The 60948-nt window shown below is 40.5% G+C and overlaps 1 protein-coding gene and 1 pseudogene across 1 annotated transcript; one reads left to right on the forward strand and one right to left on the reverse strand.

Moving 5' to 3' along the window:
• Positions 1-5564: 5564 nt before the first annotated feature.
• On the reverse strand, positions 5565-10168 carry LOC131302750 (probable leucine-rich repeat receptor-like protein kinase At1g35710; annotated as a pseudogene).
• A 9302-nt stretch (positions 10169-19470) lies between these two features.
• LOC131304339 (uncharacterized) lies at positions 19471-47227 on the forward strand. The gene is made up of 6 exons (XM_058331558.1): positions 19471-19690; positions 43222-43317; positions 43415-43519; positions 43623-43871; positions 43963-44304; positions 46820-47227. The coding sequence occupies exons 1-5, from the start codon at positions 19523-19525 to the stop codon at positions 44221-44223; spliced, it is 879 nt and encodes a 292-aa protein (XP_058187541.1). The 5' UTR covers positions 19471-19522; the 3' UTR covers positions 44224-44304; positions 46820-47227.
• Positions 47228-60948: the final 13721 nt, after the last annotated feature.

The raw sequence follows: 60948 nt of genomic DNA on the forward strand, positions 1-60948 counted from the left end.
CCTAAAACATGCTCATATGCAAGCGGTATGTATGTACAGTGCATGAGATAGGGAAATCGGTAACACGAAGACGGTATATGGGGTTAGATGCAAGTAAATCTTACCATGCGGGTTCCTGTCCTAGTTTGAAGAGTGCTAGTGCTTTGTATATGCAAAGGCTGGTTTTGGTTTGTAATAGGTTCCTCGGACTAAAGCCAAGATATACCTCCCGCTGCCCGTGTAACCGCAAAGCAACAGTCGAACGGTAGAATGACTTATCATCGTCGAAGGTTGTTGGTCATTCGGGGTCCCCGGGCTCCGGTAAACCGTGCCGGATTGCCAAAACGATCCAACGAGGCTTATCCCACATCGATGCAAGTGAAGAATGCTAAAAATTGATTTAGGAAAAGAAGAATCACAACATCACAAAATGCTTTTTCAAATTTGGCTCACTTTATTTAGTCCATTTTTAAAACGAAAATACACAAATGATCAGTCGAAAAAGTCCCAGATTGGATTGGCCGGACACGAGGTCCTGTTAAATCACAATTCCGACCTTTGGCAGCGCGAAGCTCACCGTTTTGACAGACTTTTAAGGGATTGTTCATAAGTGTATTTACACTTTTAAGCATGGATTAATATTGGTTTGATCCCCAGCAGAGTTGCCACTGTGGGCAGCATGCCCTCTAGAAATTTTCAGATTTCCAAACGCGAGAGCTCGAAATTGAGGGAGCGCTTTTAGCTGGACGACAAACGCTCGCAAAATACAGAGTCGCCACTCGGGTTTTGAAGGTCCGACACCCAAGGAACCGTATTTCGAAGCACTTGCCGCGCTAATTTGATTTGAAAAAGTTTAAGGAACCAGTCCGTCATAACCATACCTGGGTTTGGGAGCCAGTTTACGAGAGGGGAAGGGTTTTAAGACACCCCTCTCGCCCAATCCGGAGATCGGTCTCTACTTAAGCATTTTGTGAAAAAATTTGCGATTCTTCTTTTACTAATCAATTTTTAGCCAAGTAGGGCGGGGAACACTTAATCAGGGGTTAAAACTGTAACACTTTGCAACATGTGATCAAAGATAATATGAATGGATGGCATGCTCGAAAAATAAATGAGAAAAAACCCAACACTGTTACCGAGCATTTAAACAGTGCGTTGCTATGAATAAGGCACAGGCAGCAGCCAACTTGCATGCATGGCTCTGCCAGCATGCAAGTCAACAATCGCGCAACCAACTCATACCATCGCGCGATGGTTAGGCCCCTCCAACAGGTTCAATTTTATCTCCTTCTGGGCTCTAGAAGGACCAGTGCACACCCAGGATTCAAACCAAGCAGTTTATATGTACTGGAAGTAAATAATTATTACAAACGAAATGAACAGAGAATAAATACAAACCCCTAAACAGTGGAGGCATTTAAACAATGGTCATGGACCAAGCTGCCCATGCAAAGGCAACCACTAGAAATAGGCAAACCATCGCGCGATGGAGTCAATTCATCGCGCGAGTGTCATGACTGGACTTCTAGGAATTGCTTTGCATGCCTGGGCTCTGAGGCATGTTCAAAAGCAACCCAGGGGCATTCCAAAGTAACTAACTAAGCAAATTAAACTAAGCCATGGGTTTTTAACATGTAAAACAGTGGAGTTAATTCTAATCATGCTTCGACATAACTCGTTATGCTTAAATAGAAAGGAACCAAAACCCTATCCCCGCGAGGACTGTCGTGCGACAGCTAGAAGCATCGTGCGATTAAGTGAGTCCATGGCGTGCAGGAGGATTGGTGTACGATTCTTGTAACTCTGCTGACTTTAGAGCCAAAACTGGTATTGATTACCAGCCTTGGCTCTACCAGCCCCCCTCAGGGATCATAATAGTAAACAGTAGGAATTATACCTTTGCTTGAGTGTTTCGAAAATGGATTGAACAAGGTGGTGTAGCTTGGAAAATGAGTGTATGGATGTGGTTAGAGTGAGAAGATACCAAGTGTGTTAGGGTTTGTAGAATTTTCTTGCTTGAGAATTGGTAACCTTAGACTTGGAAGATTAATGGGGTATATGTAGGAGAAGGGAGGTGCATGGTGGGTAGAAGGCTTGGCCTAGCAACCAGCCAACAAGGCTGGTCAGCCTCCCTTGGTGGAGAAAGAGGCCAACAAGGTGATGGGAGTGGTTGTGAGGGTGGTGCAACCTATGCACCTGCAGAACACTGTTTAGTCGACGAAAATGGGGTTCTTCAGGACAGTAGCTCCCTGATCATCACAAAATCCAGCTGGAAAAAGGTGAAAATGACAGGTGTTGACCATCGCGCGAGGGAGTGACTCCATCGCGCGACAGTCAAAACTACCCCGCGATGATCAACAGTTAAGGGTTTGACTTTGACCAACACTTGGCAGATTAAGCATCGCGCAAGGGTCCTAATAGGTCGCGCGATGGTCAAACCTGAGGTCAGTGTTTTAATTTAGGGTTTTTGGGTTTAGGATGGGCTCCAGTCACTCCAAGCTCAAACCATTTCACTCTCAAGACTGTTTTTAATCTGATTTATCATCGGGGAAACAAGAAACCGAAAAATAAAGTAAAACAATCGAGAAACTAGATTGGGGTGTCTACAGAACCGAAAAATGAAAACGGAACAGTGGCTGTTTTCTTGGTCTTGGTGAGTTTGTGCACCAATGTTTCATATACTTTTCTTGTTTAGTTTTGTTTAATTTGTGCAACCGATTTGTTTAGTTTTCTTTGTCGTCCCGGGGATGTAGTTCGGCGACCTCAGCGGCTTCATCCCAGGGATGTAGCTGGGCATGGCAAAGGGGTATTCGCATGTGTTTGGGCACAGCTTGGCTGAGTTCCCCACCCACACCTACGGGAGCGTCTGGCATCATTTTCCATTTCAATTTGGGGGCTAGGAATTTGAATTTGGGTTTGCTGATTGGGGCTTGGTAACGAAATTGTGGTTAAGGTTTGATGTTAGGGTTTTCTAAAATTGGTGGTTTGTGGTGATCGAGTGTGGGAGGGGGGTTTCTGTGATGGTGATTGGGTGGTTGTGTGGTGGTTTGTGATTGTGGTGGTGACAGTAATGGAGGTGGTGAAGTCGGTGGTGGAGGTGTAGTTGGTGACTTGCATGTAGAGAGAGAGGGGAGAAGGAGAGAAAGGAAGAAGAAGATGTATATAGCTGTCAAAGGGCATTTTTGTCCCAAAAAGGCCCAAATTATTGACGTGTGACCTCTCAACAAACGGCTCTAAGACGGAAGGGGGTCACTTGGGTAACGGGAGTAGTTGAGGGGGTCTTCATAGGCGCTTTTAAATGTGAGGAGGTGTTTACGAGAAAGAGTGATAGTTGAGGGGGTATTTATGTACTTTCACCTTATCTTAATTTGTTGCGACATTTTTCGAACTTTTCAACCTGCCTTCTTTTTGGGTGTCTTTTATAAGTAGCCAGTTAGGACTACTATTTCATGTGGCCAGTTCTCTTTTTTTTTTTTTTTTTGCCAAACGATATACATCAATGGGGGTTAAACCCCAAACCTGTTCCCCATGAGACTCAAACCTTGATCACCATTGGGGAGAGAGGAGAACAAACCACCTATGTTAGTGTGGTGTTCTCTCATGTGGCCAGTTCAGAGCTGTTGAGGTTGGTGGAAAATCTTTGGGAAGAAATATCACTTACTGAAAAACAAAAGGCTTGTCTCAAGGATCAAAGATAGGGTAGGAAAATATATTAGTTAAGTTCGAATTAAATAATGCATCCAAATAAATTAGGCAATCCAATATATATTAAACAAAATACTAGAAGTGAAAGAAATATCACTTATTGAAGGCCTCGTTATAAAATCTAAGATGATGCTTGTTCTTTTGTAAAGTATGGTGTTCTCATAGGAGTGCAATTTTGTTCACCCTCTTTAAAAGAATGTGAACATTACTTTCCTTCCTACTAGTTGAAATGGTGTGGATCCTATCACAAAGTGATGTCATACTTACCATACAATACACTTTTTGATAAGCATGACATCACTTTGTGGTAGGATCCACACTATTTCAACCAATAGAAAAGAGGATAATGTTCACCCTCTTAAGTGGAGGGTGAACAAATCTTAGGCACGATGGAAGTTCTCAATCTTCCACGCAATTGGCGCGAGTGGCACCAGTTCCTTGTACCCCCTTTTTATGTGTTTCTAGTCGTCAGAGTCATGCCTCGAGATTTCCTCATCCTAGTATTTTTCACGTGATTCGACGGCTACAAATACTTCTAAAGATAGGGAATATGAAAAACGAAAGAGTATACGGTGCCTGTACGACTAGCTTAAATTCAGTACATGGCCTTTTGAATCGGAAAGGCCGAATCGTATTACCACTTCAAAATTAGCCCTGTTATAGAATAGCAAATTAATTCAGCATCAACTCGACTCCTTAATCTTTTACGACATTCGTACTTTTAATTTGAATTTCCATCATCGATTGTCAGCTCTCCAAAATTTTTGTGAGTAAAACTTCGAATATGAAAGGCGATATTGGGTGGATACAGGATTTCAAAATTGGGTGGACAAACGTTGAAAATGGTTTTGCAACATATGAAAGGCGATATCAAATTTTCCAATTAAAAATGTGAAAATAAGTTTAAAAAAATTGTCATATGTATGTTTTTAATCAACTTATTCAATTACTAAAATCCGGTAATATATATAATATAATTGTAAATTCAGCCATGTGCATCCCTATCCATTTTAAAAAGCAAAATAATATTACAAACAATCTTAAGTGTCGCTAAAAATAGCTGTACTTTTGCAAACTCTTGGTTAGGCGGGTATTAGAATGTTTTCAAAATGATATTGGGCGGACGAACTTATATAAAAAAAACTACTATAATTCTTAATTATATAAATTTGAAACCAGCCCTCCTCTACATGATTCCCTGTAAAAATTAATTAATGGGTAACACATATGAAGTTAATTGGCTCTTTCCTCAGAAATAATTGTAATGCATGCATGGTATGAATTTCCCTTCTACCCTTTTAATGTAATTGTCAGGAGAAATTAAGGGAAATTAAAAAATTCATCTGCCATTGTTTGGTTTGGAGAGAAAGACGAAAGAAAATAAAATATATAGAATTGTTAATAGTACAATTTCTCTCTCATTTTTCTCCCATTTTTCTTTTCTCTCACTTTCCTTTTAACTTCCAAACAAACAAAGACTTTTCAAGTTTTGAAGTCTTTCTCTTTCAAATTTTCAATAATAGGAATAGTCTTATATGGGGGACCGACGGGGAATAAACCGATGGTACCAACCAATTTTGGGGCCAACTTCGGGGTCCCGTGTAAATGATCCAAACCGTTGATTATTTTTAAATATTTTATATTCCAGGTCAATTGGAATAACTATAAGTGCTCGATCCAATTTTCAATTTTTGTTTCATACTTAAGGATTCTAAATTCTGAAAGAAACATCCGACATGTGGATCATGTACTTACATTTATACAATTGATCTAAATTTTACAGAGATACTCAAAAAATATTTAAAAAATAATCAATGATTTGGATCAATTGTGACGTGTGAACCCCAAACTGAGCCCCACAATTGGTCGATACCCCATAAAAGGACCTGTGTCCACACGCCCTTGAGAGAACACACTCTATAGTGATCAATCAACAATCAATATTTAAAAACGCGCCTACAACAAAGCATGAACCATAAACCATAAGGCAGTATGTGTTTGGTTCACCGACTCAAACCAGGAATGGTCCGGTCCTTATAGCTTCTCTTAAAATAAATTCACAATAATCAAAACAACTAAGTGCCAGAAAAGGATGTGATACGCTTTTCAAACTTGGGCACTAATCACTTGCTCATTTGATTGGTTGACAAACTCCATTTTCCGATACCATAGATTCCACAATGATACTGTACAAAGGGGTGTAGCCAGAGCCTTCCGAAGAGAAAGAAACTCTTGAGACAGGCATAACATTGATGGTCGGGACTTGGGATTGGGATGTAAACATGCAAATGCCAATGTAGCAACTAGAACGATGTTCCCCGCAACTATTGGATTAGTTGGAGGCTGAAGGCGCGAATCTAGGATATCGGTTATCATCATGTTATGGCTAGGAGGCGACGTCAAGGATGAAAAGAGGTCTCCCGGATGCCTCCCCATGATCGTTTCTAGTGCCACGACTCCAAAACTATAAACATCGCACTTTTCAGTCACAACCATGGTATAGGCAAGTTCTACATAAGCACAAAGATATATGGATTTTAAAAATACATAATCGTAGATGTTTACTTTGATAAAATAAAAGCAACACCCATACCTGGTGCAATATATCCGTAAGTGCCCGCAATAACAGTTTGATTGGATGAATCAGGATGCAACAGTCTAGCAGTTCCGAAATCAGCGACAAAAGCCTCTAGTTGAGAGTTCAACAAAATGTTGTTGCTCGATATGTCCCGATGAACAATTGGTGGGGTGCAATCGTGATGCAAGTAGGATAAAGCATGTGCCATTGCTTCAACAATTTTTACCCTTTGAGTCCATCCAATTTCAGAAGCTTCGACATCGAATCTCAAGGCGCAAAATAAGCTTCCATTTTCCATGTACTCGTACACCAAGAACATGCATCTATTGTGCAAACAAAATCCGTAAAGCTTCACGATGTTTCTGTGTCGTACATTAGTCAACACTTGGATCTCATTCCTGAAACAATGGTCGAAAGCAGGGTCTTCTGCTTCCAACCGATGAAGTTTCTTCAAGGCAACTACTTTGCCACTTGGCAACTGAACTCTGTAGACGCTGCCGTATCCACCTGTTCCAATGCAATATCTGATGTCGAAGTCATTTGTTGCTTTGATGATGTCTTCATATGCAATTCTTCCATCGTAATTCCATATGGAGAAAATATCGATCCCCATGGTTCGGTGCCCTTACCTCACTTTGGATGTTTTGGGTCTTACGGAAACAAAACCACGCAACAAGCCCTAGCAAGGAAAGGAAAACTGTGATAAGGAGAGCAACGACAAGAGTAATTATCATTGTTCTTTTTACTTTATTGACCATGGAGGAAAAACAAGAGGAGCTTAGTTGTTCAATCACTAAGAATTTGTTTGATTAGAGAGATAATGGTAGAAACTGCAAGAAAGAGAACAAAAATAGAGAGCTTGCTTGACTTTTTCTTATAAAATGTGCATAAAAATTTATTTTTTTATAAGATGATTCAACAAAATTTATACTGACTTCCTTATTTGCCCTCTTTCATCCACATCTTCTCTCCTATTTTGGGTAAATCTATTCCCTCTTATTGTTTGCCAATTGAAAACACATCTAACTTCCTTCATATACAAGTTTTGCACGTCACCCCATAATTCAAATTTTTATTTTGCATTATTGGGCGATCAAAATAAAACTTTGATCATCATCTGCTTCCAATACTTAGTCAAACACAAGACCCCAAATGAGCATTATCTCTACTATAACATGTTTAAGTCTTCGTTACCTACCCAACACATATGAATTACAATTAATGCAGAAATAGCAACATAAAATAAAGACTAAACCATGCGCCTGAAAGAGTAATATAGAAAAAATTCCTATACTTACCATCAATGTTGGATCTGTGAACGTCATTTGGGGTCGAAATATTTCCCGTAGTGACCTGAGGCTGAGAAAAGTGTTCCACGGATTGGTTCTGCGCATCCTTCTTGTAAATCCATAGACGAACGAAGGCTCCAATGGAAATAGCAAAAGTGGTACTAACACCAATGACTGCAACAAGCGTTCCAATCGCAGAGAGAGTAATTTTCGTCTTTTGAGTTGGGCTCGGTTTTGTGGGGCCCACAACATTCGTGTTTCCGGTTGTGTCAACCGAGACACGTGGAGGGAGACGTGGAATGATCCCTGTAAGTCTGTTGTTGGATAGATCCAGCACTTCCAATCGTTCCAATCGCCCGAGAGTTTTTGGTATTTCGCCTTCAAGTAGATTACTGCCCAATTGGAGTTCTACGAGAGAAAATAAATTACCAATGGACTCCGGTATTGGACCACTGAGTTGATTTGAATGAAGAAATAAATAGGTAAGAGCACTCAAATTTCCAATCGTTGAAGGGATTGGACCATTAAGGTTGTTGGCATCCAAATCCAACACAACCAAATTCTCTAGCTTACCTATTGTGGGGGCGTAATTTCTTTGTGATCCTTCTTGTGTAGCTGCTCGCACGTGAGATGGCGTCGATCTTGATGTACCTGCAGAACCGGAGGGGGTTGTTCCTCCGGGGAGAAGCTCCGACGAACTAGTCAGTAGGTGGAGAAGAGAAGAAGTTTAATGAGAGAATATCTTAGAAGAGAGAAGAATGCTGTTGCTTTTTTCGTCCTCCACGTCCCCTTCTTTGTGGTGTTGCTCTTCTATTTATAGGCAAAGAGGTGGAGTGCTGAGCAAGTTGGTCATACTTTCCACGTGTCACGTTCTGCTCGGTTGGCGCCTTCTAGCAGGGCCATTTAATGAACACCACTTCCCTAGTCTTTCAGAGCCATATGGGTTGATGTCAGAAAGGTCACATCGTCCAGAGATGTCACTTCGAATATTAGAAAAGACAATTTACTTATCAGTAGATATTTATGGAAGGTTCCACAATCGTCTAGGCTCAGCGGGAACCACTTCCGCCATACGAATTATCCGAGCGTAGGATGTCCCTACCGAATCAGCCGAACAAGCGGATGTTCTTACCCGTGCGATTGATGAGACCCCGAGCGAACTCAAGTGTCGTATGTTCGGATACTGCGTATAACGTTTGGTGAAGTACTCGTGGTTCCGTCTATCCTTCGGATAACTATTGGCAAGTTTGGCCGAAGCCCAAACTTATTTACAGGTGAACTGAGATAGCTTTAATGATGGGTCAAACAGCGTGTGAACCCTCATTCCCTCTTTTTGAACCTTGTGACCCTTCGGATATTTCGGCCCCCTACACCTATTTCATGAGGGATGGAACCATTGAGTTGATTTGAATGGAGAAACAACTTGGCCAGACTAGACAAATAACAAATTGATGAAGGGGTTGAACCTTGAAGGTAATTTACACCCAAATTCATCTCGACCAATTTCTTTAGGTTTCCTATTTCAGGAGGGATGGAGCCATTGAGATTATTTGAATTGAGATACAAATGGATCAAGGTTGTCAAATTTCCAATCGATGAAGGGATTGGACCTTGAAGGTTGTTGAAACTCAAATCCAGCTCGGACAAAATCTTTAGGTTTCCTATTTCAGGAGGGATGGAGCCGGTGAGATTATTTGACTTGAAATTCAAATGGATCAAGGTTCTCAAATTTCCAATAGATGAAGGGATTGGACCTCGAACGTTGTTGGAACCCAAATCCAACTGGATCAAGTTTCTCAAATTTCCAATTGATGAAGGTATTGCACCTCTGATATGATTCCACGATAAGTTGAGGTGGACTAATTGGGTGAGATTTCCCAGGGTAGGGTGTAGAACACCTTCAAAATTAATGTTATCAGAAAGGTCAAGGTGGGCGAGCTTTGAGAGAGTACTAATAGATGAAGGGATTGCACCTCCGATATAATTCCTCGATAAGTTGAGGTGGACTAATTGGGTGAGATTTCCCAGGGTAGGGGGTATATCACCTTCAAGATAAAAGAAGTTATCAGAAAGGTCAAGGTGGGTGAGCTTTGAGAGAGTACTAATAGATGAAGGGATTGCACCTCCGATACAATTCCTCGATAAGTCGAGGTGGACTAATTGAGTGAGATTTCTCAGGGTAGGGGGTAGAACATCTTCACGATAAAAGCTATCAGAAAGGTCAAGGTGGGTGAGCTTGGAGAGAGTACCAATTTCCCCCGGAATTCCCCCAGTTAAGTAGGGAGAGCTACTGAGATCAAGATATTCAAGATTTGGCAAGGAAGACCAATTCATGTTTCCAAGATTTTTATAATACAAATTATGAGCTTCCATCCGAATGACACTTCCTTCTCTATTGCAAGTGATACCTTTCAAGTAGCAATGATTTGTTGAAGAAAAGTTCCCCCACCAACCACTATTGAGCAGAGCTTTCGCCTCTGCCAAAGATGAAAACGACGACGATGATGATAATTTTGCGGATGATGGAACTGAGAACATGCTAATACTAGCTGCCATGCTTAATATTGCTAGGAGCATAACAGAATAAACAGAAGAGGATATGCTATTATTACTCATAGTTTAAAGCACGTCTGGTTTTTTTAAAATATTAGAGCATTGGATGCAGAGAACAATGCTCAAGAGGCTTTTTTAAAATAATTTCCGGTGGACTTAGGGGCTGTTTGATAAAACTGAAAACTGAAACTGAAAGCTGAAAAATTAAGTACTGGAAACTGAATGCTGAAATTTTTAAGCTGAAAAGCTGTTTGATAAATATATTAAGTACTGAATTAAAAAAATGATGAATTAATTTTGTTCCAATTCTATCTTAATTTACTAACGGTCACAATATACTTTTGGTAATGGTGGGGGAGTGGTGGAGGTAGTAGGACTGCTGGTAGTGGTGGTGGTGGTGGAGTAGTGATGGTGGTGGTGGTGGTAATGGTGGTGGAGTGGTGGAGGTGGTAGTAGGAGCGGTGGTGTGTGGTGGTGTAATGATGGTAGTGGTGGGGTGGTGGTGGTGGTGGTGATGTGGTGGTGGTGGTGGTGGTGGTGGTGGAGTGGTGAAGCTGGTGCTGGTGGTGGTGGTGGTAGTGGAGGAAGTGGTGGTGGTGGTGGTGTAGTGATGGTAGTGGTGGGGGAGTGGCGGCGGCGGTGATGGTGGTGGTAGGAGCGGTGGTGGTGGTGGTGTAGTGATGGTAGTGGTGGTGGTTGTGGTGGAGTTGTGGTGGTGGTGGAGCTGGTGGTGGTGGTGGAGCTGGTGGAGGAAATGGTGGTGGTGGAGTTGGTGGTGGTGATGTGGTGGTGGTGGTGGTAGTGGAGGGAGTGGTGGTGGTGGTGATGTGGTGGAGGAGGAGTGGTGGTAGTGGAGGTGGTGGTGGTGGAGTGGTGGTAGTGGTGGTGGTGGTGGAGTGGTGGAGGTGTTGGTGGAAGTGGTTGTGGTGGTGGTATGACGGTTGAATCTAAGTACACAAAAATTCAGCCAGAATTAAGTAGCTCAAAGCTACTTAATTTTTTTCAACTTTTTAGCTTATATTTTAAGTGGTACTTAATTTGTTAAGTAATATGAAATGTGGTTATCAAAGCTACTGAATCACTTATTACTTAATTGATTCAGTATTAAGTGCTGAATTTAGGTTATCAAACAAGCTCTTAGACTTGGACAATAGGAGTCAAGCAAGCCAGCGTGTCTCTCGCTTTTCAATTTTTAAAGTCTTTTTCCTTTAATATTAGTAATCCACAATTAATCAAAAACGCACCTACGACAAAAAGCATATACGACTATGGAAAGTTTTGAGAATTGAATTCTTCTTCAATTCTACATCATATATATAATACACTAAAGATTAAAATCACAACAATGTGGAGATCATTTGCTTCTTCAATTCCAAAGGCTTATCTCAAGTATAGAGTAGGAATGAATTAAATAAAACCTAAACTAAGAATTGAAATGAAAACCAATTGAAACTGACTAACGTTGCCTTCGAGTCACCGGCAATAGCACCAAAATTTGACCGTGTGTTACCATATCAAAATTATTAATTAAAACACAACAATTACAACTACTCCGTAGAATAGCGGCAAAAGTCTGAGTATCGTTCCACAGGGACAAGAATATGTTATTGAATCGGTTTCAACTAGTTTCTACTTCAATTCAAGAACGAGTTTCAAGTTTTTGTTCTAAACTCTAAACTAAGAAAACAAAAGAAAATTTGTTTTGCGAAACAAGTGAGAAAAGTTTTTAGGGTTTCGAATTCACTTGACCCCGTGTAACCGTATTTATGCGATGATGAATGTTAATTATTCAAATCAATCCAAATATTGTTATGATTTGTGGGCCCTCACAGTATCGCCGAAGGATTTTTATGAATTACCAAATAGCATGGGGTATCACCGCCTAGCACAAACCGTCTTACTAATAAGACTCGTCTCTATGGCTTGAATCGTCTAATAGCACGGTTTGTCTAACAGAGCATAACCATCTTACCCAGTTATCACAAAATAATTAAGAACCGTTATATGAACGTGTATAAAATCTAGAAAAGCATACACAAGATGAAATAGGAAAAATTAGCATCATATATAAATCCTTGAGTCAAACAACCGCAATTCGAGAAGTAAAACACAATCAAAACATAAACATTGTTACTCAAAGTTCGAGCTTCATCTATACCCTAGAAGTGGGACTTTTTATTTTTCAAGTTTATTTTTAGGGTTTCGGCCTATACAAGGGTTTGTAACCTAGAGTTTATGCATTTTTTTATCAATAATATTGCAGAGATTCTCTCTTTCTTTCTTGTGTGCAAAATTTGCTCGTTGCGACGAGTTGCTTATTTCATTTGGATTAGTACACTAACTAGTCTCTCATGAATTCCATTGCGTCAATAACAGAATAAACAGAAGAAGATACGCTTTTAGTACTCATAGTTTAATGCAGGGGTGGTTATTGTAGCAGCAAAATATTGAGCATTGGATGCAGAGAGCATTGCTCAAGAGGCTTTTCAAAAACCAAAATATATATCTCTCACGGTCTTTAGTCTTCATCTCTGCGTATTCTTCACTTCCAGAATGTTGGACTCGTTGACTTGAGCGACGAATTGCCAAGGCACAGATGAGAGAGAGAGAGAAAGTGTGTGTGTGTGATGACTTGCTATCAGTGAGTCAAGCAAGGGTCATTGGCTCTTTCCTCTGAAGTAATTGTGACGGTACGAATTTTCCTTCTACCCTTCTAATGTAACTGTCATCAAATGACTGAAGACTTTTCAATTTTTAAAGTCTTTCTCTTTTAAAATGTAGTAATCACCCGCCCTTAAGAGAATATACTCAATAGTGTGATCAGTCCACAATTATTCAAAAACACGACTACAACAAAGCCTCTCTATTATAAAATAGAGCGGATTTTTGTCTACACATACAAACAAGAGCATATCTTCAACCGTCAGATCAAATTTTCAATAGGTTATAGCCGTTCAATCAACTCTTTTAATAAATTTATTCTTCCCGTCCCTCTTTCCTTACTTCTTAGGCAATGTTGCCTTTTTTGGGGACAGAAATATTATTTCTTTCTTTAACATGCCTTTTATTATCAAAACATTTTCTTCTCCCTATCATTATTGTGGTGTTGTGCATTGTACATGTCCACTCATCCATCAGAGAACTCTATTCAATTACTTTTTTCCATCAGCTGAGGTAACAATGGAAAAACATTATAGAAACTTTAGTTACAAAAAAATAAATTTAGTTACCTATTTCCTGAATGCATGATTCGAAATAGTAGTGCTTGATAATTTGTCTCAGTTGCAGGCCTATAGCATTCTTTTAATTTGAAAAAGGGAAAATTAACACAAGTTGTAGCATTCAGTTGCAAGAATCACTTTCAATTTTAAAGAAAATAACATTCGTTAACTTAATTACGGGATTGAAATGGAGTTTTAAAATGATTCTTTTTTTTTTTTTGGATTAGTTACTAGTTGAACTATATTGTTTACTGGTGTGATATAAGTATTGGTTGATTGTGATAGCTATTAACGAAAGATTGTGCATAAGTTAATTAGAAATATCATATGGGTATATATATGCTCCGACTTTTCAATGGGTGTGGTATTATTTGTTGTGCAACTATTCTTAGAAGAAATTAGTTCCGTTTATCCTATTTGAAGAGAATTTAAAAAAATAAATTATAAAATTTTCCATTTGGGTTTGTCAAGTTGTGATCACTAGAAAGGAAGGAAATTTTTTTTGAAGTTGTAATAAAAAAGTGTTGTGTTGCGCCTTTTTTTTTTTTTTTTATCGACGTGTTGTGCCATGCCTGAAGGCACGGGCAATTACTAGTATATATACGACTGTGGAAAGTTTTAAGAATTGGATTCTTCTTTCAATTCTAGATCATAATACACTAAAATTAGGATCACAACAATGTAAAAATCGTTTTCTTCTTCAATTCCAAAGGCTTGTCTCAAGTGTAGAGTAGGAATGAATTAACAAATTGAAAGCCTCGTTATAAAAAACTTTTGGGTCGACTTGTTTACCCGGACACTAGGAGTCAAGCAAGCCAGAGTCTCACTTCCTTTCCCAGTCTCACTTCGGTCTTCCTCTCCGATAAGGCCCAGATGTGTGTGTGTGTGTGTGTGTGTTGGGGGGGGGGGGGGGGGGGGGTGGTGGTGGGTGGGTGGGTGTTGTGTGTGCGCGTGAGAGAGAGAGACTGTTAGCGATGACTCTCTCAAGTAGCCTATGTGGACATTGGGGATGGCAATGCGTCAGTTTGGTCCGGGTCTTGCAATTGTCATACCTGAATGCAAAGTGCTTATCTATACATAAATCCAAAACCAGATTGGTATGTTTTTTAGTGCACCAAAACCAAACCGTCCGGCAGTCACATTTTACCCGAATCACACCAAACCCGCCATATTATTGATTCCATTAAACGAACATTTGAAGGAAAAATATTATATGCTGATATTCAAAGATTAACATACCATAAGAGTATTTTACCATTAATCATCTCACAATTTGGGGTTCGAGACTCTAAGAAGGACAAAGTGATTGGTGCGTGTATCTGTGTTGTACCGGTATACCAATCAATAAATGATTTTCAAGCTTCTATGGAAGACTTTTGAGATTTTTTAGAAGTATGAGAGGAATAAGGAGAGAAGACGAAATGAAGATCTAGTCGCTAAAAGCTTAAAACTTAAATATACGGATTCAGTTTTGGTTCAAGTTCGGTCCAGATACTTGCTTATACCAGATTTGGTTCGGGTTCGGGTTCAGTCCATGCTTATTGCTAGGAGCATAACAGAATAAACAGAAGAGGATATGGTATTGTTGCTCATATTTTAAAGTATGAGTTGTTTTTGTAGAAGCAAAAATATTGAGCATTGGGTGCGCCCAGGTCGACTTGTTGACCCGGGCGCTAGGAGTCAAGCAAGCTAGAGTCTTTCTCACTTTTCTAGTCTTTAGTCTTCCACTCTAAGACTTGTTTTGGCTTAATAAGATAAAATGACCTTTCTTTTATTTTCATTCAATTTTTTTTCTTATTCGTTAATTTTGCATCAACATTTTGTGACTTATTGATTCGTCTCAACGAGAGTAATAAAAAAAGTAAAAAATTATTATCAAAACTCATAATTTGTTGAATAAAGACAAAATTAGTCAAAAAAATTGATTAAAACTCATAATTTGTTAATTGTTAAATAAAGATAGATAGTCTTTTTGACTAATTTTGTCTATATTTAACAAATTATGAGTTTCAATAATAATTTTTTATTTTTTCAATTCCTCTAATTGAGACGAACTAATAAGTCAAAAAAGTTTTGTGTATCGCTGACAAAGTACTACCATTAATTGCGCTCTCTTGATGTCATGTGTGCAGAAAGTCATACGTGGTAATTAAGAAAGAGACTTAACTAACTTGAGATGACTGCAGGGGTCAATTGATCACTAGTATTACAAATAATGCCAAATTCGTTGCCCTTCAGGAAAAACAGCCGACGACTTTGACTTGACTCACCGTTTTTGGAGTAAAGAATACGGCCAACCTTTTGGAAGCCTTTTGATCACCAGCATTTATCAAATATTAATAGGTACATCAAAAATTAAATTTTAGTTTACAAAATAGACGGTCATGGATTGTTTAACTTTAAACTTATCTACCATTGATTTTGTAAACAAAAATTCAATTTTTTATATATCTATCCATGTCTGATAAAATTGATTTTTTGCGAAAATATACTACTCTGCAAACTCTACAAGATGAACGATTCAAATTACTGAAAAAAATACACGACGGAACCCACAATTGGTGGTGGTGGAAAACCCATAATTTCCACCTGAGGTGGATAGAATTTATACTCTTTTATGATTCACGTTTCTCTCTCTCTCTCTAGCTTTTTATGATTCACGCTTCTCTTTCTCTCTCATTTGTGCCTTAGCAAGTCATCATTCAAGTCAAGGATTACTTCATTTAGCAAGTGGAAGACGAGATTTCAAAATAAAAATGTTGAGAGAGGTTTTCTTTAATTTTCAAAAGTTGCGACACCTTTTCATATGGATTATTTGACTTTATAAGAATAGTTATAACTCTTATTAATTTAAGATATGCTTATTAGAAGGGAGTGTGATTGTTAGAAAGGGATATAATACGTGGGAAAGCCTCCAAGGGGCATAACCCTTCCCAATTGATTGTTTATATGAAAGGGTGCCTACTAAAAGACATGATCCTTTCTAATTAATTTGTTTTCAAAAAACGACATTGTAACGTGACTTGAAGCAAATTCCATCAATTGTTCAAGTTCTAGAAGGCTCCATATTTTGAAAGTTCCAGATTTTGCATCAACTGGTTCGAATGTGATTTGAAAGAGGGAACAAGGAGCTGTAGAACAAAACAGCAAAATATACATTTTTTTAGTAGAGCTCAAAGCTCCGCCAAGGGATTCCCCATCCATCTTCCGAGATATCAAAAATCAAATAAGCACGTAAACATACTAGAAAAAAAAAAAAAACAAAAAAAACCTCCGCTCAAAAAAAAAATAAAGAAAAAAAACAAGAGAAAAGTCCCATAATCTTCATGGTTTTATGTAGCTCAAGTAGTTCGTTAACCAATTTCAAATCACTGATCCATATTACTTCTTTTAAATGTACGAAGATGTTTCCTCTTTTTTACTTTCCACAAATACCCCTAACACTTGCAACTAATATCAGTTATGTCCTACACCTCTTCTCAACGACGCAATACAACGGCTCCAACCAAAACGATACAACTTGAACGACGCACCATTTTCCAACAGCTCCCAATAAGCACCCCTTCAATCCTTCTGTACAATGGTTCGCCTTGGGAAAATCAAATTCCCCCTCACGTTTATCTGAATTATCTTCAGATTCCTCACTACCAACACATCCCAAAAAAAAACCTGCTCATTAACACCAGAAACGAGATTTTTATCGATTTATACCTTTCCAAATAACTATTTGCCAAAATATACTTTTTTTCAAACTATTTTTAAAAATAGTTCAAAACGCACATTTCATGTGCGTCATGCATATGGGATATGCGTTATCCGAGCTGGCATATGCGAGCCGGGCCAGCTGGATTTCCAACGTGTTTCACGCACACCCAACCTGCATCATGCATATTAGATATGCATGATGCACATCCAATATGCGTCATGCATATTGAATGTGAGTGATGCGTCATATATATTCCAACGACTAACAACCATACAAAAGTAGAAATTAAAATTGAAGTTTCCTAAATTACATATCTTCTTCATCCGAAAGTTCGACATCGGACTTCAGTTTTTCTTGATTGCTCCAAGATAGGTACCACTGCGCGTCTTGAAGGAACCCCTCCGATGCACATTGAGCTGCTTCATTTACTAGTGTCAATTAATCTCTTAATACGCATACTCATTCGATTGCATTCCTCACGCATGCAGTTAATAGCTTTGAGCAACAGTTCATGGGTATATGTCGGCATGGTAATTGCCAACTGCCTCGGGATTCTTGCATTACAAGCGCGACAATCTTCTAATAGGATAGGTAAGCGCGTTAGCCAATATGCCCACTCCGCTTGCATGGTATTTATGCAATGTGTAGACCAACGGAGACGGGGATTCAAAGGATAATCAAATTGATCTCCTTCATCCACCCATGACCTACGTACCCATTGTTTTGTAGATGTCCCTGACAGTATAAGAAGTCATTTTGAATTCTGATGATTTTCGTTGAACATGCTAGAACTATAAATACAAGGATATGGTTATACGAAAACACATATACAAAAGGCGTTAACCATGTAATTATTATTGTTAGATTGATGTGACAACATGGCCAAGTAGCAGGTGTTAATTACTAATAATAACTATTTCGCATATGCCCGTTATCTATTTTTTGGAACAATTAGTATTATTTTTAATAGGCATAGAAAACAGAAAATTATTGGCAACAATGAGACAAGTAAACTACAATGTGACCACAATCATAAATTACAAACATAATCGAAAGTTACAAACTACAAATTTAAAATTTAAAAACACAGATTTCAAATTAAAACAAGTACAAGACCACATGGCTCCATACATATGTAAATATCTTACTACTACTGACTATAAATTCGTTCTTGAACTTGATGCTTCTGCCTTGTTTCCGGAACATTTTCTTCGATTATGTCCTTCTTGTCCACACAATGTGCATGACTGTCTCTGTGATGGTTGGTGCTCAATCCAATCCATCTCGTTCCTGAACCGTGTCACTTGGGGTCGCCCTCGCCCCCGAATACGTTCTCGATCTGGAATGATGGTTGACCCATTGATTTCAAGCCAATATGCCTTGTCACTCGGGGGTCTAAATGGTTGAGAGGCATATATTTGTATAATTGAGTTGAGCGACCAAACATCGTTGAAGTATTCAAAAGGGGAAATTTTCATGAACATACACGTCGTAAGCACATGCGAGCACGGCATCTTCCATTGTTGAAACTTATTGCAACTGCACGTATGATTGTAATATAATCAAAGACGGTGAAAATGAGTTATTTGTTTTGTAATAAAACCAACCAAGCATAGCCTGTAATTGGAACAACAAAACTATAACAGGATTGTAATATATACTCTTTTTTTTGGCTAAGTTATAATAGGATTGTAATTGGCACCAAACATGCTCTGGAATAGTCAATTCTAACAAAGTTGTCTCCACTTAGCAGGATTGTACTTTTCCAATAAGTTAATTAAATTTAGCAATCTGCTAAACTTTCACCCCGGGACTAGAAAAGAAGTATGGTCGTCGCGTAGCTGGTATGCCTACATGAATTTTTGTCTTATTTCCCAGAGCATTTAGAAAGAAAAAAAGTAAATACATGTGCCGAAATTACAGTCCTTACCAACATGAAATCACTTTGAGAGAGAGAGAGAGAGGGGACCATTAATTAATATTACATAAGTTTTGGTCATAATATTGTCCACTAAACTACAGCGGAAGTCTGTCAAGAAATAAACTTTACATACCAACTATCGTCTAAAACTAAACTAAGCAAAAATCATCTACGGGCCAAGAGACAAAGACTTCCACAGGCCTCAACCACGCACTTCTCGAGCGAGTCACAAAATGCAAAACGCGACCTGTAGTGGACACTGATATGCATGACGCATCACTCACATTCAATATGCATGACGCATATTGGATATGCATGATGCATATCTAATATGCATGATGCAGGTTGGGTGTGCGTGATACACGTTGGAAATCCAGCTGGCCCGGCTCGCATATGCCAGCTCGGATAACGCATATCCCATATGCATGACGCACATGAAATGTGCGTTTTGAACTATTTTTAAAAATAGTTTGAAAAAAGGTATATTTTGGCAAATAGTTATTTGGAAAGGCATAAATCGATAAAAATCTCCGCCAGAAACACCTCCAAGCACCTCCCTCCGTCTCTCAAATGCTTCAACAGTCACCAAACACAACCACCACCCCGTCTTCCTCTGACTTTTTCTCCATCTTCGTCCCCGACCTTCAATTGGATTCCGGATTGCTACTCAGACCCCGTCCTAGCAACAATCGTCGAAGAAGAGCCCGGTTTATGTTGCCTACAATATTTAATTGCAGAGTAAGTTCAATCTTTTCCATCCTCCTTTCTCCCATCTCCACAGATTGTTTCCCTTAAAAAAATGAATTGTTGATGTTATGCATACCAATTGTTAGATAGGGTTTCTGAAAATCTTTGATGTTACGCACACCAATTGTTCATGTTACGTACACCAATTGGTCGATAGAATTTTTGAATTGATGAAGTTATGCACACCAATTGTTCAATGGAATTACTCAACATTTTTGGGTGTTGGATTTAAGGGCTTTCTTTTCCCTTGGGGCGAAGTTACCACAATCTAGACAGTTCTAGGTCCAATACGTTTTTCGGGTTTTGAGTCCATGTCGAGCAAGCCCGATTCTGTTGCCCCAAATTTGTAACATGTACCCAGGTATTAATGCTGGTTTTAACTTGTATTTGACTGTTCCTACCTTGTCTTTTTGTCCACTGTTCCTTTCTTAGGAGTGGATTTTTATTCTTGAAAAGTGAGTAGCAATGTTGGATAAAGCATGTTGCTATCTAAATCTTCTTCTTCTTTCACTTTAATAGTGTACACCAACTGTTTAATCAATGTCACAACTCATGCCCACCAACATAACCTCCATTTTCAAATGTTTAGCTTGACTCAATCCTTAATTACCTTGCTACGGTCCAAATAATACATACATTGAGGGGAATATAATATCCAATGGTATCCTTCGGTCATAAAGTCAGTATCTCTTAATTAGATAAAATCAATAGTGAGAAGTGATTATTAATTTTTTTTGAAACATTCACTTTTGCTTCTCAAGAAGTGCTTAAAGTAGATAATATACGATACGCACACATGAGTATTGAGTACTACAATGAACACATGCGTACTTATAGTGAATTTGGGCGGAATGATGAACATTGTCAATTGTGATTTTTTTTTTTAGGGAGATCCGTCTGAAGTAGATGTTTACATCCATCAGAAAGTAGAGATGTATGTTGCGAATGTTGACATGTCCATTTGCAGTACGGAACTAAGGAAGGACTATCTTCTTATTAAGGGAAACAAATAAGACCCAACACTTATTCCTGAATTGTAAACAAGTAACCTTTTGGAGGTCTTGGTTCTTTCTAGAAAGCCTTCACATATTGTGGAAAGGAACATTTCGACTGCCTCTCTTGGGGTGGAGTTTATGGTTCACAAATTCTATTTGGCAATTCATGGTTATCTGTTTTGGTGTGTGTGCACGTGTATGAGATGGTTGGAAATTGTGGGGGCTCCGTTCCGGATGGTTCGTACTTTTTGAATGTAGGATCGAGGTTAATTCCTGGCTCCTTGCTCTGTCCTGCAAAACGAAGCACGACTAAAAGACCACGCCGGAGGTTCTCCGGGATGGCCCTCCGGTGCAAGAGTCAGTTTGCTTGCTAGGAAGAATTGGGGATTAGGAGCTAGGGTTTTGTTTGTGCGCCTACCTCTTCCAAGAAGGCATAATGGGATATTTATAGGGAACCCTTAGCTTGGTCTCCAAGGTCGCACCAACGCTCAACACGCGTCGGCTGATGTCACTCTTACATCACGTTTAGGGTTTTTGCAACCGTTTCCAAGATGAGCTGGCACCTTCACGTGCCCCCATCATTATCCTCGTAACCGTTTGGATGACGTCACAACCATCATCATTGCCACGGCTACTGTTCAACGCAGACGGGCTGAATCGTCGGCCATGCAACGCTCGGAACCGAGCATGTTGTGCGACCTCGGCAGCCGTCCCGACGAACGTATTCCCCTGCCCGTGCGGGTGCTCGGACTGGAGCGTTTATGGAAGTAGTAATTAACGGGACCCTCGGCAACGGTTGTTGTTCCGAACGTTGAGAGGGAGATGACTTGGAGTTGAAAAGGATTATCGGATCACGTTCGGAAATGGTCCGAGCCATTTTGCTCGGCCTGCTACAGAAGTTATTGTCTTGGGGTGGAGTTTAAAATAGGCTATAGCAGGAATGCTTTATATTAAGTGCTTGTGCTTTAGGTACCTGTGTTCGACTTCTACAAATTCAGAGCTCTTGTGTCATGGATCAGAACTGTTTTTTTTTTTCCCCCAGTTTTCATCTCCACTATGTATTATCAGTTGTCTAGATGTTTGCTGACACAAAAGCCAATGGCCAAGAACTTATATTTGGCCACAATATTATTACTTTCTTTTACACCAGATTCTCCTTCTAGAAGCCATATCTCATAATGCATCACAATGATTTTTGTGTAGTTCTTTGGTACAATCGAGGTAGATAGCCCGTGACATGTAACGACATATCCAAGAGGCACTCAATATCAGTTGAATCCTCCATAGCTCTTCTTGGTGTCCTTGGTGATCAATGTTTTTTTTACTACTGGCTTGGAGCTAGGATATACACTTCTCACAAGGTTGTTCTAACACTTATGTTCTTGACACTCTACTGAATGAGAAGCATAGGTTCAATGGATACCTAGGGCCAAAATGGTCTCAAAAATTGAAAAAAACACACACCTTTGTCTTTCATGGTTTCTTGTACAACATGAGAAATAACACGTGCAATGCACGTGCAAGATTACTAGTACTAATTAAAAAACACGACCATAACTATACTCATTGTTCCCACTTGTACCGAAAATTTTCACCGTTAACATAAGCACAACACAAATACAAAGCAGAGCTTGATTTGTACCTTAGGTATCATGGAAGTTTTGTTGGATGATTCCATATTTATAAGAGCAACATTATAGCTTGAAAAGAACCGCTGATAAGGATTACTGACTGCTTCTTCTAAGTACACAATTTGAGTCCTCGAAAAAGAAGTAACCAATCTTAACCATTAATTTAGCACGACAAAGATCGGTCCTTGGACTAGTGTACATTTTCTAAAACACTACATCCTTGTTGTATAGACTAACGCATGCTCGTGGCTCAAAGAAATGGGCTTACAATAAAGTGTGATTGGATAATTGGTAAATATGGATCCTTCTCGGTTGAGACCACATGTAAAAATAACATTGCCAGAAATTGACAAGGCAATATTTCCATTTATTCATCAAAAGAGACATCCCTTTTGAAGCTAAAATGGCTTTTCCTCGATACCTAACATAATGCAGGAAAGTCGTTAGCGAGGTATGAGGATATTGCCTAACACACCCATATAATGATATTGCAATGAGCTTTTCAACGGTTCTAACTACGTACAAAACGGAGTTCGAGAGTGTCTGTGACAAGCCGAAAGTTTGGCCTAGTTTGCAGATTAGAAGCTACGCCCAGGGCGCGACATAATACGCCTGAGGCGCATAAGAGAATAACTGTCCTCATCTTTCTATAGCTGCCACCACCTCCACCACCGTCACCTCACATGCACTACTACGACATTTAGAGCAGTGCACAAAAAGTGAATGTAAAGAATCACATATTTGCAACTAAACTAAATAATCGTTCACACAATCGAAAGCGAAAAGAAAGAAGAATATCCGTAGTAGGTACACTACCTTAACCCGATATGCCAGATCAAACCATGAAGTTTGAAATATCCCAGTTGGCCTAGTTAATTTTTTCTTATTCAAGACCAAAAATAAAAAGAATACAAAAAAGTTTTTTTTTTTTTTGATTAGCAATAAGATTTTATTGAAACTCGACAAAGGGTACATCGAGGGGCCAAACTCTAGATGCAAGGAAAACTTGGATCACAGAGTAGGCCAAAAGAAAGGAAAGAAAGAAGAAAATTACATTAAACAGGGTTGAAAGGAGCCTTATAGGAAAAAGTCCATCCTGAAAAAAGACTTTAATTGCTCCAAAGGACTATAGACATCATACCATGACATCTTGTATTACCAACCAAACAGCCACATCAGCTTCAGAACTCTTAGGACGAGGACTAACCCATAGCATCCATAAGCCAGCCATCAAAAAAGACCCAAAAATTCGCCACCTAAGGCAGCATCACATCACAGTAGAAATTCTCTCTGCATTCAACCTTAGCAAGATAGACGAGATAAGATCTTCAAAGCCATCCTTTAGCAACAGTGCAGCCAAGACAATCCCAATTGATCATGAAATCCCAGCAGACTGCCTTCATCTCAGATCCATTAACAACAGCTACAACAAAGCATTCCGAGACAGCCTTCATCTCAATTCCCAGCCAATTAATTCTCAGCACGATTCATCTATATTGTATCAATAGTTCAGCTTATTATCTATCAGAAAGAAGCAGCTATGCGAGACATCCCACACTTGACTATTACTCTTAGCCCTCCAAATCTGAGGAGTTGAAAAAGTATTGGATATTGACACAACATCTTCATGACCTCTTATCCAGAACGACAACTCTCATTGATCTCATTAGTCCTTCCTATTATTTAGAAATAAACGAGAGGACTATCCTTCCAGTAGACCTCTTAGCCCTTCCAAAGATGGAAGTTGAAAAGAGGAAACATTCCACACCTTAACATCTGAACCAGTAGAGTCAAAAGAATAGCAGCCGAGGATAGACTATCCCTACTGCAATCATCTGATTATTCTCTTAGGCCTCCATAGCTTTGGAGATGAAAGAGAATAAATGGCAGCTTCCAATAGTTATATCAGCATAATCAGAGCAGGCCTCTTAGCCCCCCAGACAGCAACAGCATTTACAAGAAAGCCTAGCCTTCCAAAAATGACTCAAACAAGAGAGGGGGAGATCCAGAGCTTGAGAAAGCGACACCCAAAAAGACACCTAAAGGACAGACTGACAGAACAGCTCAAAACAAGGACAAAAGAGACACAAAACAGACCACAAGACACACAAACATCAGATCACCCAAAAAAGAAGACAAGGAAAAGACTCCCAAATAGAAAACCCACCAAAAGCAAAACTAAAACCGAAGACACTAGACCCGCCAAAACAACACCAAAAGCCAACACAAAGATGCCCACCCAAAAAGAAACACTAAGCCAAACACTCAACAGAACCACCCCCAAACCAGCCAAGACAAAGAAAAAAAAAAAAAAAAACCTAGACCTACCACCAAACCAACCACCCAGAGCCAAACCTTAAATCTTGACTTTTCTGATACCATCTAAATTCCTTTTGAAGTCTTCCACAGAGTAATCTTTAACATCATACTTCCCTTTCACCCAAATTGCCATCCTAGTCTTTACCAAATCCGAAATCTCTTCCAACTCCCATACTCTATTGTTGAAGATTGACTCATTTCTACAAGTCCAAATGGTCCAAATAGCTGCATAGAAACATGTATACCAACATAACCTCACCAGGTTTTTATACCTGAAGCTTTTCCAAAATTGGAACAGAGCCAAAAGATTTGGGGGACAGACCCAACAGATTCCCCACCATGCTATTATTTCAGACCAAACCCTCCAAGAATAATGACAGTAAAGGAGAAGATGATAAGTGGATTCTCCTTGACTGTTACAAAAAGGGCATACATCAAGATTGCTCTGAATAATTCCTCTTCGGACTAAAACTGATTTGGATGCTATGCAATTCTGCACAGCCATCCAAGCAAAAATCTCAGTTTTGGGGGGACAGATATTCTTCCAATGGATAGCAGCTCCTTATTTTCCATAAATTTCAGGTCCTCCCATTTAGAATACAAAGAATTTACAGAGAAAGAGAGATCCTTACTCCATTTCCACTGAAGACAGCCGTCACTCAAATCCTGTAACTGCACCACACTCAGAAGAAGTCCAAGGTACTGCAATTGATCTTTCTAGCTCCCAATCACGCAGGCGTCTTGTAAACTGAAATTTCCAATAGTCCTGATTCTGATTGTTAACCATGTCAGCGATCATTGCTTCCTTTTGAGCTGATATCCTGTATAGTCTAGGAAATACTGATTGTAGTGATTCCTCTCCCAGCCACTTGTGCTTCCAGAATTTAATTCTAGTACCAGAATTTACTTTAAAAGTGAATCCTTGTACAATGCAATCCGCCATGTCAGCTGCTACATCATTCAAGGAGCACAACCCTTTCCAAATGTTGGACGGTTTTCCTTTTACTGGATTTTTAGGCAACCACGAATCCTCCTTTAACCCATATTTCTTCAATACAACCTTAACCCAAAGAGCATTTTTTTCTTTATTGAACCTCCACCACCATTTTGCTAGCAACACCGTATTGTGTTCCAACAACCTTTTAACCCCCAGTCCTCCAAACTTCTTGCTCCTAGTAATCTTATCCCAGTTTACCAAGTGGACCTTCTTTTTCCCTTCTGACTCCCCCCATAGAAACCTTCTTTGAATTTTCTCAATCTGGTTCGCCACTGCTGCAGGCATCTTGAAAATAGACATGTAGTATATAGGCAGGTTACTCATGTTAGATTTGATCAAAGATAACTTTCCACTCATGGAAATTGTCTTACTCTTCCACATTTTAGTTTCTTCTCCACTCTGTCTATAACTGGTTGCCAAGTGCAGATTCTCTTTGGATTAGCACCCAAAGGTAGACCCAGGTACTTCATAGGCAGCTTTCCACTTTTGCATCCAATTATAGTAGCCAAGTTGTTTGCCACTTGATCCTGAACTCTCACCCCACACAACAAGCTTTTTGAGTAATTCACTTTGAGGCTTGACATTTCTTCAAACATTATCAGTAATCTTTTCACATTTTGAATTTCACAAACCTCATTGTTGCAGAAAAATATAGTGTCATCAGCAAATTGTAAATGGGATATGTTGATCCCATCCCTCCCAACTTGTACTCCTCTGATTATACCTCTTTCCTTGGACCTTTCCACTATGATATTTATAGCTTCCACCACTACATTGAACAGAAAAGGTGATAAAGGATCTCCTTGTCTTAGACCCTTTTGAGGAAACACTTCATCTGTTGCAGATCCATTGATGAGAATAGATAAAGAAGTTGTGGAGATACACTTCCTTATCCAGTCACACCATTTGACTCCACATCCCAGTTTGCTCAACAAGTCTAGCAGAAAATTCCAATTTACATTGTCGTATGCCATTTCAAAATCTACTTTCAGCACTAAACCTGTTGTCTTGCTGTTCTTCCAACTATCAATCACTTCATTGGCTATTAGAACCCCATCAAGAATCTGTCTACCACCCATAAAGGCAGCCTGAGTATCACCAATTATGTTGGGAAGTACTTTCCTTAGTCTATTGGCAAGTACCTTGGCCAGAATCTTATATATACACCCAACCATGCTTATTGGTCTGAATTCATTAAAACAAGAAGGGCCATGAACTTTAGGTATTAAAGCAATAAATGTACAGTTAATACCTCTGGGTATTGATGCATGATCATAAAACTCTGCAAAGAAAGCTAATATGTCCTGCCTCATTATGTTCCATGCTTTCTTGACAAAAGAGAAATTGAAACCATCTGGTCCAGGAGCCCTCAGGCTATGACAGTCCTTAATAGCTTCCACTATCTCTTCTTCCTTGATTTGCATTTCAAGCATTTGGGTTTGCTCCGTAGACATCGTCCTCTTGAATTGGCCAAAGATCTTCCCTCTGTTAAACTTTTCCTCTCTAGAACATGATTGAAATTATTAGCAGCTGCATTCTTAATCAGGTCTAGCTCTTCCAAAATTTTCCCATCTACCTTGATTGAGCATATCAAGTTTTTCCGAAATCTATTATTTGCCACAGTCTGAAAAAATCTTGTATCCCTGTTCCCCAACTTAAGCCAGTTGACTCTTGACTTTTGTCTCCATACACTTTCAATCAATTTTGAATTTCTCCATAATTCCCCTCTCAAGTTATTCCTTTGCTCATTTTCTACCGGATCCAGAGGTCTTGATTCACTGAGGATGTCCAATTGGTGAATCCTCTCTTGTAATTCATGCAATTTGGTCTGCACATTTCCAAATTCCTCTTTGTTCCATACCTTCAATCTTCTCTTCACCTCCTTCAGCTTTTTGGCAATTTGGTTTCCTGCCCTTTCATATGTTATAGTGCTTTCCCATGCTTCTCTGGCTATCTGTAGACATTTGGGGTGGGATAGCCATATGTCTGAGAATCTAAAAGGTTTGGGTCCCCAATCCCAATTATTATCATTGATCATAATGGGACAGTGGTCAGAAAAAGGTCTTGGCAATCCCCATTGAACCATCTTGAATTTTTCCATTACCACTGAAACTAAAAATCTATCGATTCTACTATGGATGGCATTATCTTGAAAATTAGTCCAGGTGAATTGCCTTCCCATCATAGGCAAGTCCATCAGTTCAGCTTGATTAATGAAATCCCTGAACAATCTCATGCTTCTATCCAATCTGGTACAACCCACTCTTTCACTTATAGCTTTAATCTCATTGAAATCTCCACCCATGCACCAAGGAATATGATGATAAGACTTCAGAAATAGCAAGTCATTCCATAATCCCTCTCTACCCCTAGTCTCATTTGGAGCATAAACATTGATCAGTGCACATTCCAAATCTCCTAACTGACCTCTGACTAGCACAAAATTTTTATGAATTATTAATGAAGATGGTTTAAAGGACCCAGGATTCCACATGGTTCAGATCCCTCCTGAAGCCCCTACAGCCCCAGATTCTGCAAACTCCACATTAGTATTGCCCCACAACATCTGAACAGCTACAAATTCAAACTTTTCTATTTTCGTTTCTTGAATCATTATAACATCTGGATTTCTTTCCTTGATCATTTTTGTCAAAAAACTGAGCTCCCCATAGCCCTTATGTTCCACGATATTATCTTCACCCTAAGCACGGAAAAGTTTATTGAAAGCATTGTTGTTCCTCTGAAAGTTTAAACACTGGCAGATCATATTTTGCCAGTATATTGGCAACTTACAAGTTTGGAATCACCCAATTTGCAGCGTCCAAAAGGTACTTGGATATTTCCCTCTTTTGTTCCTTTCTTGTCTTCTTTTTTATCTCTTTGTCCTTCGATGATTAGAATTTCAAAAAATGAATTTTTTTTTTTATTGATCAATACTTGGAGAAAATTACACGAGTGAACAATAGTAAAAGCCCTAGTTCGGATTGGTCGGATGCTGAGATCCTGTTATGTTACCACTCCGTTCTTCAGCAGCGCGAAGCGTACTATTTTGACAGACTTTTGAAAATTGTTCAATTATGTATTAATTGCCAAATACCAATCAATGCAATGGGTCCCCAGCAGAGTCGCCACTGTGGGCACGCGCCCTGAAAATTTTCACTTATAAAATTGGGTGCGGCCCTCATTCGGAAAAGTGTGGCGAAACGCCTCGATTCAGAGTCGCCACTCGGGTTTTAGCGGTTAAAACACCAAAGGAACCGAACTCGAAAACGTTTGCTACGTTTGTTTGATTTTGAAAAAGGCTTGTAGACTGGACCGTCGTCACCTTTGATATCTGAGGTTCGGGAGCCATGTTACGAGAGGGGAAGGGTTTTATGGCACCCCTCTCGCCCAATCCGGAGATCGGTCTCTACTCGAGCATTTCTTTGTAAAACTTTTGCATTTTTCTCTCATTTGATCATATTTTAGCCATTTAGGGCGGGGGAACAGTTAATGGGGATTAAAACTAAAACAAGTTGCAATTACGTGATAAAATGTTTATAGATGACTAGCTTGCAATGATAAATATAGATTGAGAACAATCACTGAGCAACCCGAATAAGTTGAGGTACACTGCCCTGAAGGGGTGTGAGCAGGCTCCGCACCAGCATGCACTGGCTGAACCAATGCATGCTGATGAGACCTGCGCACGCCACAACTAAACTGGTGTACTTCACTTACCTAGTCTCTCAGTCTTTGTTTGCAATCCTCTGGGCTCTGGAAAGGGACCAGCGCACACCTAGGACAAACCACCCGTTAATAGAGCAGGATATACATATTTGCAGACAGCTGAGATGGCTTCAAGCCATGAAAGACAACAGAATGCCCCAAAAATAGTGTGGGGACAGAAATGAGGCGAAGACAAAGCTAGGATGCAAGGGCCAGCCACTGGATCCAAGGAGAAACTGCCGTACGCCAGTCAGAGAATGCCGTACGCTAGTTTTACCTTGATCCAGTGCTTGGCTTTGCATCATCTGGGCTCTGGAACATGACCAGAAGGATCCCAGAGGCCCTCTGAACAGATATGGAACAACCATTAACTACTATAGCTAAGCAGCTCTAAATATACAGAAAGCAATAAACTGGTTATTAGCATGCTAAGGTGATTGACAGAAATGTAAGTCAACAGAAATGATGATCAATGATCCCCATGCCAGTAGTGCACGTACTGCCATGACTGGCGTGCGCCATGTTTTGATCTCACGCGATTGCTGTATTTTTCTAGTTTAAGGCCAGGACTAGTGTAGGGAGGTATTCCCGAGCACATACATTTAGTTGCCAAACACGTGATATTTGGGAGCACGTGGTAAGTAAGACAGGACTTATGACCGGGCAGTATGTTGAACAGCGATAAGGGCCAATGACATGAGAAGTCATGAGTATAAACTGACTGCTCGGCGGATAGAGACATTCCGACTACATTTGACCAAGTTACATGTGAAGTAGCTGGTCCAAGCAGACTGTTCGGTTATGATACAGCCGAACAGATGAAGTAAGAACCAAGCACGTGATACGAGGGATCACGGGTTAGAAGCAGTGCACATGGTACGTGGGACCATAGTTTGAATATGGATAGGACAGTCATCGTGCTAGACAATGTTCGGCAATATGGACCAGTGACATGAGAAGTCAATGGTCCAGGATGGTTGTACGGGCTCAATGACCAATTACATGTGAAGCAACTGGTCCAATCCATCTGTTCGGCTATGAGACGGCCGAACAAAGAAAGAGCTCCAAATCAAGAGTAGGAGCAGAGGGAATACTCTAGAAAATTCCAGAGTTGTCATGTCCCGTAAAGGAATAAGATCCCGGGAATATAGGATCTGGTAAAGATACCCAATGAGAATGGGATGTTCGGCCCGTAATGGAAAAGAATCCTAAAATGACTCTTTTCCATAAACTGATAAAGGAAACGAGAATCATTGATATCCTGGGTTTCCTATACGAGTTAGGAATCCTATGGCAACAGGAATGCTTGGGCAACAAGCATACGAAAATCTATAAATATGAGGTAAACCTAGAGGCAAAAGGTACGCAATACTTGGCATTCTTGTTGCTTTCCTACTGATAATTAGGGTTTGATTGCTAGTACGTGATACTAACTTTGGCATCGGATGACCTTTGCCACGAGAGGCAAAGGTGCGCTCACCCCCTGTCTATTTTGCAGATTAAGGTTTCGACGACGAATTAGGGTTCCGGTCAAGTTGCACGAGAAGCTGCTACAATCTAGTGCTAGTCAAAGCACTAATTGAATTTGTCCACCTACAATTGGCGCCGTCTGTGGGAAACAAAAGAGTTCCGTTTTGAAATACGACCATGGTGGAGGTAAATCCAGCAACACCGCACAACCCAAAAGATGTGTTAGATGAAGGAAGGGACAAATCACCACCAAGGGCTCCGAGAAAGCCCCAGGGTGGGCACAGGAGGACCACGAGTAAGGACCGCCCCCTTACCGTCCATCACAACTCCAAAAATAGAGATGGAGAGACGGCTTCGAGATCCACGAGAAGGAGTAAATCCCATCGAAGGGATGGATCGGTCTTACACTCCAGGAGTGAGCACCGCAGCGACGACGTTCTTGATAAAAAGAGGCAAGAAATCGAGGAGTATGCTTGTCTGATTAAAAAACGAGAACATGAGATCAGAGAATTATAAAGAATCAGGGAACATCCGGAGGATTCCGGACTATCTCGAAGAAATTCTAGAGGCAGTGGGTATGCTGTGGTACAATACAAAAAAGCTCCTTCACGAGGAAGAAGGAGCAGAAGCAGAAGTCCAACCCCAAAGCGACATAGAGCTTCTCCACGAAAAAAGAGGTGCAAGACCCGAACACCAGAGAGAAGGGCTTCTTCACGAAAAAGGAGAAGCAGAGACCGAAGTTCCACCCCCGAAGAGGAGGAAACAAGGAAACATAATCGTGATAGGTACGAGAGACCTGATGCTGATTGGGCCAAAGCTACGGCTCATAGATCTAAGGAGATCGAGGATGGGACAGTGACTGCACGAGAAGCAGCACGCAAGGCCCTAAGTAATATTGCAGCCTCCCCCTTTGCAAAGAGGCTACAAGAGGCTAGGTTGCCGAGCATAGTGAAGCACGATGCATTCGTACTTTACGAGACAAATACATATCCCGTGGCTCACATCTAGCATTACCAGCAGGCTATGTTCATGCACGAGGGAGATGATGCCATCTTATGCAAGATGTTCCCCTCCAGTCTTGGCAAGGTGGCTTTAGCTTGGTTTCATAAACTAGGTCCGCGATCTATACGAGGATGGAGGCAGTTGGCTGAGGAATTCACTGCTCGGTTCCTGACGAGCAGAAAGGCCCCAAAAACCTTTGAGAGTCTATCCACCATGAAACAGGAGGAGAACGAGCAGATCAGGGATTATGCAAAGAAGTACTGGGAAACTTTCAATGAGATTGAAAGTTGCAGTGAGGAGTATGCGATTGCCACCTTCAAGACTGGTTTGCCTGTTCGGGGAGAGCTGCATCGCTTATTAAATAAACATCCGGTAGCCACTTTGGCTAAATTGATGGAACGAATAGAGCAACATGCCAGAATGGAGGATGACATACTCCGTGAGAATGGCAGGACGGTTGCCGAACAGCCGAAGGCACCTGCCAAAAAGGTGGATAAGCCAGAGCCCAAGACTTATAGAGAGAGAAGGGAATATGGGCAGGCTAAGAAAGAGCCGTACAAAGATAAGCAAGCTCCTGACCCAAAATCTTTCTTTTCTATCACTACGGTTTGGAAGGAACCAATATACAGGATTCTTTATCGAATAAAGAATCAGCCATATTTTAAATGGCCCTCAAATCTAGGCGGAGACAAGGATGCCAAACGTGCTACGAATCAGCACTGCAGTTACCATAAAGATTGGGGCCATATGACTGAGGATTGTGAGACGTACAAGAGACACCTTGATGATCTGGTCTCACGGGGCTACCTCAAGGATTTCATCCAGGAGGATCCAAAAGAGAAAGGCAAGACTATGGAATTGGGTTACGAGCAAAACCCAAAAGGAGTAATCCATATGATACATGGGTTGGCCATACCTTATACGAGAAATGAGGTTAGGCTATTACAAAGGCAAGTCAAGCACGATCAGCACGTGATGCGATTGGGAAACAAGAGAGGGCGAGAGACTGATGTATGCAATGAGAGCTTAGCATTCAGTGATGATGACCTGGGAGAGGTCCAAATACCCCATAACGATGCATTGGTCGTAACCCTACGAGTTGGGGAATATGACATTGAGAGGATTCTTGTGGACTCAGGAAGTTGTACAGAGGTGATGTACTACGATGCATTCAAGAAGCTGGGATTGGCCCAAACAGACTTAGAACCATCTTCAACACCTCTGATCGGGTTCGGTGCAGGAGCAGTCTGGCCCCTGGGAAAGGTAACTCTACCTGTTCGGGCTGGAACTGTGGTGTTAAGAACAGATTTTTTAGTTGTCGATGTTCCCTCTTCCTATAACGCGATTATAGGAAGGACATGGTTGCACAAGATGAGGGCAGTCTCCTCGACTTATCACCAGATAGTAAAATTCCCAGAATCGAATGGGGTTGAAGTGCTCAGAGGCAATCAGAAAGTGGCTCAACAATGTTTGATCTCCATCATTAAAAGAGCCCCAAAGGTCCACCATGTCCATACATTAGAAGTACCAGACCAACCAACTATCGAGGATGTTGGAAGAAGTCCGGCTGAAAAAGTGGTAGAAGGCTTGGAGAAGATTCAGATCAATGAGACTGATCCTGAGAAATATTTTTTAATTGGAGAATCATTACCAGCAGAGGAAAAGGTTGAATCAATAAGATTTCTAAAAGAATATGTTGATGTATTTGCATGGATACCAGAGGAGATGCCCGGAGTGGATGCAGATGTGATCTGTCACCATTTAAACATTGATCCTCAACATAAGCCGATCATTCAGAAAAAGAGGAGGGCAGCCGTGCAGCATGTGGATGCAGTAATAGAAGAGGTCGATCGTTTACTGGAGGCTAAAGCGATATGCGAGGTCTACTACCCAGAATGGTTATCCAACACTGTTGTGATGAAGAAAAAGAATGGGAAGTGGCGTGTCTGCGTAGACTTCACAGACCTAAACAAAGCGTGCCCAAAGGATAGTTTTCCTCTTCCAAGAATTGACCAGTTGGTTGATGCAACCGCTGGTTATGAGCGAATGAGTTTTCTCGATGCATATCGAGGGTATCATCAAATTGCTATGTTCGGCCCTGATCAAGAGAAGACTTCGTTTATCACACCACAAGGGTTGTACTGCTATAGTGTTATGCCGTTTGGGCTAAAAAATGCTGGGGCAACATACCAAAGACTTGCAACCATCATGTTCAAGAAGTTGCTTGGAAAGACTATGGAAGTTTACATAGATGATATGGTGGTAAAGAGTCAAGATAAAGGGGGGCATATAGCTGATTTAAAAGAAGTTTTCAAAATCTTGAGGAAGTACAAACTAAAACTCAATGCCTCGAAATGTGCGTTTGGAGTTGGTTCAGGAAAGTTCCTGGGCCATTTGGTGACCATGAGAGGGATTGAGGCTAACCCTGATCAAATTACAGCCCTACAGAGACTACAAAGTCCTAAAACCACTAAAGAAGTCCAGAGACTGACTGGAATGGCTGTAGCACTTAACAGATTCATCAGCAGGTCAAGTGACAAGTGCATACCCTTTTTTCAATTGCTGAAAAAAAGGGAGGGATTTGAATGGGGAGCAGAGTTCGAACAAGCCTTCCAGAACCTGAAGAAGTATCTGGCCGAGCCCCCACTTTTGTCAACACCACAACAAGGTGAGTCTTTAATTTTGTACTTAGCTGTTTTCGAGCATGCAGTAAGTGCAGTTTTGTTGAGGGACTTAGGGATGGAACAAATCCCTATTTATTATGTTAGTAAGACACTGCTAGATGCAGAAATGAGATATCTGCCGTTAGAAAAGCTTGTCCTGGCACTTAGGACAGCCACAAGAAAACTGCCACACTACTTCCAAAGTCACAAAGTTGTGATTTACACAGAGTTTTCATTAAAATCACTGCTACGAAAAGCAGACTTCTCGGGAAGGATCTCGACATGGTCTGTCGAATTGAGCCAGTATGATATCGATTATCAGCCACGAACGACAATCAAAGGCCAAGTATTGGCTAATTTTATGGCAGAGTTTTCTCCCACGGTGGCTCCCCTGCCTTTTACGAGAAAGGAGCAGGCAACAGAGACATCACCCATGAAGAATCAACCCTTAGCCGAACAGGATCCTATGGAATGGAAGCTATTCGTCGATGGATCAGCATGTAATACTGGTTCTGGAATTGGTGTTGTCATTTTTCCTCCTGAAGGAGTGCTGATTGAACTATCTGTTCGGCTTGGATTCAGTGCATCGAATAATGTAGCAGAGTATGAGGCACTCTTGGCTGGATTGAGGAGTGCAAAGACCCTAAAAGCAAAACGGGTTAGGGTGTATTGTGATTCACAGCTTGTGGTGAATCAGCTGTCCGGCGAATATGAAACTCGAAATGAAAAAATGATGGCCTACGCATAGGCAACCAAGGACTTGCTTGATACCTTCGAAAGGGTATATATTGAACAGATAAGTTCTGGACAAAATGCTCATGCAGATTCTTTAGCTTGGTTGGCTGCAGCTGTACCAACTGAGTTCAAAAGAAAGGTGGCAGTAGAATATCTGAATGAGCCGAGCATTGGAAGGAGTGTAGACTTGGTCTTGGACGTGAACCAAGGACCAAGTTGGATGGACCCAATCATGGAGTTCTTACGAGACGAGATACTCCCTTCTGACAAAAAGGAGGCTCATAAGATAAGAATCAAATCTGCTCGGTTCTGGCTGTCTCCAGAGGATAAGTTATACAGGAAATCCTTTACAGGCCTATATTTGCTATGTGTGCATCCTGAGATGGTGCAGAAATTTCTTCATGAAATCCACGAGGGAACATGTGGGAGCCATGCTGGAGGCAGATCCATTGCCCACCGAGCAATTACCCAAGGCTACTGGTGGCCACACATGCAGGAAGATGCAAAGGTGTATATGAAGATTTGTGAGAAGTGTCAAAAATTCTCACCAATGATTCGAACACCCGCTGAGGATCTGGTGCCTTTGACAAGTCCCTGGCCGTTTGCTCAATGGGGGATGGACATCGTGGGTCCACTACACAAAGCGACTGGGAATCAAAAATTCCTGCTTGTGGCAACTGACTATTTTACTAAGTGGATTGAGGCAGAACCATTGGCCAAAATCACTGAACCCATGATAGAAAGGTTCGTGTGGAAGAGCATTATCACTCGCTTTGGGGTCCCATACTCGTTGATTACAGACAATGGATCACAATTTCAGAAGAAATTCAAAGCATTCTATGCTCAGTACGGAATAAGGAATTATTATTCCACCCCAGCCTACCCTCAGAGTAATGGGCAGGCAGAAGCGTTTAACAAAACTATCCTTGATGGAATCAAGAAAAGGCTGGACAAAGCTAAGGGAAAGTGGCCTAACGAGTTACCATTAGTGTTGTGGGCTCACCGAACAACGCCTAGGAGGTCTACGGGAGAGACCCCCTATTCATTGGCCTATGGAACAGAGGCTGTTATCCCTCTTGAAGTTGGTCTGCCGACCAACAGGACCGTTTTGGTTGAAAGTGGAGGTAATAACAGGGCCCTTGAAATCGAACTTGATCTAGCCGAAGAGAGGAGAGAAAGGGCCCTGGTGCATCTGGCTTCCTACCAGGAGCAGTTAATGAAGAGCTATAACAAGCATGTTCACCCTTGAGAGTTTGGTGTTGGGGATCTCGTACTACGAAAAGTGCTCGGCAATACCAAGGTGGCCAATGAAGGCAAGTTGGAGGACCAATTGGGAAGGCCCTTATCGAGTAACCGAGATTGTAGGTATTGGGGCCTACAAATTGGCAGATTTGGATGGTAATCCACTTTCGAGGCCTTGGAATGTCCATAATCTACGAAAATTCTTTGTTTAAGGAAGCATTAAGTTCTGTTTTAGATTTGCACTACGTACTTGTGTGGGAATTACGAATATAATTCCCTTGTTCTAGTTTTGATTATTCTAGTTGCAAGGGGTACGAATAACGCCCTCTTGAGTTTTACAGATTATGAATACAGTCACTTTTTAGTATAACTGTTGTGTTCTAGGTATTTGTTTGAAAAATACGAACTACGAGATTAGTTTCCCTCATTCGTATTGGGGAGCAGGGTATACATTTAAGTACGTGACACTTAAATGTTATTAAACACAAGTATTTTTGAGTACGTGATACTTAGATATTCATGAGTATGTGACACTTAAAAGTTATAACAAGTATGAATACACTTGTACGTCTTTTTTAAGTACGTTAAACTTAACATATTTTTAAGTACGTGAAATTTAACATATTTTTAAGTACGAGGCACTTAAAAGTTATAACAAGTATGAATACACTTGTACGTCTTTTTTAAGTACGTGAAACTTAACATACTTTTAAGTACGTGAAATTTAACATATTTTTAAGTACGAGACACTTAAAACATATGAATTACTTGTATAGAACAATTGGCTTGGCTTAAAAGCATAACGAGTATATGTTAGCCATAACTATTTAAGTACGAGACACTTAAATAGGGATTAAGTACGAGAAACGTAGACAAGTCTTTACGTACGTGAAACTTAAAGACAGTACAAGAAATCATGTTTGCTAAAAGTACGAAATACTTATGCAAACAAGCAAAACAAATGATGATCAACAGTACGAAATACTTGGATTAAACTATTTGCATCCGAACAGATGCAAACACAAGGATAGCCGAACAAAACATAAAGGTTATGCCACGAAGGGCCGAATGCCTGTGTTAATAAAGTATTGATAGTACTGGTGCCTCACAGGGCCAAAATATGTTTATGGTCACGCAGGACCAGTAACCAAACTCAAACAGTTCATATTCTCACCAGCTCAGTCCACATTCTGGACCTCTGGAGTGTTAGTGTTGATCTCAGTATCAGCACCATTTTCGACTGCATTCTCCTCCACGTTAATAGGCTCAAGGGATAAATTCCGAGCAGGAGATTGAGTAGGGTGCACATCGGTGGGTGTCTCTTCATCAGCATTAGCAAATTCCTCAATTTGCTGTTCAATATCGTCCTCTGGATGCCCGGCTGGATCTTGAATGTTTTGAAGACGAGTGCTTGGCAAGTCATTCTCAACCCAGAGAAGAGAGTCATCAGCAATTCCAGCCTTTGTCAAACATGCCTCCCAGCATGCGATCCAGATTTGATCTTGAATATCAGGCATCTGTTCGACGTAGCTAGCAGTTGTAGCATCGAATCCCTTCTGATACCCTTCTTCATAAGCGGCTTTCTTGGTACTGTCAATTTCAGACAAAGCCTGGTTGAGGCTCTCTTCGGCAATTTCGAGTTTGCCTTTGGCTTGATTGAAGTCAGACTTGGCTTTGTCTCTTTCTCTTTCCAACCTAAAGATTGTTCGAAGCAATCGAGTGTTGTCATTCATCAGCTTGATTCTTTCAGTATCAGCCTCTTGATATTTTTGGCCCAGAGTGACCATCTTTTGAATGAACTGAGAAATAAAAAAGTTTAGATCTACAATTTCCACAGAAGAAGGGTTCAAGGCCTAAAAATTCAAGAAAATAACACTAACTCACCTTAATTCCACTGACGAGTCCAGTGGACACTAGTCGGTCAGGTGCAGATCCAGATTCTTTCTGCATATCAACAGGGAGCAGCAACCCTTGAGCCAGGGCAAGTGCTGTTTCTGATGAACTAGCACTGTCCCCAACATGAACGGGACGGTCTCCCCTAGTAAATGGGGGAGTCCACGTCTGAGGAAGGTTTTGGGTAATTGGAGAAACAGGGTGATGTGTTTCACTATCTGCTTGAGAAGCAATACCAGTTGGGTCTTCTGACCTAGGCCGTTTGTCTCTGTGAGCATCACTGGCCTCTACGGTAGTATCCACTTCACGAGATGAAGTGGAGCGGGTAGAACCTCCTTTGTTACGACGGGGTACAGGAGGAGCGTTCCCTGTGGAAGCTACCCGACCAGATCCCCGTCCCCGAGAAGAGACGGTGAGAAGGGAGCTGAGGTTTAAGGGCTGACGTGTCATAGTGCTTGAGTTTGGAGGAGATTGAGAATAACCTGAAGAGGAGGATTGGCTAGTTACACGGCTTGGAGCTGGCTGTTCGAATAGTGGTTGAGAGGCAGCCTGACTCCGAGAGGGTCTTCGAACTCTCACTCGAGGTAACGGAACTCCTATTGAAATAGGGATTTCACCCAGTTGACCAGCTACTGGTACTCCAGCGTTAGCTCTTGTGCGCCTAGGCTGGGGAGCAGTTGATGTAGAGGCAGCACTAGTGCTGGGGTGGGCAAGTCTTCTGTCAATGACCCCTCTGTATGAAGGGTCGTAACCCAGCAGCACGTCAGCGTTCCGGCCCCGACCTGCTGTTCGGGTACCAGGCTCGCCTGTATATTTTAGGACCTTGTTAATGTCCTCTGTTCGGATGTTGCTCGGTACACGTCTGGGACGATGGTTAGCGTTTTCAGCTGCGAGATCCGAATTGAACAAACAAAGTTAGACATATAGAAAAGCTATGAGAAAGCAGTAAACGAAGAATTGCAAAAGATAAAAGCAAGAGCATACGTGGATAGCCCCATATGTGGGGGCAATGGAGCCCCAACACTTGGCCATCTTCACCTAAAGGCTCGAATGCTCCGGTTACATAGAGGAAGTCGATCTCGTGGTCACGAGCAGAATCTGGCAGATTGAGTACGAAACGTTTGTCAGCCCTCCTAACCTTGAAGTAGTAAGTATTGTACTCGGGGTTTAGTACTATACTGTACCACCATTGGATGTCCCAGATTCCTAATTGGGTCCCTAGAATCCCATTAAGGACTATAGTCCCCATTATCAGTCTGAAAACGTTGGTTGAAATTTGCATGGGTGTAAGACGGTACCAGTTTAAAATCTGGCGGAGTAGTGGATGTAGGGGGAAACAGACCCCACCCTCAACGATAGCAACAATTGGGATACACATCCTGTCCCAAGAGCCAGCATCTCTATCCGCTCCTAATGGAGCAAGTTCAAGCCCTACATTTTCAGGAAAGTTATATTTTTCTCTAAATACCGCCATGGCAGCAGGGGTATCACAGAGCTTCCTAAACTTACTAGGTCTAGGAGGGTTATCATGTTCATCCGCCATGGATATACTCAAAGGAAACGTAAAAATAAGAATGGGCGTGACTGAAACCCTAGAAATGACCTAAAATCTGAGAATGAGATCTCAGATGGAAACCTAAGCAGAAGAAATGGAGTTAGAACGAGAATCTTACAAAGATACTGTGACGATTTCCTGGAATGCAATCGAATTTGCAGGTGGCGGTGATGGCAGATGGCGGGATATTCTTGCCTGGTTTCTAGAGAGAGAAGGAGCGAGTTTAAGTTTTGGGTAAAAACCCAAAAGGAGCCCTTTAGGGGGTTTAAGGGCAAGAGACGGAGATGAAACGTTTCCTCTTGCGCCGTTACAGGTTAAAGTAACGGAAAGCAAAAACCGTTCTGACACCGTTTTAAATAACGTCAGTTCGAAATTAATGATAGGCATACGAAAGAGTGCCACGTGGAGTCATTTACCCCGAAATGGTATAATGACAGAGGCGCCAAAAGGCATCAATGAAATATTGAAATTATGACTGCATCGGATCAGAAGAATCAGGTCTAAATAAAATTTTGTTTCTAAGCTTCATATATTGCCCCCGAAAAGATGAAGCTGGGGAGCAATTGTAGGGAGGTATTCCCGAGCACATACATTTAGTTGCCAAACACGTGATATTTGGGAGCACGTGGTAAGTAAGACAGGACTTATCGCCGGGCAGTATGTTGAACAACGATAAGGGCCAATGACATGAGAAGTCATGAGTATAAACTGACTGCTCGGCGGATAGAGACATTCCGACTACATTTGACCAAGTTACATGTGAAGTAGCTGGTCCAAGCAAACTGTTCGGTTATGATACAGCCGAACAGATGAAGTAAGAACCAAGCACGTGATACGAGGGGTCACGGGTAAGAAGCAGTGCAAATGGTACGTGGGACCATAGTTTGAATATGGACAGGACAGTCATCGTGCTAGACAATGTTCGGCAATATGGACCAGTGACATGAGAAGTCAATGGTCCAGGATGGTTGTACGGGCTCAATGACCAATTACATGTGAAGCAACTGGTCCAATCCATCTGTTCGGCCATGAGACGGCCGAACAAAGAAAGAGCTCCAAATCAAGAGTAGGAGCAGAGGGAATACTCTAGAAAATTCCAGAGTAGTCAAGTCCCGTAAAGGTATAAGATCCCGGGAATATAGGATCTGGTAAAGATACCCAATGAGAATGGGATGTTCGGCCCGTAATGGAAAAGAATCCTAAAATGACTCTTTTCCATAAACTGATAAAGGAAACAAGAATCCTTGATATCCTGGGTTTCCTATACGAGTTAGGAATCCTATGGCAACAGGAATGCTTGGGCAACAAGCATACGAAAATCTATAAATATGAGGTAAACCTAGAGGCAAAAAGTACGCAATACTTGGCATTCTTGTTGCTTTCCTACTGATAATTAGGGTTTGATTGCTAGTACGTGATACTAACTTTGGCATCGGAGGGCCTTTGCCACGAGAGGCAAAGGTGCGCTCACCCCCTGTCTATTTTGCAGATTAAGGTTCCGACGATGAATTAGGGTTCCGGTCAAGTTGCACGAGAAGTTGCTACAATCTAATGCTAGTCAAAGCACTAATTGAATTTGTCCATTTACAACTAGTATTTGCTACTAGCCTGGACCTTACTGGTTCCCCTCAGGGGTCGAAAACAGAAAGAAACACAAAGGTGGTATACCTTTGGTTGAGATGAAAGGATGACTTGAGCTTTGATTTTGGAGAGATGGAGAGTGACAATGTGAAGGATGTATCAGTGGGGTGTGTGACTGAAAGACCCCTTTTGCTTCCTCTTTTAATGGAGGATAAGAGAGAGAGAGTGAAGGAAGAGGGTTTTTTCTCTTTAATGTGGCTAACCCCTTGCAAATGAATGCAAGGGGGGTATTTATAGAGGAGAGAGGAACTGAGATCAGTTGGGCTAAGGCCTGGTTGGGGAGTTAGGTTAAGAGAGGGAGCCTCCCATGCATTAAATGCATGGGACTTGGCTTGATGGAGGGTGTAGGAGAGAAGGGGGACGTCCCTGCCGAGTGTAATCATCAGGGAGACTGTAGCCGACGTCAGGGTGGCACAAAAGTCTCGTCCATGTGGCTGAATAAAGTTGATTTGACCGGGCTTGACTGGCGTGCGCCATGTATTGACTGGCGTGCGCCAGTGATAATTGAGTCAACGGTCGATGACCGACACGTGGCAGTTAACTGGCGTACGTCAGCACAATACTGGCGTAAGCCAGTTTGGGTTTTGTTGGGGTCGTTTGGCTCTGGTTTGAAGGGTTTGAAGTGGGTTCGGGACGCTCAAAGCTCAAACACACCATCGTCCTCAGACTGTTCTCGACCTTTAATCATCATTGGGGCAACAAGAGACCGTAAAACGACATTATCTGGATGGTCCAGAATGGGGTGTCTACACTGGCCGAACATCCCATTCTCGTTGGGTATCTATTCTAGATCCTATTTCCTCGGGATCTCATTCCTTTACGGGACATGACTACTCTAGAATCTTCTACAGTATTCCCTCTACTCTCACTCTTTGATTGGAACTCTTTCCTTGTTCGGCTATCTCGTAGCTGAACAGACTGCCTGGACCAGCTACTTCATGTGTAACTTGGTCCTTGTCTAACTATTTGGACCAATATAACGGTATGTCTCTTTCTGCCGAACAGTCAGTTTACGCCAATGACCTCTCATGCCATTTGTCCGTATCGTCGACCACCGCTCATGGTGGTTTGTTTTATTGTGTTTAACCCATGATCTCTCGTATCACGTGCTTGGTTATTACTTTATCTGTTCGGGAATACCTCCCTACAATCATGACTTGGCAGTAAGCAGGCAGGCTGCCATTGTGCTATGTTTTACAAGTCTGGATGTAAGTCTGCATTTGCTTTCATTACTATATAGTGATTATTTTGCGGGTGTTGGCTGCTATTTGGCTACTTTTATGAGGTCCATGTTTGGCTATTTTTCCGTTTCAGCTGCTATTGTTATGGTTCTGCTATGGGCTACAATGTTTGGGCATTTGTGTACTTGTGAAATGTTCCAAAAATAGGACTGCATTGTGCTTTCCATCCATGCTTCAGCATTATTTTGGCTGTCCAGTAATGTTGCTGCTACGGCTTTGTTGGACTGATCTGTTACTGCTGCGGCTTTGTTGGGTTGCTGCTATATTGCAGCCTGTTATGAGGGTGTTTTGCTACTTTTTCTGCTGTAACCTTATTCAGCCTTGTGTGATTTTCATGCTGCTACGGCTTTTTCTCTCCTATATTTAGGAGTCACTATTGCCCTTTCTCTGCCGCATTTAGAACTTGATTTTGGTTTATTCTTGACTTTAGGTGAAAAGAGAGAACTTTAAAGCTATGAAAGAGAAACAATTGGAGCTGCAGCATACTATGAGTCGTAAGGGATATGCACGGTTGACTGCTGAGCTGGTAATACTTCTTTTGTTTAGTATCAAAATTCATTGGACTTCATATCATAAACTATAACTTCAATTGAATTTTGATCAGATATTTGTTTTTATTCTAGAAAGCGAAAAGAAAAGTTGACTCCATAAGTAGAGTCGTTGTTTGGGCCGATGGAAATAGAGACAAGAATGGAAAACCCAAGAACAAGAATGTTGCACAAAAGATTGTAAAGGCCATGGCTCATTCTTTATTTGTGTGGTTTATTTGTTATATATGTTTGACAATCTCATTAGTCATTTGCATTGTTTTTTTTACTATGCCATTTTTAGGAAGATATGGGAAAAATTGAACGGAATGGACATAATTCAACTAATCTGAAAGAAGATGCTGTTTCTAAAGTGCTTGGTGCCGAGAGGAATGGCCGTGTAAGAACATTTGGAAAAGGAGTCACTCAAACAAGATTAACTATAATATCACAAATGAATGGTCAATTTACTGAATTACGTGAAGAAAATGCTCAGATGAAGTCTCAAATGTCGGATATGCGAAATACAATTGACGAGTTCAAGAAAAGCCAAGTAAGTCAATTATCATTTTCTTCGTTGGTGGTCATTTCAGACTAGTTTGATTAATGACATTTTATTTGTTTCCCATTGTTGAACTTTCTAGGTTCAAAATCCGGCAACAACTGAAGCAACACCAACTACACCCCTTGTTTCTCCATCGGTAACATGTCATCCACAGAGTGACATTACCAAGTGCAAGTTACTAGATTGGATGGGGATGGGAGATGTAGTTGCGGAGGGGCGTTGGGCTTCAAGTGATCCACATTCTTGTGCGCATTGTGTTCCGATCGGCCCTAATGCAATGAAAGTTTGGGTGGATGTGGCAAAGAAACTCTTAAGAGTTTCTGTGGAGGGCTTCAAGTGATATGACCTATATCGTAGATACTGTGGGAAGTACCATCGCATGGCCTGCTGACTTTGTTATTCTGGACTCTTCTTCCCCAGGGTATTGTACTTTTACTCTCCTCCATATTGAAGTATTCTCTCGGATGATAAATATGTCTGATTTCTTGTGTTAATGATCTCCATGTTGGAGGGTAGATTGCTATACCAGAATTTATGCATACCTAGTTTTAGTGTTGTCTATTTTTGGCTAGGAAACATCAATTAACTATTTGGGAGGACATTAGTAGGCATAACATGACGAGAATGCAGAAACTTGACGTTCTTTTGCCTTTTAGGAGAAAACAGTTAATAGCTTTGAAAGGAACATTGAGTATGAAGGTGTTTGATCAAAGTAATGCATGCTTTTTAAAAAGAAGAATATGTTGTTTTTCTCTATCTATGTGGATAGCCCGTTACCAATATGGTATTGAATCAAAGGTTTGTAAGAAATATGTTAAGTGTAAACCCAATTTGGGTATATCAAGTAGCTCTATGTGTGTGTCTTTAGTCTTTGTAAGAAAAAAAGAAGAAAAAAACGTTAGAAGAGAGAAAAAGAAGGGTTTTGTGTGGTCTTGTGTGTGCTATGTTTTGGATGTGAAGTAAGCTTTGTAAAGCTTGGATTTGTGAAAGAAAATTCAGTTTTCTTGTGCCCAGATAAGTCTACTTCCTCCTCTGTGTTATTGTTGGAAAAATTGCACATTTGTAGCTCACTTGTGTGCTGAAAATCTGCTTTGTTCTGCTGCGTTTCTGCTGTGGTTTTTCCTCAGTTTAAGGCTGTTTTACGGGATATTTGTGTTTGTTTTTTGGGTGCCTTATTCCCCCAGCAAGGATGGCCTAAATGTAGGTTGGCCTAAATGTCTAACACTTAGAATCTTCCTTGGAGTCCAAACAAATTAAACAGATAACTTTTCGGGATCCTCAAGAGTCATTTCATGGGATCATAAACACATTACAGCCATAGGGTGTCCAGTTATTCACGTTTTTGCTTGAAACAGATGATTTTGCTAAGAATCTTATCTAGCTTGGAGATCTGTTGCCGTGGATGGTTAACGGGTTTCGGTAATTGCTGGGACGCTTGGTGGTGTTGGGTGTTGTGATTTGTTTTAGGGAGTTTGAATCAATGAGAAGGGTGTTATGCCAAATTGGGGTATTGATTGAATACGTCAACACCAGTGGACATTGTGGTTATTAGTGAGAATACCAAAAAATTAGTGATGGGTCACCTTGTTCTGGGTTTTATTACCTAAATAGACACAAAGCTTAAGTTAAAGATTAGAGTTTTAGATATGCCTAAAGGCTAAAGGATAAATTGGGTTTGCTACTGGACATCTGGGTAGACTTTTTTTGGAGGATTGTGCCACGGGAGGGAGGTTGAGCACAAGTAGTTTGGGTCCAGTTTCGTGCTCAATTTTGCTTCAGGAGCATTTGAATAATTTCTCCTACTCTGCCAAGTTGCTTTTCTTTTTGAGGGTACTTAGGAATGCCAAATTGGCCAAGTTGCATTTCACCAGTTAAGGAATACTTTAAAGCAGATGCATTGCATAGGCACACGCCGCACAACATATTAAGGATACTTATACCACCACTGATATCAAGGTTAGAAATCCAATGGATCCCTAGTGGGGTGGATCTAAGGGAATCAAGGCACCAAGGTCATACTGACTTACTTTCTTGATCTAACTTATACTGTAACTTCCTTGTTCGTAGACAACACGGGACCTAGCAGTAGGAGTAGGGTAATGCTTTTTGACCCAACAGAAACAAATATAGTAAACAACTTTGTGGTTTTGAAATTGTCCAGGGGAATGCTAGTATAAACATGGGTTGGCCAAGGACATCAGGAAGGACATTTTAACCACTTGACTCGATCGGCATATTTGATAAATTATAGTCTAAATTATAGGGCATGTGCTCACATAGCTTTTTCAAAAACCTGGTAGCAGGTTTTAGCTTTACACTATTGAGTTTTCTTTGATCCCATGTGCACCATCCGGACGGGAATCACGACTGTCCGCACGCCTTGGTTAAGACCCAAGTTGTGCTCATTATTTGAGTGTTTGTGTGTTAGGAAGGAAGCATCGAGATAGGAGTCATAACCAACCGGCCCAATCTAGTAGTCGTACTGTAGTATTAATTAGCATGCATAAGTCATGCTTGACTTTGTTATACCCACCACCATCTCTCTTGTTAGTCCAAGATAAGAAGCACGGATACGGATATAGGACACGGACACGATACGTATGGAGAGTATCTGAGAGTATCGGTATCCGTATCAAATACCGATACATGGTACGGAGGCCAAAATAGAGTATTCATGCTTTAGAGGCAGCTTGAGCATTAAATTCAGACTCATTCGTTATTTGTGTGTTTTACTTGTTATATATGTTTACAGTCTCATTGGTCATTTACAATGATTTTTTATTATGCAATTTTTAGGATGATATGGAAAAAATTGAACATGATACACCAAGCTCACCTTCGAATAATCTGAAAAAAGATGCTCTTTCTAATTGAAATGTTTAGTAGAAATTGTTATGACTCCATCAAATTGAAATATTTGCTTCTACCATATGTAGGTTTATGGGTTGATAAAGAAGTGCTGTTGTGACTTTTTGCTGAAGATGTAGGTATGATCTTGCTAGTGTGATGGCTGTCATTATCGCTTGGTTGGTTGAAGCTTTTTTGTTGATACTTATGGGATGGATAGATTTTGGAAGGACTGTTTTGGTTGAAGCCTTTATGTTAATATTTCGGTGTCAATGTTTGAACTCCACTTTTGGGATACATAGATGTTTTGGAAGGCTTTTTTGTTGATATTTGGTAACAAGGCTTGTACTCCACTTTCGGGATACACGTATCTTTTGGAAGGCCTTTTTGTTGATATTTGGTGACAAGGCTTGTATATACTAGTAGATAGAAATGTTAGAAGGACATTTAGTATATTGAATTTCTTTTGTAATGGTAATCGCTTTGATGTTTGGAAATATTTTGTTGGTTTTGTATGCAATATTGTGAAATCTATTGTCAAGGAAGTCATTGGAGCCGCCATCTTCTTTTTTTTAAGCATTGTATGAACTTGTTATGTGGATTGCTATTCAGGTTGGATTGTAGGTTGTATAGTCAAGAAACCTGCTAAAAATCAATTGGAATAGTAGGTTGAAAATGTTGTAAAAAATTTACAATGGACGGCAGGGCAAAAATTTATGGTGAATAATAGTAAACCTAATGTTGTGGAAAATTTTCAACTTATAGCGTTCCTTAAATGCTGTAACGCCCCGAATTTTGGGTACGTTAAAAGGACATTTTATTGATAACATCAAATGGAGTCTGGCTTTTATTACAACAAAACTCCTACAAGAGTTCAATATTTACAAAAATGAAGGGGGTTCTACGGTTCCTAACTACAGCTCCTCAGCTCCTCCATTCTTGCCAGCTCCTCAGCTCCAAAAGCCTCCACGGTGAACTGCTTACCCTGATCATCTACAAAATCTGACACATTATACCAGCGTCACCACCGATATAATATGTCAAGGTCACCAAAAAGGCAACACCGTGAGCTACAAAGCTCAGCAGAGTAATCCCATACCCGCTAACCCATAACTTATAAACAAAGCTATAATACAACATCAATTTCCACATGATAAGTATATACACAGCTAACAATGACACATCCACATTCGTTAATCAACTATCGTTGGTGTCCAAGAGTTTCGTATTTCTCCTACGCGACTCATTGTAGACCGTGTCAACATTTTCACTTATAAAACTATCTTTCAAAAAAATCATTTGTATTGGCTCCGTACCGCGGATAACTAAGCTACACACCCAACCTTTTTAAAATCATTTGCATTGGCTCCATACCGCGGATAACCAAGCTACACACCCAACCTTGGTTCCGCCGCTCCGGGTTCCCAAGTATCCTCACAATGGTTCCGCCGCGCCGGGTTCCCATTGGCACACAAAAAAAATATTTGCATTGGCTCCGTACCGCGGATAACCAAGCTACACACCCAACCTTGGTTCCGCCGCGCCGGGTTCCTAAGTATTCTCACAATGGTTCCGCCGCGCCGGGTTCCCATTGGCACACAAAAATATTTGCATTGGCTCCATACCGCGGATAACCAAGCTATACCTCACCATGGTTCCGCCGCTCCGAGTTCCCATGGGAACGCACACATTTCAAAACCCTCGGTTCCGCTGCTCCGGGTTCCCGAGTCTCCCACAATGGTTCCGCCGCTCCGGGTTCCCAATTGGGGGTTTTCGAAATCTAAAAACCTCGGTTCCGCCGCTCCGGGTTCCCGAGTATCCCCACAATGATTCCGCCGCTCCGGGTTCTCATTGGGTTTTTCAACACACACCACACAATGGGCTACCACGTCCGGCCACATTGCGGTTTTCGAAAATTCAAAACCTTTTCAAATGTTTCTTTTACACACGCACACAACTCACATAATGCCTCCCAAAACCGGTCATTATGTAGTTTCAAAATATTTTCTTCCTCGAAAAATATTTCCTTTCTTTAACCACACCATAGGTGTCATGTTCCTACTTTCTCGATTCTCGTGTCTCGTTACATGCAAAGACTCTGCGGTAGGACAAACGTAAGCAAGAATCATCCTAACAAGATCATCCAATTCTATATTACTCATCACGCTCAATTACTACTTATAGCATAACGCCACATGTACGGACGCCTTTGGAGTGTATCACTTATGCTTTATTCAAAGCACAACGCCACATGTACGGACGTCTTTGGAGTGAAATCACTTATGCTTAATCACATACCACAAGTAATACAAGCAACTCATATACGCATACTCATAACTATCTTAAAGATCAAAATGTGAATACTTCTAATCAAATGATAAGTACGTAAGTAAAGATAACCTACTTTATAATTGAGTAAGTAAATAGGAAGTAAGTAAGGATTTCCTTACAGTTCTTCTAGGCGGTAGTCGGCTACGGAAGGTTAGTCGGCTACGGAAAGTACGTCGGTGGTCGGGCGGAGTAACTTTCTACGGTATGCTCCCGGTAGCTTAGAAAGAGAAAGGTTTCTCTCGAAACTTCTACTTGACTATTACTACTACTACTTTTGGATCGAGAGGGTGGTCGAGTGGCGGTTTAGTGGCGGCCTAGGTTGAGTTTCTTGAAGAACTCAAGAACTACTCAAGAACATGAAGAACAAAAGAAAGAACAAAGAAAGAACATAATTTTCCTAGAGAGAGAAGTTGCTAGGTGAAGGTGTGAGTTGAATGGCAAACATGGGGTGCTATTTATAGGCAAAATTCTTGGGCTCTCCCTCCCTCTCATGGCCGGCCCTCTCTCTCTCTAAATCCTCCATGGATTTGCTCCATTAAGTCATCAAATCACTTCACATGTCAAGCCATGCCTTGTCCAATCCAAATCTTAGGTGTAAGGCTATGTAATCAACTAAGATCTTAGGCTTTTTAGGTGAATCTAGGTAATTATAATCTAGGTTTAGCTTGTAGTCAAGGTCTAAGGTTAATAAAGGCTAGGATTGTGTCATAAAGGTCCATCATAGGTTGTCATTAGGCAAAATAGACTTAGGCCTAATAAGGTAGCTTGCAAGGCTAGGTTTAGTCCTTGGATTGGATTATGGGAGATTTGTTGCAAGGAGAGGAGACAATGGTACAAGATTTGGTCATAAAACAAATATGGAAGTACAAATGAGGAGTTAAGTTTGGTTAGGGAAAAGATTCACCCATGGACTAGAAAAGATGAGAAAGATATGAAAGATCAAGAAAGTACAATCCCATCTTCTTCTCTCCTTCCTCCTCTCTCTCTCTCTCTCTCTCTCTCTCTCTCTCTCTCTCTCTCTCCTAGTACTACATATATATATATATATACACACACTTATGCATATAAACAAGAAAGAATAAATACAAAGTACCAAGTACAAGATTTTCCAAATCAAAATCCTATTAAAGAAATTCAATAAGGCACATGTCCCTTTAAATAAATAAACTAGTGTACTAATGTACTCTAGGAAGATCAACTCCCCAATAAATTAATCCAATTGGGTACAAAACCTCAATATAAAATAATAACAAAGTACTTAGAAGAATATTAGGCCTTAAAGGCTACTAGGGCTACTAAGTACTTTAATAATAAAATAGTGTGTACTTTCATCACATGGGTTTAAGAAAATATTAATTTAATGAGCCCATGTACTTGCTTGGAAGAATAACTCTATTACCCAATGGACAATAAATTCCCTAACTTTTATTATCCAATGGACAAAAGGTAAAAGGAAACTTTTATATTAAAATAATCAAAAGTTGTCCTTTTAAAGCATGTGACAAAAGCCCTATATTAAATATAGGTGTGGTACCAAGTACCCCAATTAAATAAAAAGGCTAGGATTCTCCCCATTAGTTTTTAATAGAGTACAAGTACTAGAAAATCTAGGGTTTAGATATACCCCAATAGTTTAATGCATAAAAGTACATGGGAATCCAATTCTTGATTATTAAAATGCAACCTTGTACTTGGTAGAAAGATTTGGGCTATTACCCAATGGATAATAATTTTCCTTGCGGTTATCGTCCAATGGATAATAAGGTACAAGTACTTTAAATCATAATTTAAGTCTTTTTAAAAGACTACATGTCCCTTCGAAATTTACCCATGTGTTTATATATATGTACTTAGCCAAATATAATAAAGGAAAAGCTTTTGTCCAAAGGGTAAAGATTACCCTAACAATCATTGTCCAATGGACAATAGTTACTAGGGTACTTTTTATAGTAAAATATTCAAAAAGTACTTTTAAAGTAATTATAAAAGTCTACTTCCAAAAGATTATAGTACTTTGTTCCAATCTTTCAAAATCCTTTTAATATAAAGAAATGGGTTTCTATTATCCAATGGACAAAAATTACCCTAATCATTATGGACCAATGGGTAAAGGCAAAAGGTTCAAAAGTTTCAAAAGGTCCAAAAGGTTCATCTAGCAACTAGGTAAGTTGGTTGCTTGGTTCCTCCAAGTAGTCGGTTGGAAACTAACCAAATTAGTCACGTAGGGTTTCTAGTCGAGAGTTAACCAACGATCAAAATCTAACTACGACGAAAACTAACAAGAATCATATAGCCACTTAAGAGAAAATAAGTAATTCAAATAAAATTCAAATTTTTAACGAAATTTTTACTGACCAAAATTCAGGGTCGTTACAAATGCTGTGGGAAATTCTAAATGTATAGCGTTTTAAAGATGCTATAGAAATTTTACAATATATAGCGTTTTAAAAATGGTATAGAAATTTTACAATCTATAGCGTTCTAAAAATGCTATAGAAAGTCTACAAATCTATAGCGTTCTAAAAATCTTGTTAAAAGTATACCATTCTATAGCGTTCCAAAAACCCTGTTGAAAGTCCGCCATACTATAGCGTTTTAGAAACCCTGTTGAAAGTCTACCATACTACAGGGTTTTAAAAACGCTGTCTAAAGGCTACCATACTATAGCGTTTTAAAAACACTGTCTAAGATTCAAGACTTTTAACAACATCGGCTAATACAGTGTTCGGAAAAAACGCTGTGTATATGATTTAATAGCATTTTACGAACGCTATAAAATCTAATTTTTCTTGTATTGAAGAGTTTCCTAATGTATGACAATATTGGAGAGTTTCTATATTTTATTTCTATTGCTTTAGAATAAGATTTTTATTAGGAATATATTTGTTTAGGTTAGAATTATTATCTTTCCGTATTCGGTTTGATTTTAATTTCCAACTTTATTAGTATTCTTGGTCTACAAAAATTAGAATTTTGTTTTATTTAATTAGGAATTATCTTTCTTTAATGCCACTTGTTTTGGCGTTATTTTGAATTTCTTGTTTAGTAGGATTTCTAGGGTTATGGTTTTATAAAAAGGGATGTAACATATTCAATTATTCAATCTTTTTCAACAATAAAATTTTGAGTTTCTCTCTTATTTTCCTTGTACGCAAGGTGTTTTTGTGAATTCGAGTGTTTATTCATTTAGATTAGTACATAACTATTCTCTTCATGAATTCCGCTGCGTCATTTCTACTAACTTTAACAGCTCTGAACTGGCTGCGTGAAATGGTACACTCCTAACTGGCTCCCTATAAGAGACATGTACACATAAAAAGAACGCTGAGTTGTTGCAACAAAAGATAAGACATTGATTAATGTTGCAACTACGAGTTTTTTTTTTTAGTTAGCTATTACTTGATAAAACTGCAGTTTGCTTCAAATTGATATAGGAAATTTGATCTACACATTTTTGTGATTTAATCAATCATGTATTATGATAAGAATTGTACAAGGATTTGATTCTTAAACTTTCAGCCGTACATGCTTTGCCTTAGGCGCGGTTATGAATGATTGTTGAATGATCACCATAGAGTGAGTTCTCTCAAGAGCGTGTGGACCCACTATTATGTGAAAAGTTATAGGGGTTTACAAAGTACTCACACAGAAAGACTTGAAAAGTCTTAGGTCGTTTGATGACAGTTACATTGAATGGTACGTGGAAAATTCGTAGCATGCATGACAATTACTTCAGAGGAAAGAGCCAATGACCCTGGCTTGATTTTTTTTTGCTATGAATCAGTACATGGCCTGACCGTTTCTGGTTTGTGTCAGTGAACCAAACTCCTTATGGTTTTTGGTTCATGCTTTGTTGTAGGCAAGTTTTTAAATGATTGTTGATGGATCACCATGGAGTGTGTTCTCTTAAGGGCATGTGAACACGGGTCCTTGTACAGGGACCGACGGGGTGCCGACCAATTGTGGGATTCAGTTTGGGGTCTCACACAATTGATCCAAACCGTAGATTATTATTTTTAATTTTTTTTGAGTATCCCTGTAAAATTTTAGATCAATTGTATAAATGAAAGCGCATAATGCACATGTCAAATGTTTCTTTCAAAATTCAGGATCCTAAACTGTGAAACAAAAATTGAACATTGGATTGAGCACTTATAGTTATCCGATTGATCGGAAATTTTACATGCTTATTGAAGAAATATTCACAAATAATCAACGGTTTGGATCATTTGCACGGGACCCCGAAGTGGGGCCATGCAAATTGGTCAGTCCCCCATATAAGACTACTCTACCCATTATTGAAAGAGAGACTTTAAAACTTGAAAAGTCTTTGTTTGGAAGTTAAGGAACCTGAGAGAATAGAAGAAAAAGGAAAATCGAGAAAAATGAGAGGAAAATTGTACTATCCACAATTCTATATTTTTCTGTTTTCTCTCTTCTTTCTTTCCAAACCAAACAATGGGAGAGATTTTTTACTTTGTTTAAAATTTTCCCTTCCTTTCTCTTGACAATTACATTAGAAGGGTAGAAGGAAAATTCGTACCACGAATGACAATTATTTCTGAGGAAAAAGCCAATTATTTCATGTGTGTTTACCCATTAATTTTTACAGGAAATCATGCAGAGGTGGGCCGGTTTCAAATTTATATAAGAATTATTGGAAAATTTTTACAATTTATTTTGGAAAATTTGATATCACCTTTCATATGTTACAAAACTTTTTTTAATGTTTGTCCACCCAATTTTGAAATCCGGCATCCGTCCCTAGAAATATCGAAGTTTTACTCTAAAAAACTTTGGGGTACTGACAATCGATGATAGAAATTCAATAGTACAAATGTCGTAAAAGATTATAGAATCGAGCGATGCTGAATTATTTGCTATTCTGTAACAGGGCTAATTTTGATTTCTCTGTGCCTTGTAGTTTGTTTTTTTGTCTCATTGCCAAGATTATGGAATTGAGCGATGTTGAATCACTGATAGCAACTCTCTCTCTCTCTCTCTCTCTCTCTCTCATCTGTGCCTTGGCAAGTCATCTCTCAAGTCAATGACTACAACATTTTGGAAGTGAAGAATACTCAGAGAGGAAGACTAAAGATTGGAAAACAAGTTGGCAATGAACTCTCTGGTACCATCCCCATCACCTTGGCAACAAGTTGCATTCTCTTCCAATTAAAAAATCTTTTTGTTTCGTTTTGTAGTTGAAATAGGCGCACTTCCAAACTGATTCTAGGTATTTTTGTTTCTGCATATGTAATTCATGTCTAGAATTTGTTGTTTTATTTTTTAAAAACACTTCGATGTAATTCATGTCTAGAATTTGTTGTTTTATTTTTTAAAAACACTTCGAAGTTTTAATCTTAAAACCTTTGCGAGCACTGATAATCGATGATGGAATACAAGAAGCGTGTAACGTATGATGGAACCAAACAAATAATGCCGTGTCAATGAGGCTAAGATAGTAGTTGGCTGATAGTGTATTTTGATTAACAGATGAGTAACTCTCTGAGTCCACAATCATGATCCTCCAAACCCTTCATGACAGTGATAGGCGTGAGAACAAGTTGTGTTCCATAGGCTTGTTTTGAATGACTGACTATTTACAAATGGTATCTGAAAGAGAGAGACTTGGAACTACTCAGGTCATTTGATGGCTATTACAAAGAAAATGGTAGAGATTGAAAATTCATAGCAGTTACTTCAGAATTTCACATCACAGTTATGTGAAACATGACTCAAGATAAGTCAACCTTAAGGCAAGTTGTTCTCTCTCTCTCTCTCTCTCTCTCTCTCTCTCTCTCTCTCTCTCTCTCTCTCTCTCTCTCTCTCTCCATTAATATTTGGAGAGCATGGCCTAATTAGTCGAGGCCTAGATTAGTTTTTAGATCAGGGCCCATTCTTAAACTTATTTGGCCCAATTGAGTTAAACCCCAAATTAGGTTAAGGCCTTGGCCCAATTAATTAAATTTTGAACTAACTTTTCGGGCCTATTTAGCCTAATTAGGCCAAGATTCACTTATAGGTCTGGGCCCATTTAGCCCAATTGATTAAATGCCAATATTCATTTTTAGGTCTAGGCCCAGTTTTCAAATTTATTCAGGCCTTAAAATGAAGAGGTCCACATGAATATGGTGGGATGAATAGTAGGGAATAAACTATCTCAGGCCTAGGGTACCCACCACCTAGGATCAAAAGCCAATTCAAGAAGGATGGCCTTCAAACTAAAGAAGAAGGCCATAAGCTGCTTAATCATACTTGGAGGGGTAGCTCAAGGCCTAAGCAGCTCAATCAGGCCTGCAAAAGTAGCTCAGTCATGCCTACGCAAGTACCTCACAAAGTAGCTCAAGGGTAACCAAGTCAAGAAGGCCATAAGCTGTTTAGTTATGCCTGCAGAAGTAGCTCAAGGCCTGGATAGCCATCATCCTTCAACATGAAGCAAGGCTTGGGACACATGGCAGTCATTCATGGAGACAGCCAAAGCAGCTCAGGCCTGCACAAGCAACTGCTCAAAGGCCTAAAAGGCTTTCTCTAACAACTTACAAGCAACTTAATCATGCCTGCACAAGCTACTCGCAAGTAGCTTACTTAGACCTACTTGGTCTTTTATTACAAGAAAAGAAGGCACAAGTTCTGAAAATTCCTTTTGTCTTGAGTCTTCTTGCATAAGGAACCAATTTAGAAGCATCAATGGCCCCACAAGGGGTGAAAAGTGGCTAAAAGTCTTGTTCACTTAGTGTTTGAATTTAGGTTTCCTTAGTGTTGTTCACAAGGGACAAAAAGTCTTGTTCACAAGGGACGAAAAGTGGCTAAAAAGTCTTGTTCAATTTAGATTTCCTTAAGTGTTTGAAGGATGAGATGCTTCACTTTTGTTTAATTATCACCATTACTTATTTAGTTGAAACTGCTGAATCTGAATTCCACGTAATTCGTGAGGATATTGACAGGCTTTGTGCTTTTCTTTTTTTTGCACTTGCGTAGTTGCCTCAATATGAAATCTCAATATGTTGGATATTGAACTAGTTGAGCTACATGATAAAAGTACAGATTATGGGACAATTTTCTCGTTTACTTCATTAGCAATGTATTCATATGCTTATTGATTTTGATGTGTCATGAAGAAGAATGGGGAATCCCTTGACGAAGTTTTGAGCTCTACTCATACAACTGTATATATTACTCTTTCTATGGGTCCTCGTGCCATTTTTAAATGGCATTCGAACCAAGTTTGCTGCCCTCGGTAGTATATTTCCTCAAATTGGACATTTGAAGGTCGAAATCTTCATCCGTGCCAAGGCGGGTTTTCCATCTGATGATTATTTGCTTATTCACGAGGACGAGGATGATATCTGGTTCAGTCAAAGTGTGATATATCCTGCAACATTAATCAGATTGCTAGCTCGTGCTACATTGACTCTTCGATTTTCTCTGTTGTTGCCTTGTCCTTCAGATATGACTTGCATAAGGCAGTTGGATATGTTTCTGTACCACAGTGACACCCGTATCCAATTTAATTACCCTCGGAATTTATGTTGGAAAAACGGTTGCTGCAAATTCCGACTGTTGGCGAAACCTACACAAATACTGAAAAACACTTCGAGTCACGACTATGTCGCTTTCCTAAAAATAGTATATGCCCCCACCTAATGGTATGCAAAGGGTTACAGCAAATTTGCCTTCAAGATAATTAATCGAAGCCCGAACTTGAAGTTCTTCCGTTTGCGTTTGCACTAACGAAACAGACAGAATACCTGGGGACGAATATAAGAACCGAGAACTACTGAATTCTGTTTCCTATAGCAAAACAGAATGCAGAATGAATGCAAGGAAATATAGAGAGAGATGTGGGAGAAATTCGGCATATGTGTGTATTGTGTATATTCTGTCAAGTAGTAGTCTATTTATAGGCCACCATGCACCCGATCTAGTCTGATTGTTGGATTAGATCCTACGGTCTTGATTGGCTAGTCACATCCAATCACACTGAACTGGTGTACTATTTCATTCACACCCAATCGGATTTGATCAAATCTGTTGGATCATGCGCATTGGCGGCTGACGGCTAAGATCATACCTCCACGAACCAGCGTACCTGTAGGCTTGAGTTGCACCCGATCAAAACCGCTCCGTGTGCATGACTCACCTGCCACACGTGTGAAATGCAGCATTCACGTCAGTGCCACCTTACTGTCAAGTCGCAATAAGAAAGGGTGCCTACAAGGCACCTAGCACTAACGTGCTATGTGCGCCACTAAAGCGCCACAGCCCACACTGCGCGCACGTGTGAGTGCGTATTGGCGCAAAGCACTGACTCTACCGGTATGGCTCGATGCATCACCGGACTGCACTACACTAGATCATTATTTAATTATATTAGGAATGTTCCCTAATAAATATCACTCCAACATCTCTCAATTAACCGATGTGGGACAAAACTCACAAAGAGAAAAATAAGCATTCTAAGGAAACAAGAAAATTTACAAAACCAAAATGATGACTCTTTTATTTTAAAAATCTCTAACATTTTAAACATTATTTAAGAAAAAAAGAAGCCCACATTAGAGCTCTGTTTGATTTGATGTAAAATATTTTACAATGTAAAATTTTTCGTATGTAAAATCATGTTGCAAAAAAGAATCTTTATTCATGTTATTTTCTAATGTTTGGTTAACCATTGAAAAATACGATTCCCGGCAAAAGTTTAAAATTGGTTTACGCATGAAGGCATCCAAAATTGCAACACAAAGGTACAGTCAACGGCAAAGGTGGAAGTTTAGTAGAGGAATGAGGGGGAACACATGAAAGTCACTGGCACAACCGCACAGGATTGAAGCATGGTAAAACAACTTTCCACTGTTTTTAAAGTAAATCATTTTCAGCCATATCATGGAAAATATTTTACCGTGGAAAATATTTTTCAACTTTTTGTCCAACCAAATAAGGGAAAATAATTAAAATATTTTACGTTCAAACAAACGGAGTCTAGCTGGAAAAGAAACTTGCACAACGGAGCTAGGAGTGTTAGGGTGTGGGCATGGTCCTTGGCCTCAGTTGTGTCCTTGGGGGAGACTTCCTCGGGAAGACCGATTGCCCAAGGGGAATCTAAAAATGAAAGCTTGGTTTTTCATTTGACAAAAAAAAAAATTCTGATGAGGACGTACTCGACATAGTTTGTTTATCTATTGCTTGATAAAACTCATGTAGTTCACTTCAAAGTGATCTGTAAAAAGGATCGCCAAATCGTTGTGATTTAATTGCATGTTTCGTTTTAGAATTGAACAAGAATCGGATTCTTAAACTTTCAATCGTAAACGCTTCGTCGTAGGCACTTTTTTTGAACGTTTGTTCTTTGATCACCATTAATTGAGTGATTTCTCTTAAGGGCGTTGTAGACACCCCGTTCCGGACTGTCCAGATAACGTTTTTTTTTGGTCTTTTGTTGCCCCAATGATGATTAATTAAAAGTCGAGAACAGTCCGAGGACGATGGTGTGTTTGAGCTTTGAGCGTCCCGAACCTCTTTCGAACCCACTCCAAACCCTTCAAACCAGAGCCAAACAGCCCCAGCAAAACCCAAACTGGCTTACGCTATTGTTCCCTTGGCGCACGCCAGTTGACTGCCACATGTCGGTCATCGACCGTTGACTCAGTTATAACTGGCGCACGCTGGTCCGTATGCGGCGCTGTGGGCACGCGCCCCCGGAAATTTTGCTTGTGGAAATGGGGTGCGGCCCTTTTTGTTGGAAAAGCGCGGCGAAACGCCTCGATTCAAAGTTGCCACTCGGGTTTTAGCGGTGAGAATACCCAAGGAACCGAACTCGAAAACATTTGCCACGTTTGTTTGACTTTGAAAAGGCATAGACCGGTCCGTCGTCACCTTCGATATCTGAGGTTCGGGAGCCAGGTTACGAGAGGGGAAGGGTTTTATGGCACCCCCTCTCGCCCAATCCGGAGATCGGTCTCTACTCGGGCATTTCATGAAAACCTTTGCATTTTTCTCTCATTTTATCATTTTTTTTAGCCAGTTAGGGCGGGGGAACAGTTAATGGGGACGAAAGCGGTAACAAATTGCAGTTTATGTGACAAAATGCTTATGAATGATTTGATTGCGATGCTAAGTATAGATTGAGAACAAGCACTGAGCATCCCGAGCAAACTGCAGTACGCCGTCACAAGGTGACGTGAGCAGATTCTGCCAGCATGCACTGGTCGAGCCACTGCATGGTGATAAAACCTGCGCACGCCACATATAAACTGGCGTACTCCACTTGTTGGATCTCTCAGTCTTTGTTTGCAACCCTCTGGGCTCTGGAAAAGGACCAGCGCACACCCAGGGCAAACCACGCAGTTTAATATAGCAGAATATACACAGTCACAGGCAAAATGAATGGCTTTAGGCCATGAAAGAAAGCAGAACACCCTAAAACAGTGTGGGACAGAAGATAGGCCTAGCTTACGCTTCAGATGCAAGGGCCAGTCACTGGACCCAGAAGCCTACTGCCGTACGCCAGTATATTACTGCCGTATGCCACTTTGCCTTTGATTCCAGTGTTTGGCTTTGCATCATCTGGGTTCTGGAACATGACCAGAAGGATCCCAGAGGCCTTTACATGACAGAAATGAACAAGATAGGATGCCACCACTAAACCGTTCTAAATATGGAAAGCAGTAAACTGGTTATTAGCATGCTAAGGTGGTCGACAGAAAGATAAAACAAAAGGAATGACGATCTATGATCCCCACGCCAGTTGTGCCCGTACTGCCATGACCGGCGTACAGCCTTTGTAAACTGGCGTGCGCCATGTTCGATCTGATACGATAGCTGTATTTTATCTATTTAAGGCTAGGACTAGTATTATCTACTAGCCTGGGCCTTACTGATCCCCCTCAGGAGTTGAAAACAGAAAAGAACACAAAGGTGGTATACCTCTTAGTATTGTGGTTTGGTGGTTGTTTTTGAACTTGAGGGTTGAAGATGGTGGCTTATATGATGACTGGGTTCCAGCAGGATGTGTGGAAGTGTATGACCTTTTCTTCTCCTTCAATGGATGAAAGGAGATAGAAGGCTTGAAGAAAGGAGAAGAAGAGAGATGGCACCTTCTTAATGTGGCTAACCCCTTGCAAATGAATGCAAAGGGGGTATTTATAGGGGAGAGAGACTGAGATCAGTCTGGTGCTAGGGCCTGTTTGGCTGGTCAAGGCAAGGTTGGAGCCTCCCATGCATTAAATGCATGGGACTTGCCTTGATGGGGGTGTAGGAGAGAGAGGGAGCGAGCCTGGACGATACAATCATCAGGGGCTACTGTGGCCGACGTCAGGGTGGCACAAAAGTCCCGCCCAAGTGGCTGAATAAAGTTGATTTGACTGGGTTTGACTGGCGTGCGCCACTATTAACTGGCGTGCGCCGGTAAAAGCTGGGCCACTGGTCGATGACTGACACGTGGCAGATGACTGGCGTACGCCTCCAGGACATTGGCGTGTGCCAGTTTGGTTTTGCTGGGGCTGTTTGGCTCTGGTTTGAAGGGTTTGATATGGGTTTGAAAGAGGCTCGGGACACTCAAAGTTCAAACACACCTTTGTCCTTAAACTGTTTTCGACTAAAATCATCATTTGGGAAATAAAAGATCGACAAATAACGCTATCTGGACAGTCCAGAATGGGGTGTCTACAGAAGCCCCCCTTTGACGGCACTTGAGGCACCATCGACTGGAGACAAGTAACGTCAAAGGTTTTTCTAGACACCCTCTTCGAGGCTATTCAGAATACGTGAATCTTAAAAGACCTGTTTGATTTGGGATTGGACGGATAGATCGTCGTTGATTTGAAATTGGACGGATAGACCGTCGTTGATTTGGAATTGGACGGATGGATCGTCGTTGATTTGAAATTGG

The sequence above is a fragment of the Rhododendron vialii genome, chromosome 10a, assembly GCF_030253575.1.
Source record: "Rhododendron vialii isolate Sample 1 chromosome 10a, ASM3025357v1".
Lineage (NCBI taxonomy): Eukaryota > Viridiplantae > Streptophyta > Magnoliopsida > Ericales > Ericaceae > Rhododendron > Rhododendron vialii.

Bases quoted from the DNA above. Each gene is read 5' to 3' on its own strand.
- LOC131304339 (XM_058331558.1), top strand. From the start codon at position 19,523: ATGCTTCAACAGTCACCAAACACAACCACCACCCCGTCTTCCTCTGAC. The intron at 19,691-43,221 runs GTAAGTTCAATC...TCTTGACTTTAG, and splicing joins CTACAATATTTAATTGCAGA to GTGAAAAGAGAGAACTTTAA. The intron at 43,872-43,962 runs GTAAGTCAATTA...TGAACTTTCTAG, and splicing joins ACGAGTTCAAGAAAAGCCAA to GTTCAAAATCCGGCAACAAC.